Source organism: Onychostoma macrolepis, chromosome 19 (genome assembly GCF_012432095.1).
Source record: "Onychostoma macrolepis isolate SWU-2019 chromosome 19, ASM1243209v1, whole genome shotgun sequence".
Taxonomy (NCBI): Eukaryota; Metazoa; Chordata; class Actinopteri; order Cypriniformes; family Cyprinidae; genus Onychostoma; species Onychostoma macrolepis.
This window is the reverse complement of record NC_081173.1, coordinates 8,691,928-8,764,016: the sequence shown is the minus strand read 5'-3', so window position 1 is coordinate 8,764,016 and position 72,089 is coordinate 8,691,928. Positions and strand designations below refer to the sequence as shown.

The 72,089-nt window shown below is 36.6% G+C and overlaps 2 protein-coding genes and 1 long non-coding RNA gene across 7 annotated transcripts; 1 reads left to right on the top strand and 2 right to left on the bottom strand.

Annotated features, from left to right (window-relative positions):
- Nucleotides 1-3,401: 3,401 nt before the first annotated feature.
- On the bottom strand, nt 3,402-10,093 carry LOC131525851 (uncharacterized). 4 transcript variants are annotated; one of them, XR_009267299.1, is made up of 6 exons: nt 9,704-10,093; nt 9,527-9,614; nt 9,341-9,441; nt 8,945-9,025; nt 7,324-7,382; nt 3,402-4,889 (listed from the first exon to the last, which is right to left on the bottom strand). It is a non-coding gene; the product is annotated as an uncharacterized LOC131525851 (long non-coding RNA). The 4 variants fall into 4 exon arrangements; XR_009267298.1 differs by lacking the exon at nt 8,945-9,025 and having other exon boundaries at nt 9,704-10,084; XR_009267300.1 differs by lacking the exons at nt 8,945-9,025; nt 9,341-9,441 and having other exon boundaries at nt 9,704-10,073.
- A 29,255-nt stretch (nt 10,094-39,348) lies between these two features.
- On the bottom strand, nt 39,349-41,125 carry med10 (mediator complex subunit 10). The gene is made up of 5 exons (XM_058753497.1): nt 40,991-41,125; nt 40,776-40,903; nt 40,507-40,590; nt 40,131-40,233; nt 39,349-39,718 (listed from the first exon to the last, which is right to left on the bottom strand). The coding sequence occupies exons 2-5, from the start codon at nt 40,895-40,897 to the stop codon at nt 39,623-39,625; spliced, it is 405 nt and encodes a 134-aa protein (XP_058609480.1). The 5' UTR covers nt 40,898-40,903; nt 40,991-41,125; the 3' UTR covers nt 39,349-39,622.
- Nucleotides 41,126-41,403: 278 nt separating this feature from the next.
- On the top strand, nt 41,404-53,991 carry ube2ql1 (ubiquitin-conjugating enzyme E2Q family-like 1). 2 transcript variants are annotated; one of them, XM_058753495.1, is made up of 2 exons: nt 41,404-42,845; nt 49,538-53,991. In XM_058753495.1, the coding sequence occupies exons 1-2, from the start codon at nt 42,138-42,140 to the stop codon at nt 49,667-49,669; spliced, it is 840 nt and encodes a 279-aa protein (XP_058609478.1). In that variant the 5' UTR covers nt 41,404-42,137; the 3' UTR covers nt 49,670-53,991. The 2 variants fall into 2 exon arrangements, with proteins under 2 accessions (XP_058609478.1, XP_058609479.1); XM_058753496.1 differs by lacking the exon at nt 49,538-53,991 and adding an exon at nt 44,616-47,510.
- The last annotated feature ends 18,098 nt before the right edge of the window (nt 53,992-72,089 follow it).

The following is a 72,089-nucleotide window of genomic DNA, read 5'->3' as shown; positions in this document are numbered from 1 at the left end:
CTTAATGGGAGCCATTATGCCATGTGCATTTATCCATTCGATTACAGTGTGCCTCTACTCCCCAGGGCCACCTGTCAGGTGAGCCGCATGCACTTTTAATATGTATGACAGGCAATTACTCAGGAATGGGCTTCTGTTTGGCACATTCCAATATAAAATATACAACGATAGCTGTGGCTTTGAGGTCATTCGGATCCACTGCATCATCTAGTCTGAACGAAATATCCTGTCATATTGAGGTCAAACTCACTTACTCACAAAGTCCAAAAAAAAGTTGTTTTGTAGGTAAAAAATGTTTTGTTAGTAAAAAAAAATGTGGGAGGCAGAACGACTGATACGACATTTAACTTTTTGGTGGTGAAATATAATATCCCAAAAATGTACACTATAGTATTAAAAAAAAAAAGTTTTTGAAAGAAGACTTTTATGCTCACCGATAAAACATTCAGTAAAAACAATAAATAGTTTTCCAGTTTGAAGTAACTGTTTTCTATTTTAATATATATTAAAACATACTTTATTCCTGCAATGAAAAGCTGAATTTTCAGCATCATTCCTCCAGTCTTCAGTGTCACATGATCCTTCAGAAATCATTCTAATATGCTGATTTTCTTATTATTAACAATGTTGAACACAGTTTTAGAATGACAGACAGACAGACAGACAGACAGACAGACAGACAGATAGATAGATAGATAGATAGATAGTAAAAAAAAATACATATTTAAAAATAATTCTATTTTTAATTCATTTGTGGTTCTTGTGGTCTGAGATTTGCTTTTTTATATTTCAAAATTACATTACTTTTTAGGATTTGCCTTAAAATAAAATCAGATGAAGTTTATCTTTGTACAAATAAGAGTGTAAAGCTTGGTTACGGGAAATCTCAACCTCAACAAATAAATAAAACCCTGCCATGTTGGTTTCATCTTCATGGATCTCAAACATCTGTTCAATATGTGACTTTGTCACGGTCTGACCTATAAGAGGTCCTTCAGTCATGTCAGGCTCTTCACAGTTCAGTCGGTGTGGCCTTACAACACTGTCATTGTCTTTCATTGTCAACAGCAAAGCAAAGAAAGAAAACCTCCACAGATTCAGGAATGCTTTTTGCTAAATTTCATTGAGCACTTGCGGGTAGAGTTTTATATTTCACTCGCTCATGCAGGAGTTTCAAAGCAATGGGCAAATGACTGAGGCAAAAGGTAATGTGGTTATAGTCGAGGTTTGGAAAAAAACGCAGAAGACACTGAACACCAGGTGAGATGTAACTCAATCCCACACAAGCTTTAACAAAGAAGAAGTCAGTATCTGCACCTGAACAAAAACTTAAAAAATTGCATTTATCTGAGCAATAATACAGTAAAACAGTAATGCCATTAAATATTATTACAATTTAAAATAAATAGCTTTTTTATTTTAATATACATTAAAATGTCATTTATTCCATTATTTCAGTCTTAAGTGCACATAATCCTTCACAGTGACATTGTGGCATTGCTTATATACTATTGTAATTTTTAATTAATGTATTGACTTTTATTATTACATAATTATTTGAATATTATTATTTATGTATCATTTGGATTCATTTTTAGCAACTGCATGTGATTTTATATTAAATATTATTATTTAGGTTTACTATATTCAGTTTTAGTTCAGTCTTAGCTTTTTTAGTTAGTAATTTTTTGTGCTTATTTCAATTATTGTTTCTCAGTTTTTTTTAGTTTTTCATACCATTTATATTTAGATTTAAAATCTAAATGTAAACGATACTGAATATCTAAATATAAATATTAGATTAAAATGAGATCTACAAATAATATTTATAGCTATTATTTAATTTCAACTTTATTTCAGTTAAGATTTGTCACTTTTCATCAGCAGTTAATGCCCTTGTGACTGAATAAGCTTTTTTTTTTTGTTTGTTTTGTTTGTTTTGTTTTTTTTACCCAAAAATTGTAATTGGTAGAAAAATGTAAAAAATAAATAAATAATAATATTAATTAATAAATGTAAAACATATCTAACTTGCCCCAACCTTACACTTCTAAAAATACAGTCAACTTTCAGTCATCATATAGTAAATGTACTGCATGTTAGTGTGGTTTTATTTTGTTCAGTTGTTCTCAGCAGCCACTGTACTGAAAATGTTTGAAATCAACATTTGATAAAAGATTTGTGTAATTATAAAATATAGAAATATAGTTTCTTAAACAGAGCTCTTTTAACTATGCCTGTTCTCCCCTGCAGCCGAATTCAAACACACAAGCTCTGTACTTCTCAGTGATAAAAAATTATCTGGAATGCAGAACAAAAGAAATTGGCTTCATTCTGTGCCACTGCTTTCATGTATTTGGGGGAATGTGGTGTATAGAGCATGATGAAAGACTGACGACACACTGACCACACACACACACACACACACTGAATGTCCCCAGCCCTCACTGACAATGACCTACTACATGAATCATAGACAGAAACAGAGGACTATTTTACAAAACAGTCTGAAAAGCCAAACATCAAAAGGATCTCTCAACATTTAGGTCAGTGTTAGGCGCTCGACTCCCAGCCGCCTCTCTTTCTGAAATTAGCACATCTCTGTGAGTCCTGTTGCTCTGAGGGAGGACAGCTCAGATAATGATCTTATGATCTATAAATGAGACGTCCTTGAACACTGCTACAGGCCTCCAATACTTTATTATCACCACCAGCCAGTTGTGGCCACCATTAGTACCTCAGACAGACCATTATGACCATTTAGCAAAACGTCAGCGAATTTGCTATAGGCCAGAACTGCTCTGTGTGAAAGAAGCCATCAGAATGCTGCATTGCAGTCAACTGCCAGAATATACATCGCCTGTTTGGAAAAGTATGACTTCCAATTACCAGGAAACTCAAGTGAAAATCTAGACCTCATATTCAGAAATATTTTTAAAAAGATGCTTGATGTCATGTGCACACAGTTGCACTCGGCTGAAATGAAAAGGCCAATATGGATAACATGTTCATTTTCAGATTTCCTAAATCTTACATTTGACAGTGTTATTAAATAATTAGTGTTTGTTTTCAAAGACTAAATTTAAATGAGCGTTAGATGACAACAAATGTAATTTATATGTAAAAGAGGGCAAAGGAAAATGTACAATTATATTTACAGCATTATATAATACAATATATATTTATTACTTTTTATATTTTTGTTTTATATATCACTGCGTGAAAGTAGCGCACAAACCCGTAAACGGCACGTTTCCAGCAGTTTCAGTGCAAGTGCGCTGGCGTTTCTGATTTCATTACACGGACAGAAACGGACTCTTTTGTGTGCGGCAGTTTTCCAGTCCGCTCACTAACGCAATAAACCTCCAGACACAGCCGGAAATGTTCGACGCACTCACCGGTAAATCTCAATTTTATTATTCAACAAACACAACAGGACTGCAGCATTTAACTAATCATTTAGATTGAGAAAAAGATTTTGCAAACACAGACACTTCAAGTGAATCATTACACTGATTAAACAAAATATATATATTTTTTTTAAATCAATAAAAAAATTATACTAATCAATAACAAACACAATAATGAATACACTTGCAATGGACACTGCAAAGTCAGGGCAGTGATTACCGCTCCATCTCAGACAGTCACTCACACACACACACACACACACACACACACACACACACACACATTCTACAACTCTAATGGCACCATCAAAATAAGAATAAAATAACAAAATGAGAGATCTTAAACATTCCATGCTTATTTCATTTAGTACTGTCCTGAATAAGCAATGTTAGATATTTACATATACGGAATTGATCAAAATTAAACAATTTATAAAAATAAAAATGTATAATTTAAAAAATGTTGCAAAAGTTTACACTTGACTCTTAATACTGTGTCATTACCTGGATGACCCACAGCTGTTTTTATGTTTTGTGATAGTTTTTCATGAGTCCCATTGGTTTTCCAGCATCTTCTGCCTATTTGGCCCCTGTCCAATAATGACTTTTGATTTTGAGATCCATCTTTTCACTCTGAGGAAAACTGAAGGACTCATACACAACTATTATAAAAGGTGAAAACATTCACTGATGCTCCAGAAGGAAACAATACATTAGGGTGTAAACTTTTGAACAGGATGATAATGAGTAAATCATATTTGTTCTTTTAGTACTGCCCTTCAGAAGCTACATAAAATACTTATTTTTTTATACTTTTCAGACAAAATAAGTAGTTTACCGATCACCCAATTCAAATACCTTACACCCTGCGTCTCTTAATGCATCGTGTTGCTTTCTTGAGCATCAGTATACGTGTTTACCTTTTGTAATAGTTATGTATGAGTCCCTCGATTGTCCTCAGTGTGAAAAGATGGATCTGAAATCAGTCACTGCTGTAAAGGGTTCAAATCTGCAAAAGATGCTGGAAAACCTGAGAATGTGCAGGACCTTGAGGAGTTTTCTGAAGAAAAGCAGGCAGTTGAGCTGCTCAGGAGAAACAAAGGACTCGTGAAACACTATCACAAAACAAACATGAACCACGATTCCTTTTTTTTTAAATCAGCTATTATTCTGACTTGCAGACCAAACGTAAACATTTGTTAAATGAAATAGCTTCATCAGGCCAGTCCTAAATAATAATAAATAAAAACTTATTTTGTTAAATAACATTATGCATATTCTGCAATGTGATGTAAACCTTTGACCACAATCGTATGCATGTGTGAAACAGTGAGTACAGCAGGGTAATTTCAGTGAAATATCAATACCCCTATCATCCTCTGCCATGTCTTTTATTTATTTTGTGGAAACTGTCACTGGTGGTTCTGTCACATTTTCACAGTCCTTCAGATGAATGGTTGGATCTGGGAACAGAAGATCCTGTGAAAAAAATAAAATATAATAAAACACATTTTCTCTAAATACATTGTACCATAGAAACCTGGGATTATCAGAGATGGATAAAACATTTTTATCCATCCCAGTCTTGTAAATCTGTTAACTGAGAGGGCTGTGCGATTTGGGGGAAAATATAAAATTGCGATTGTTTTTTTTTTGACAGATATTGCGATTTTAAACTTGCAAAGTCATGCTTCAGCTCAATATTGTCAATAATGTGCAGCACACTATGAGTATCGTTACCCTGCTGAAAAAAACAATAGAATCTATTAACAGAAATTCTTACAGTTTCCATTAAACCATTACAAAATTCCTTTTTGTTTTGGGCATTTTTCCAGTAGGAATTACTGTTGTTCTACTGGTTGCCATCTGCCATATTACATTCCACCAATAGAATCCATGAAATACCAGTAGACACCATTATAGTTTACATTAAAACCAATACAATTCCCATTAAATTTGCTATTGTGTTTTGGGAGGGGATCTATTGTTGTTGGGTTTTTTTCAGCAGGGAAGATTATAATGATATAACTACTTTTACAGAATTTACTTAATTACTGAATTTCACAGGAAATATTTGTTTATTTTTTATATAAATGAACTGTATTTCTGTAGTCAATTATTAAACTATTACATATGTTACATAGGCTGATTTATTTATAATTTGTCAGATTTATATTGATTTTTAAGTATTTGGGATTTTAAGAACAAGTGGAAAATGTGCTGAATGTTTCATTTCATCCAAGTGAAATTAGCAAGCAGTTAGACTGAATTTACATTAGTTTTAAACGCGGAGCCAGGTGCGAGCTGACACAGGTTGCGTGCGTGCGTCAAGCCTCATCCATATTGCCAGATGCACTTGTAAAGATTGTGATGTGGAGCCAAGCGTGAGTATAAACGAGCATTACGAAACAGGCTGCGTGAGTGCGGCAAGTGTGAACGGCTCGTCCGTGACGCGGGATTCGCGCCGCGTGGGGCAGAGACGAGTGAGTATGAGAAGCATTAGGCTGTGTGTGCAGTCTTCTGAATTGGGAATAGCGAACATGCATTATAAACTTATTTCAAATTAATCTGTTGGGGAGATAAAATGTGTAAGACAACGTTCGTGTACTAATAAAACATCTAAGAATGTATCTTTTATTCTCCAGTACTGAAAGCAGAACCGATAAAGGAGCTCTTGATATGCGTTGTGACGCAGCTCTTGCAAATTACCTTTTTTGTTCGTTGTCTGTCATTTCGAAGCTGAAATTACATACGTTTTTCTTTAGTTTTAATTTGCCTAACTATCGATCTGACCCTGTAGATGCCATAATCCCTCTCTCTCTCTCTCTCTCTCTCGCGCTTTTTATTTTATTTTTTTGTAATGGTGGGTGATTGCGCAGTTGGATAGAGCAGTGCTGATTGGGGAGAACAGACGGAGGTGTGCTCACTCTATTAGTTAGTAAGACTGCCACTCAAGGCTGTCACGCATATGCTCTGGAACAGAGTAATATCGCGTCCACATCGAAGGCTTTCGAATCGCGAATTCGATGCGATTTCGATGAATCGCACAGCCCTATTAACTGATCATGTCTTTTTATTTAATTGTATATTATTATTGTTAAACTATAATATTATATAATATTTTAGTATTAACTGGTTAGGGCTATATTTTTACATTTATTGTTATATATGCTTATTTCCCCTCTCAATTCGTGTATCACTTTACCTAATTAATGTTCTGTATAATTATGCTAGCAGTCCAAAAACTGTAAACAGCTGACAATTATGCCAATAAACTTTTGACTTTATGATTATATTTACACCGGTACGTGACGATAAATTAGTGTGCTGTGTTTTCATTTACAATGAAACTACGCAAATTATTCATTCATCAACAAAACACTGTAGTATTTATAATTATAGTCTATTAATTAGCTGAAATATATGTTAAATTCAATCTTTAAACTGCACGTCCAGTAAAAATTCCCACAAGTCATATAGCATAATCAAAGCTTTATTGGCATTTACAGTAGGCTATTATTTTCAAAACTATATAGAACGTTAAGAGATCGAAATGAAAGGGAAAAAAATCATAGACATAACAATGAATATAAAAATATAACCAATAATAATATACAAATTTTATGGAAAAAAGATGATCAGTTCATGGACGTACAAGACTATGGGATGGATAAAAATGTTTTCTTGTAGGCCTATTTTATTTTATGTGTTTTATGTAACATTTATTCATGATAAACTTCTTTCGAATGCTGTCTACATCATGTGCAATACAGTCGCTAGGCCTACTTCATTAAGAATAGGAAAAAATCTAAGCTAGTCAAAGTGCTATCTTGAAGATTTAGTAACTGAATAAAATATAAGATAACCTGGGTAATTGAATGTTATTCAAAAAACATTTCTGTGTGCAAATTACCTGATTGATGACTGTTCTTTGAAGAGCAGTTTCCCAGAAGAATGGCAGCATTGGCTGACCTAAAACATAATATACCTGTATATTATACATTATATCACATCATCATAAAACAAAATGCATTCTAGATTTCTACACTTAAACTAGAACATTGGCATGAACAAAAGTGAAATTTATGCTGCATTTTGAAAATTATGATATATTAACAAATTATGTTGCAAAGGCGCACCATTTCTCCTCCAAGGCTGTCTCAGGTGAATCCAAAGTCAGCTGCAGTGTTTGGAGCCTCTGAAAACCAGGGCTCTCAAGTCTCACGCAATCGGAGTGAGACTCACGCATTTCAACCAGTTCACACGCTCTCACGCCACACCTTGTATTTCTCACGCTGAGAAGGGATAACTTGTCCCGCTACAATTACTATACAATTAATATACCATTAATAGATGAGGGAATACTGAGGTAGGTTTTCTGCCGAGTTCATAGCTCTCTCGACTCTGTAGTTATAGAGTTAAATGCCACCTACCAGCCAATCAGAAATTAGGATGTTGTTGTTTCTGTTTAAATTACGCGATTCTGCCGCAAGCGGGTTCGTTACTAAGCAACATGGATGCGCGCACACATGGAGTGTAAATTGGAAGAGAAAGATCCGATGAATGCTGTAGGTAACCCCTTCATTTATTTTTTCGATTTTAAGATTCCTCTACGAAATCACTTGCCTGTGAAAAGATAGTGAGAGCTGATGTTGGGGAATATAGCCAAATTCGCGCTAAAGTATTACTGATGCAGTCAAAAAAACTGCTTTGCAACCAGAAGCTTTAACTTAGCTTTGGCTTCCTGAAAGGAAAGTACTAGAGATGTTATAACAGTTGGTGAATCTGATAAAAGACAGACAAATTCATCCAAATAAAATAAATTGTTTTACATATTTAAAAAAGGATCAAAAATACAAAGAAATGTGGCCCCAAACATGGCAACTGAACAGCAGTGTTCAATGTACATACTGTACACACACAGTAGGATTACAGAACTTCTCCTGAACATGTATGTCAAGCTCTCTCTGTGTGTGTGTGTGTGTGTGTGTGTGTGTGTGTGTGTGTGAGAAAGAGAGAGAGAACACATTTCAGCTTATGATTTTATTTTTTTCTGTTGTGTTTGTTGCACATCTTGATGACAGGGGTGGGTTTCAACAAAACCAAAACTAGAAACAGTTTGGCTCTGGATGGAACGCTATTATCATGACAGTGCTTTATGTGGGAGTCCTCTACCCCTGTCATCAGGCATCAAAATGTGCAACAAACATTTACAACAGAAAAAAAGAAACATAAGCTGAAATCTGTTCTCTCTCTCTCTCACACACAGTTTGACATACATGCTCAGGGTAAGTACTGTAATGTATGTGTGTACAGTATGTACATTGAGTACTGCTGTTCAGTTGGCTCGTTTGAGGCAAAATGTATTTTTATTTTTGATATATTTGTATTTTTAAATACATAAATCTTTTTATTTTATTAGAATGAATTTGTCTTGAACTGCTAGCAAATTGAACTGAATTGAATTGAAATTGAACTGCTAGCAAAAACTTGGGTGCTGCAAATATTTGACTTGCTCCTCCCCTTTGACTTACCCCTCCCCTTTGAGTGACTCCTCCCCTTTGTGTGGCCCCTCCCCTAATCTCACTCCAAACTTTCGCTATAACTTAAGAGCCCTGGAAAACAGTTAAGGAGAATGTGTGCAGATTTGTCAATGGGGAATATGTTAACAACTAAAGCACGCTAGCTAAACTAACATTAATCAATATATATGTACATTTTACTAATAGCTAACTTTTTTAACTTTTTAAAATTTAACGTAACGTAGCAGTTGCTAAGTAAGTTACCAGTTAATTTAGCAGCTTACCATGATAGCTAGACTAATTTTAGAACATAAACACCCACTCAAATATAATGTTATACATTAAAACACTTAATATTATGTTTTGGTAAATAGACTATTTAAAACGTTTCTGTAAATTCTCCCTTACTTTCTTCTGACATAAATCTCTCTGAAAACACTCGACGGCTGTCACCTCGCGCTGACTGAAGGCCGCTGAAGCGGGAAAAAACGGCTCGAAACAGCACCGGGCTAGAAATATAGTTCGAAATAAATGATATAACATGTTATGTCTGATAAACATGTCATTTAAATGGTTTTATGTGTGCATACTGACCTTCGTCTGAGGTAAATCTCTCAGAAAATCAGCGCGCGCAGCGACGGAGCAGCTGAAGCGGGAACAAACGGCTGGAAACAACGTCATGCTAGAAATACAATTTAAAAATATTACAACTTTAAATGTGATGTTCTTGTAAACATGTTATTTAAAATTGTTTTATATATTCACACTTACCTTCGTCTGAGGTAAATCTCTGATAAAATACCGAACGCTGTCAGCGCGCGCGCAAAAACTGTAGCGAGAGGCAGCGGGGGAGGGGTAAGAACAGTGATGCTCGGAGGAGTCGATTCCAAAAAGATTCGATTCACGGGCGTCAAGAAATGCGAGTCTCGGGTGATTCAGCTCCAAATGCGAGGCCTGAAATGTCCGTGCGTGATATTATTGTGTTCATTACCTCGATTACCAAACTAACAAACCCCGAGATTACAACACTACCCCCGAATGTGTGGATTTTTATTAATCTCACTCAAATTGTGCCATTCTGTTAATCAAAAGACTCATTTAAATTAATTCAATTAGGATTAACGTGCCTACAGATTTAAAAATGACTGGTTGATTCATCTGTAACCGATAAACACCCCAAAAAACACAACAGCGCTTGCTCCTTATGACAATTAACCATGGTACATAAAAAAATAAAATAAATAAAATAAAAAACATGGTTATTGTACGTAGTTAAAACGTGTATTTGTAGTAAAACTGTGGTTATATAAATATACAAATGGCAATCAATCTGCCAAAAAAAGGTAAATACACTCTTACTATAATAAAACCATGGGTTATTTATAAGGGCTGGTATACTGGAAATCTCTGAACACGTCTAGTGTGTGCAATTTAGAAATATCCCGAATCCGAAAATCTCAGTGCATCTCAAGTGTATAGACGTGTACGGGACTCGGCACACTCAGCCTGGGAAATTTTCTTGCACGGGTCGTACACCTTAAATTTCACTGACATTTCAATTGTCCAATTTATCCCGGAAATTAGTCTTTTCATGCAGTGTATGTTTCCTTAAATTAATCATGATTAATCGTGTTTAATCCCACCTGACATAAAAGTTTTAAAATATACTTTTATATTGCAATAATTTCACATTCAATCTTAAAATTAATGTAGAAACAACATAAAGATAGTATATTTTTTAATATCTTTTTAATGACTTTTTTTTTTTTTAATGGCTGAATGCCAGTCTCACTGATACACTACTGATGTCTCTAGGAATTTTTTCCCCTTAATATTGAATTATTGGCTATAGACATTCAACATTACAGTATAATTGAGAGCTGTCAATTTTAATATTTATTAGACTTTAAAAAAGAACAGTTTATAATTTAGGTAAAATTAAACCAATCTTCACATAAACCCATTATAATAAAATGTCATATTTAAGTTACCTGTGCCTTTGAGCAAGTAGGAAATATACAGAAATTGAATAAAGTTATCAAACACTACATTCTAAATGAAATATAGATGAATCTTTAAAGCTTCAACAGTTATTGATTTCCTCTTTTTTCTTTGATTAACAGCAGCTGGATTATCAGGTTATTTTGGCTGCTATTACTTTAAGAGCTGCCAATGCTGAATGTGACGCAGATCTGACATGCATCGTATTTTCTCAAAGCACGCCGCCACATTTGTGCATGCAATTGCACAGAATGTGCTACGAGCCCAGTATAACAGCTGAAAGGACAGGGAGATTCATTTTTACTGACATAACGGCCTGACAGCATCTCATTTGACCACAGTTCACTGATGTTCTACTGAAGCTCCTCGTCACCTGTAACATTTCCAAGCTCGTTTGACTCCTGCCTAAGTGAAGTTGGAGCATGCGTCTGAAAAGTCTCCCATTTGACGTGGTCGTAAAGACATTCTGCACCTAAATAAACACAATTCTTGTCAAGAATAAATAAAGTAATAAATATATATTACAGCATTAATATAAAACATTCCATCATATATTTATATAATGAAATAAATATACAATAATTTAATATAATTTAAAGTATATATATTATTTACATTATATACATATTAAAGTAATACATATATGAGTGAGTCAGTCTTTGATCCAAAATAAATACAGAGTTCTGGCATGAAACTCTAGATGGCGCAGTCTGATAGGTCTAACTCAATCTGACCTAATGACATCAGTATCACATGGCACAGCTGATTGGTTCTCTCCTGTATCGGTAGCCAATGAGCTCTCTGCTCAACATTCAAATATATGACTAGTGCTTGTTGTAGCAGTTCGCAGCATGCTTCAGAAACCCTCCACCTTCCCCAGCTCCACCTGTATAGATCTACTAAGTCAAATATATAATTTAATATTGTTAATTGAATATAATTTATAGCAATATAGCAATGATTTTTATGGCACACACACATATATATATATATATATATAAACAGTTATTTTAGACTGTAATATTATTTCACAATATTACTGTTTTTCTAGTGCCTACACATATAATGAGCATACAAGATTTCTTTCAAAATTATTAAACAATTTTACCAAACCAAAACATTTGACCGGAAGTAGCCTATGTGTATGCTGTATGTATCATCCAATATAGATTAATTAAATACAGATTAATTAAATGATCTCTAATATCATGCAGTAACCAATATGGTTCCAAAATATGGTGCACCCTACTTTTAACAAACAAAATAGCAATAAAATAATGTTCGCAGAGACAGATTTTAAAACACACACACACACACACACACACACACATTAAATGATCTTCGCCCTTGGGAATCAAATATAAGCAAAGCCAATTTTGGTGTTGCCATTTTATTCCTTTATACATCATTTTCCAAGAATCAGACACTGGAACAAATTTATGGTCGAAAATCAAATAAACAGGAATAATAATCCCATATTCAGACTTTGAATGGAATGCAGCAGCATCACAGCAGTTTCTGAAGGGGGCTGACAGCATACTCTTAACAGTTACTTCTTCAGCCAATCACACTTTGAGATTACTCCTTCTGTGCATATATGCTCTAAAATCTCTCTTTTCCTTATTCTGACAGATGTAGGCGCAAAACTAATCCTTTGATTGACTGCTGTCATCATATCTGCGTCAAAGTTTCTTAGGGAACACAAACAACCTGTACTCTGTGACTGTTTCTAAAAATAGCCAACATCAGTTTTTTGCTGTGTCACAAGCTCTCGAACTAAATATAGAAGCTTGTGACGCATTATGAAGACGCATAGCATGATTTCCATAATCACAGCTGCATCCCACCGCATAGATCTTAACCTTCATGAGTATGTAAATGCAATCCAGCGGTAGATGAGTACATGCATGAGTATATGAGAGATTGCAGGGCTATTTCATTTAGGTTGCCCAAGAGATTGTGTTAGCATAGCAGGAGGAGACAGGCCGAGGGGAGTTATGTAACTGCGTGCAGGAGCGAATTACAGAAAGAGCGAGTGCTTCATTGTGACATTTTCCAGGAACGGGGCATTGATGCTGTTGTAATGATTCCTCGCTTAAACAAACCCTCCTGCAAAGCTACACAAAACACATCCATCAGTGCACAACCAGCACAACAGCTCGGTTAGATGCACACACATGCACAAATAAGTTGGGATTTATATGATAATTACATAATCCTTTCATGTTTCTGGAACTCACTGGAGCGTATGTATTTCCTGACTGGTCATACATTACTGCATTAACCACAATCCACCTGAGTCTCATCACTCAAACCTGACTGTCATATTATCTGTGCATATGCATTCTCATCACATTCACAAGCATCACATGCCAACACATTCAAAACAGCAATGGAGTCAAGACCAGACCCTTCAAGACCTATTCTAGATGCGCTTTGGTCGAGTGGATCACAAGTAGACGAGGGAGATGCATAGTCTGTTTTAATCTCTGCTCCCTCTGTTTTTGTCGTAAAACCAGGAGAGGGTTAAATGTTGATGCGCACTAATATTACGACAGAAAAAGACAAGAAGGGCAGCTGCTTTCGTTTCTGCACGCTGTGGGTTCACGCTGTGTTGGGGGAAAGTTACTTTTAAAAGTAACGCATTACAATATTGCGTTACTCCCTAAAAAAGTAACTAATTACATTACTTTTCAGTTACTTTTTAAATCTGGGCAGGGCTTGCTTGTTTGTTTTTCATATTAAAAAAAGTTATTTTACAAATGTAAAAGCTCAATTGAATAAGCCTCAGACCTGAAGGAAATGTAAATTCATGTCTGTACATAAGAGGGCACAGCTCAAACAAATTGCATGAAGAATATGACGCAGAAGAAGAAAGTTCAACACTATTCAGCATGATGAAACTCAAATGTGTCATTTTTGCTTATTAGTATGGTTGAATTGGATAGCCGAAGGTCAGTAGCAAAGACATTTCAAATACAATGGGATTAAATACATAAATTATATTTGTCTTTTTTAACATATTTAATTATTGCAGGTTTGTATAATATTCTGAGTTTGCATTTGGCTGTTTTTGTTTTGTTTTGTTTTGTTTTGTTTTCACTCCATTACATTTTATAAGTTCTTTGTGAGTTATTTGCTAGTAAACATAATACCACCACCGGTATACAAACCCAACGAGCGCATTTATACAAGCACACAGTAGTGTTTTGTGTTCAGTAAGTTCTGTCTCAAAATCATAGAAGTTGTCCAACCAGGTTATGACCTTATCCTAAAGGTTTCTTTTTTGCTCCAGACAAAAAGAACAAAGAGGACCAAACTGAACACACCTTAAGACCCTGATCCAGTTTGAGGTCTAAAGGTCAAGACTCCAAATTTGTTGTAAACATAAAATCATATATTCCTTGCTATGCTCAGATGTTCTTCCTCCAGCAGATGGTAAACTGAATTTTAAAAAGTATATCTTATGCCCAGATCTCATTGCTTGCATTGGCAGAGAACATAAAGTATTTGGGTTTGTTTATCGATACTGTACCAGTCCTGCTCCTGGAGTTACTCGAGAAATTGCTGCTGACCCCAGGACAGCCTGCTGATTCATCCACCTGCATCTCTTTCTTCTCTCTCTCCGTTCCAGTGTTGAACTTATGAACTTCCATTTTAGCGCATGAATGCCTAAGACATCAATCTTCAGTTTTCTTAGAGAAAAACTCACACACTCAAGCACAAACAAAAATGGTAACATCTAAATTTACTAAGTTTTTGTTCAAGTCAAAAATATTATTTAACATCACAGAATCACTATAAATACATTAATGCATACCAAAAAAACAATTGTTTTGGTTAAATTGGGTAGCTCTTCAAGGTAACTGCAGATGACTACTTTTAAAAACATACAAAAACACATTTTTATATTTTATTTTATATATTAAAACTAAGCATAACTTCATCCATAAATGAAAACATTTACATATTTAGAATGACGGATAACATTAAGAACTTTATTTATTGCTTTTCAAAATTTAAAAGATCCTAGAGATTTGCCAAAGGAAGGTTTAGTAAGATTCAGTTAACATTTGGAGACAATTTTGTAATCTTTCTGTACAGTTTTAAACCCTGTATGATGCTCTTTCTTGTCACAGGACAGAAGCGAAGTCATTGGAATATCCGAATGTCCAAGCTGCTCTTTTCCATACAATAAAAGTGAAGAGTGACCTTGGCTGATTCACAAGGTTTCAGTGAATAACTTCAACAACTTTAACTCATGTGTCACTCTTAAAAATAAAGGTGCTTCAAAAGGTTATTCAAGTGATACCATAGAAGAACCATTCAGTCAAAGGTTCTTTAAAGAACCATCTCTTCCTTAACTTTTTATAATCTGAAGAACCTTCTTTCGCCACAAAGAACCTTTTGTGAGACAGAAAGGTTCTTCAGATGTCAAAGGTTCTTTATGGAACCATTTAGACAAAAAGGTTCTTCTATGGCATCGTGACGCACCTTTATTTTTAAGAGTGTTCATTGGAGTGTTCATTTACAGTGCTTTTATGTCCATTTGGGACTTAGAAGCTCAAGGCCCCCACTCACATTCATTTTTTACCCTTCTTAGAACACCTCAACATCAAAATGGACTAAACAGCCAGCACAGTATATATAGGGTGCAAACGTCTTATGCATAAGCAATGATTCCTCATACATATGAAAATATAAGCTTAATGGAAGGCCATAAAATAATGCTTTCCTGACAAGCCATTCATAATCAGGAGGAAATTATGAGGCTGAATGAAAAGCAGCGAAAGGCATTATTATATCATCCAGGACTGGGTTATTTGGGGATAAATTGATCTCATGAAATACCCCCGCGGCCAATGCAAAATTACCTCTTAACTAATTGAAAAACCATTCAAAATGATTACTCTAGTTAAAGGGTGTGTGTCTGTGGAGGTTTATGTTTATGGCTCAAGCAAGCTAAATCACTATTCTGTTTCTCCATAATTATCAGTAATAAATGGCCAAATACAGACAAGCAATTTTCTTATTAATGTGCAAAATATCCATGAATAAATAATAGTATTCAACTGCAACATTCTCGTCTTCTTAAATGTGTTTCTATGCATGTTAAGATAAAGAATATAGAATGTAAAACAGCCCTTGTTTCTCCTGAGAGAAAATAACCTCATCTTGACATACTGTATTGTTTTTTTCTAACAGAAAAACAATATATTACGTCAAGACAAACGGCAGAGCAGAGGTTCTCACGTCATTCGTGAACCGCTGTGTGTGCAGAAGGTCAGATTGCTATCAGACAGGGCCGAATTGAGAGGACGTTTGACACAAACACTCACACACACACACACACACACATAACCATCATGGTCATTCTGCAGGAGTCTTCAGAGGAAATGGAGAACAACAGGCGCAATCTGCATTTCTCTGATCGTCCTCACATTACCCTTCAATCATACCTCCTCCTGAGAGCCATAATTACAGGAGGTGTTCTGCTGTTGTGGTTTTGTACATTTGTCCCCCGGACATGTGCTCTTTTGTCATTTCAACACCTGTGCTGGAAGGGGTGAGACTATGACCGTCACAATGTCATTGGATAATTCAATATCCTAGACAAAGATTAAAATATAATAGAGACTTGGACTCTTTTTACATGCGTCGTAAGCAACCACCAAGAAATGACCCCCTAGCAACAACCTAGAACACTCTAGCAACTACATGGCAACACCCAGGCAACAGATTTTGCATGGGCAAGCTCTCAACCCGTGAAGCCTGACATATGAAATAATAGTGTTTTTAGCTCATATAGTATGATACAGAGAGAATATGGAGCTCACACTAAAAGGAAAAACACCACAGTTTTACAGAATCATGAGATATATATTCTGTATCGCAATATGTAGACTGAGAATTTAGAGAAAAAATCAGAATTGCTAGATGCAAAGCAAAATTCTGAGAAAACAGTCAGAATTGCGAGATGTAAACTCAAAATTCTGAGAAAAAATCATAATTGCGAGATGCAAAGCAAAATTGTGAGAAAACAGTCAGAATTGCAAGATGTAAACTCAAAATTCTGAGGAAAAAGTCAGAATTGCAAGATGCAAAGCAAAATCCTGAGAAAACAGAATTGCGAGATGCAAACTCAGAATTCTGAGGAAAAAAAGTCAGAATTGCGCGATGCAAAGCAAAATTCAGAGAAAACAGTCAGAATTGCGAGAGGCAAATTCAGAATTCTGAGGAAAAAAATCAGCATTGCAAGATGTAAACTCAGAATTCAGAGAAAAAGGCAGAACTGTGACATGTAAACTTGGGATTCAATGGAAAAAGTCAGAATTGCGAGATGCAAATGCAAAATTCAGAGAAAAAAGTCAGAACTGCAAGATGTAAACTGAAAAAAAAAAGAGTCAGATTGTGAAATAAACTCTGTTTATTGCAAGACGTAAACTCAGAATTGCAAAAAATTTAAAGTCAGAATTCTAAGTTATATACATATACATGTAGTATATCTCGCAATTCTGACTTTTTCTCAGAATTGTGAGATAAAAAATCACAATTCCCTTTTTATTTTTTCATTCTGTGGTGGAAATGGGCTTCTATACTTTCCTTTACAGGTTCTACACACTCACACACAGGAAGAGATGTAAGTATCTTACCTACAAACGACTGTATCTGTCACCGAAGCACTACAGGTGACCTGCAGAGCTCATTTAATTTCCCTTGTAAATGATTAAGTACGGCCCCTTCAACTCTTTCCAGCAATGAAACATTCAGAGGCTGGAGTTACGTGAAGCTGAGAGAGGTGTGTGTGTAATGATGACACACTTGACGGACTCTGACTCATTTCGACTGAATCACTCACATTTATTAATTATGTGATTTGAAGTAATTTTCTTTTCTAAATTCAGTAGAAATGGATACAGTTCCTGAAGTCCAGTTATTCTCATTTCTGTAGTCTCACTCTGTGGTCAGACTATACAGTACATGACTGCATTATTAAGTCTGCTTAAACAGTGCGTGTACTGTGCACCAACGTGATCGCTTCTAGCTATTTAAATGTGAAGTATATTCTGTCTGTTGCACATTTTTCTTGGAAAGAACAATGTCACCTGCAATGTGACAAAAATTCCATTAATCTCTAAAGTATGCAAAAGAGTTATTGTTTTAAATTAAGTCAGTACATTAATACAATTCACTTCAATGTCTTTTCAAACCAACAAAATCAGACACTTCGGACCAGATTTACTAACAGCTTGTGGTTGCGCGTTAGTCAATTTACTGGTATTTGCGCCCTTATTTAAGACCCAAAAATAATCTGGCTGCATCTGTGTAATTTTATTTGCTTATTATCAGTAGATCAGCCACAGAACTTTCCACTCCCGTTAGTGATTTTATGGGATTGCGCTTTCACTCTAATTTGCCCTGTTTAGTAAATCTGGCCCATACATTAACGTTCAAAAGTTTGAGGTCAGTAAGAGTTTGGAAAGTAGTGTCTTATGCTCACCATAAAGTTGCATTTATATGACCAGAAATACAGCAAAAAAAAAAAAAAAAACAGTAATAATGTGAAATATTTAAAATAACCGTTTTCTATGTTAAATGTAATTTATTCATGTAATGCCAATATGCTGTTTTGCTGCTCATTACTTTTTTTAAATTATTATTATTCTTTCTTTCTTATTGTTTTTGGAGACATTAATTTGTTCAGGATTTTTTGATGAATAGAAAGATCAAAAGGTCAAAAATCTCTTTGACTCATTATTTGATTAGACATTTTGACACAAAAAGTAACAATGTAAATATTAATTAATAACTGAGCATAATAAGGTCATCTAACAGCAATGTAGCACACTTATGTTAAAAATGTTTATCAATGCATCATGTCCACTATACACTACTTAGAATGGTGTAGGTGTAGGAAAAAATGGTGTAGGATTAAACACGCTGAATTAAACATGAAGTTTTAACCCTCTGAGCCTCCTCATTTGTGGGTCATACTTGGTACCTTCACATTTTTGTTGTTGTTGTTGTTGTTTTTCAGGTAAATCAATCTAATATTTGTATTATTTTCTGGAATTTTGAGGGGGGTTTGTATGTTACTATGCAATATTTCTAAAATATTTATGAGCTATTTCTTTTTCCATTATTTATTTATTTATTTATTTTTTCAAAATTTCCCATTAATTTGCTATATCGGCCATTTTTGACCACGAAGGTACCAAGTGTTACTTTCTCTTTTTTTTTTTTTTTTTTTTTTTGACCCTTTAACATATCATACATTCTTGTCAAAAGTACTCCAGTAATCTTTTTTTTTTTTTTTTTTCACAACTTCAAAAAATCATTTTTTACAGTGTACTATGCAGTGTTCAGTAAGCAGTACAGTGGCTGTAGTCTAGTGAATGATAACCAGCTTAGACTAGTCATAGCAAACAGCTCATGTAGCAGCACTAATCTCTCCTCTCTCTTCCTGGAATCTGCAGTGGTTACAGACCTAAATCTTTTAACTTGCTACGTCACTACAGCACACAGCCGTGACTCACCAGCCCAGCAGCCAATCACAACACACCAACTTATTGCGTTCTCCACACAACCTGCTTATCTGTCACTTACCCTTCCCAGAGGGGACATCGTCTTCATCGGGATGTTCTCTCTCTGGCAGGGAATAAAGCTCCTCATATAGTAAACAGCTTAAGTTCAAACATGCTAGACACAACAGACCGCCACTGCCACTGAGGCTTATTTCAATGTTGTTAAAGCGATCACGGACAATTAGATCAGTCAACTGCACGCTTCATAATGTAAACATTGACACAAAGCAGGCCATGCATATTTAGCGCTGTAGCATTTCTGCAGCTGTGGTCTTTAGCATGAGTGTCTGTCATCAACACCACTAAAAACCTGTTCATCATCTCCTTATCGCAGTCTGGTGGTTACACAACGCTGTGTAAGGCCTTTTTTTAACAGCATTTATCTTGACCTGTATAAGCCTGGATGATCAGCTTAGTGAGTGAAGGCTAACGGTGAAACAGTTATAGTGTGTGTGAGTCTTGTGGTTAAAAAGAAAATTAGCTTTTAAATCCAGGTTTGTTCACACTCTATTGAAGCTGGCTTATATCATATATTTAATTTTAGAACAAAGCTATGACCAAAAGTTTGGAATCATTTTTCAAATAATTTTAAAATGTTAAATTAATTGGAATAAATATTAAAATGTTTTGATGTTTTTGAAAGATGTTTCTTATATGCTCACCCAAGGCTGCATTTATTTAATCAAAAATACAGTAAAAACAGTAATATTGTGGAAATATTATTGGAATTTAAAACAACTGATTTTTATTTACTTTTTTTTTTTAAATGTAATTTATTTCTGTGATCAAAGCTGATTTTTCAGCATCATTACTCCAGTCTTCAGTGTCACATGATCATTCAGAAATCATTAAGAAACATTTATTTTTATTATCAATGTTAAAATAATTGTGCTGCTTAAAGGGATAGATCACTCCAAAATGAAAATGCTGTCATTAATTACTCACCCTCATGTCGTTCCAAACCCGTAAGACCTTCGTTCATCTTCGGAAACACAAATTAATATATTTTTGATGAAATCCGAGAGCTTTCTGACCCTCCATAGACAGCAACGCAGCTACCATGATCAAGGTCCAGAAAGGTACCAAGAGCATCGACAAAATAGTCCATGTGACATCAGTGGTTCAACTGCAGGCCCGGTTCAATACGGGTCGGGGATGCTAAGCACCCTAACACGAAATCAATAGCACCCTCAGTTAAAGCTGTAATAATGGCATTTCATTAATTTGGCAAACTATGGTTTGCGCTCTGTTTTGCAGCGTTGAGCAATAGCCAATCACAGACATATCTGTTGATTTCTTTTACGCAACAGTCAGTCAGAGGCATTTAAGAATCCACTCACCCCTCAAATCGCCCGAGTTTTTGCAGGTGTTGTATTCAGCACGAATCATCTCATCTCAGGCGCAACGTAAATAATAGATTCACTGTGCAGTGTAGAGAACTTAATTGATTATAACGTAACTTTGTGAGATTGCAATGAACTAAGATGAGTGACAGCTTTTTATTGATTATAACCTGAGCGCTTTTTGCGCAATAGCAATCGACAGCACTTAAACCATTATAGCCTATATATTAAAGGGTTAGTTCACCCCAAAATGAAAATTCTGTCATTAATTACTCACCCTCATGTCATTTCAAACCGTAAGACCTTTGTTCATCTTCAGAAGACAAATTAAGATATTTTTGATGGAATACGAGAGCTCTTTGACCCTGCATAGACAGCAATGCAACTGCAATGTTCCCAGGTCCAGAAAGGTAGTAAGGACATAGGTAGTAAAACAGTCCATGTGACATTAGTGGCTCGACTTCAATTTTGCGAAGCTACGAGAATACTTTTTGTGTGCAAAGAAAACAAAAATAACAATTTATTTAACAATTCTTCTCCCCGAGTTACATCTTCCGCCATTTTGGAGAGTACCCCAGAACGTAATCAGCGTAATCAGCATTGTTTACGCTTAAGGTAAAGCGTGCGTATGCATTGAGATACTCTCCAAAATGGCGGATGACAGTAACTCGGGAGAGAAGAATTGTTGAATATTGTTGTTATTTTTGTTTTCTTTGCGCACAAAAAGTATTCTCGTAGCTTCACAAAATTCTGGAGCCGGGTCTGTGCGACTATAATTTTATGAAGCTATGAGGATACTTTTTGTGTTCAAAGAAAACAAACATAATGACTTTTTAAACTATTCAACAATTCCTCCTCTGCGTCACCCTAGCACCATTTTGAAGAGTATCTCAGCGCATGCGCCTGCTTTCCTCTGAATGTAAACAAGGCGCAGCACATGCGTTGTTTATGTGCAAATCAAATTATGCGCATGTGCTGTGATACTCTCCAAAATTTCAGCTTTGCCATCACAGGAATAAATTCTAATTACATTTTAAAATATATTAATATAGAAAACAGTCATTTTAAATTATATATATATCAGCAAACACCTTGATGCAATCAAAAAAATAGTGGAGAGGGTTACAGTATATTACTTACAATATAATACAACATGTGCATTCAAAAATAGATTTCTAAGAAATCTGCAGATCCAAATGGTGATGGAATCGGCCATTGTTCCAGCCCTTTTGTTCAAGCTCAGGTGGGTCTTTGCACAGGTGCACAGCAGCCCACTGACCTCCACAACCTTGAGGAAACACTTGACGCCAACAGGAGAATCAGTACAAAAGATAATTCACACTGCGAAGACAAAGATCAATGCATTTTTCAGTCTGTGAACACACACACACACATATGTCGTCAGATTTTTAGCAACCTGTCACCAGCACAAGCAGTGGGATTTCACACATGGCAATGATGAAATGCAAAGCTCTGTAAATCATGGGATTTGGATTTTTTTTTTTTTTTCCTGTGCTCCTGCTGCATGAAGGTATCTTATGAGCTTATCCCTTAACACATGCCATCTATCTAGAGATCAGAAGGGGATGTTGAAACAGTAACTCTGACCATGTTAGGCACACTGCATACAAAAATGGGGCTAAAAATATCATTTTCAATCTGATTTGCTAGCTTCAGTTCAGATTTACCCACCAGCGAACAACAGGTTGGTGTCAGTCAGACAATTTGTTGAAGCGGGCTTTTTGGTCAGCATAAAAGATGACGATTAAAAATAATAGCAGAATACCAGTTCAAAAATAAAATATGTGAAATATGTGTAAAAAAAAAAGAAAAAAAGTTAAACAAATAAATAAACAGCATGTTTCTATAAAAATAATAAAATATTGTAGTATTGCAGTATAAATAAATAAAACATCTTAATTTTTAAAATAAATGAATAAGCATGTAATATAAACACAGTTATGTACAAACTATTGTATCACTGAAATTTTTTTAATAATCAGTCAACTTGTTTAATAATAAATCAACAAAAACTTAAATAATAAAAATCAACAAAAGTATTTATATTTAAATATTTAATTTGGAAAATTAATAAATAGTATACCAATAGTATGTTAGTATATTAGACATATTTTAGTATTAGAAACTTGCTGATAGGTTAAGTGTGTAAAAATAATTAATTATATGTTAATATATACATACAACAATATTGTAGCATTAGAAACCCCAATTTTAATTTTTATAAATTTAAATTTAGATTTATAAAATTAATAAATAGTATATTTATATAAAAATACTAGATTATTGTAGTGAATAAACAAAGAGTGAGTATTTTGCAGACGACCACCACGTGCCGCTGGTACAGCAGTATCACGCTGAGTCATGTAATAGGTATAGATGGCGAGGAGTTATTTTGGACTGAAGCACTGCTCTGAAAGCCTCATGTCAGGTGAACAACACAGATCTGATGACTCATGCAGTGAAACTACACTTCTCTCTTGGTTTCACAGTGTACGCCAGAACATAAATCTTTTACACTGCACGTCAGAGGGCACTCAGCTATTAACTGATGGGTAAAAAAAAAAATACAGTACACAAACCTGAGAGCACAGAAAACAGAGCACAAATGTTGCCGCAGCTCTGTAGATCATATTGTCGAGGGACTGGCGGTCTGACTGTGTTGCAGCAAGAAAAAGTGCAGAGAGGAGGTCGGTTGATTTCACAGTATTCCCTCTCTCGTTTCAGCCCTTCTGTTCATAAGAGGACAATTCGCTGACTGAGGATTTACAGTACCGTCAGCGCTTTCAACCAATCTAAATCTGGCCAGCTTCACTGCACATGTAAAAAAGCATTAACAGACTCCAGGGACAAACAGAGAAGGGACATTATTACAGCGGGATGAAGAAAATGTAATGTATGCAGAACTACATGTGATGCATGTGGACAAATTTTACAATGCAACACATGACTGACTTTGACATGAGAAGCTTATCCCTCCATTCTGTAACACTAAAGTAATAGTTCACCCCAAAATTTTATTTATTCACCCTCAGTTTATGTCTTCATCAGAACAGATTTGGAGAAATTTGGCATTACATCACTTGCTCACCAATGGATCCTCTGCAGTGAATGGGTGCCGTCAGAATGAGAGTCTGATAAAAACATCACAGGTAATCCACACCACTCCAGTCCATCAGTTAACATCTTGTGAAGTGAAAAGATGTGTTTATAATAAACAAATCCATCTTTAAGACATTTTAACTTCAAACCATTGCTTCCAGCTATAAAATAGGAGTCCATAAACCATAATATTGCTTTCTGCAGTGAATCAGTAGAGAAATATGCACAGATCAAGCACTGTTTACAAGTGAAAACAGTTCAAAACAGCTCCAAACAAATATGTCAGTGGAACATGGGATGGACATTTTCACTGGAGGAAGCATTAATATGGATTATGAACTCGTATTTTGGCCAGAAGCAACAGTTTACAGTTAAATTGTATTTAGGTAATTAATATTATTAATCTAAAATATTAAACCCTATCTTAAGATATATTTAAATTTTCAAATATAAAAAGTATATAATATGGAATTTGCCAACATTAAATAACTTAATTTATTAACATTGAACAGCAAATTAAAAGTATGAAAAGTACTTTACACAAGCTTTACTGTAAGCATACTTTAAAGCATATATTTTAAAGTTAATAATTAATGTTATTAAATGTATTTTATAATAAAACTTTTCATTTGACAGTGCAAAGTGCACTTATAGTGTACTTAAGAAAGTGTACTCTACCTACACTTTCATTAGCATTATATTACCTGCAAGTACAGCTCTTTTTTTTTTTTACTTATACGATTTGAAGTACACTACAAGAATACATTCATTACAATTAATAGCACTTCTTTTTCTCAAAGGCAGTGAATGCAGAGTTTACATAAGCTTAATGCTTCAAGGTGCAGACAGGATCTTTGTTATTGGGCATATGACTCCAGACTGCACAGAATGCTTCACTGCTTCCAGCAGGTGTTATTTCAGTCTGTCTCACTCAATAACATACAGTCCTTCAGTCTCCCAGGCCTCTGAAATGCTGTCTAGCAGCACATACTCTCTTTCCTACAGCAGTGAAAAAATGATGCATTGCCTTCCTTTATAGATTTACCTGGTCTCCGCAGTGCAGTGCTGTAAGTTATTTATCTCTGGCATCTATCGACTGCATTTAAAATCACATCAGAATGAATAAAGGTCTACACCTTCATTTAATAATATGTTTTGCTGCGTCTGGTAATGCTGTTTGTCCGCGTCTTATCTTTATTGATTGTCAGCCCACTGTCAAAGTCTCCTTTCTCTCTTTTTTGAAAGCTCATTAATTGAATCTGGCATCTACATCATTTTGGGCATGTGCATAAATGGCTTTGCAGGCAAACAGAGTGGGATGTGCACACATGCAAGGAGAAGCTTAATGGGGATTAATTGGATTACTGCAGTTAAATCAGAAAGCTCAAAATTATGAGGTCTTCATAAGGAAATCCTATTTCAGTCAGTTAGAAAGGCTAAAGGTTATATAACATTATATAACAGCGAGTACAGTTTCATTGACCTCCTGCTGGCTGGAGGATGCAAGTAAGAGCATCATCCTCGTTGCTGGAGTTAATTGGTTTTATTCTTAGAGGCTTAAAAATCACTGACTGCAGAATGACGAATAGAGCAACTATAAACAGCCCAGCTAACTGTAGATTACATCACAGTTCACTTGTGTTGCAGACTAAAAGCATGTAAATGAGTATTCTTTTGAGTAGTCTATGTAGACAGCATGCCTGTATTAGGATATTAAAATTATGTCTTGACACCATCAACCCCTTTGTGTAATGAACCCTGCATGTATCTGTTAGCATTTAACTAACTTCATTTCCATGAAATGTATTATTACCTTAAAGTCACAATATGTAATTTTCGCCGCTACACTGTAAAAAAAAAAAAAAAAAAAAAGTTGAGCGAACTTAAAAAAAAATGTTTTTACTAGCTTCAGCAGATTTTTGAGTTTGCTCAACTTATTTTTGTGGGAGATTCTAAAATTTTTGTTGTATAAACTTAAAACGACAAGTTGAGAAAACTCAAAAATCTGCTGAAGCTGGTTGCCTTAAAATTTTAAGTTGGCTCAACTTTTTTTTTTTTACAGTGTAGAGGGCGCGTATTCAAAACAAACAAAGAAACAAAGGCGTAGTTTGATGACTGAGTGTGGAATCATGGGAGTTGTCGTCTTCATCCCCACAGCCGATGCAATCCGACGGGACTCGGGCAGAAATCATGTTCATGGATGAGCTAATGTATGTAATGTAAGATTTATTAACGTCGTAGTAAGGCAAGGTGAGGCTGAAAGCTGTCGAAGCGAAAGCGAGGCCGCTGAACGAGCGTGACACACGGCTCGAAAGCAGCGGAGCTTTTATTATGCCACAGTTGAACGCTTCCGCTCCTTCTGGTCGTGCTTATGCACTCTCAGAAATAAAGGTACAAAAGCTGTCACTGGGGCAGTACTTTTCAAAAGGTACACTTTTGTACCTATTAGGTTCAAATATGTACACTTTAAGTATTAGTATGTACCTTTAAGGTACCAAAATGGACCCTTTAGGTACAAACATGTACCTTTTGAAAAGGTACCACCCCGATGACAGCTTTTGTACCTTTATTTCTGAGAGTGTGTGAGGTAAAGCAACACTGTTTTATCATACTAGATACATTTGAAAGTTCTGTTATAATGCTACTCTGTGCGGTCGTCACCTGTCTAATAAAACGCATAACATAGTCTATTAAAGCGTCTTTGGTGTTTCCATGTTTTCTACAAAACAAAACCGGAAATCGAGGGTATGACGTCATTGGCAGGCGACACAATGACACTATGGACACGGTCCGTGTCACTAGTTAAAATTGCTTATTTCTCTGGATTTAAACATTCTTAGAAACATTTGGGATAATGTAAGTACACAAGTCAGCAAAATATATAACGCTGTTCTATTGGTTTTTGGATATTTTAATAAAAAAATTGTACATATTGTGCCTTTAAGTCAACATAAAACAGCATTCACAAACTTATCTAACGTATAAGAATAAAATGGGATATTCAAAGAAAAAACAACTTGTTTCTTGATTTGATCCAAAACCAGCTTAAACCAGCCTAAGCTGGTTGGCTGGTTTTAGCTGGTTTAAGATGGAAATAGCTGGTTTTAGCTGGTCTCCCAACCTGGCCAGGCTGGTTTTAGCTGGTTGGTCAGTTGGCCTTCCAGCCTGACCAGCTTAAACCAGCTAAAACCAGCTAAGACCAGCCTGACCAGCTAAAAAAAAGTGGTCAAACCCTCTAAAACCAGCCTGATAAACCAGCTATGGCCAGGCTGGGAGACCAGCTAAAACCAGCGTGACCAGCTTAGGCTGGTTTTAGCTGTTGTTGTTTTTTTGTTTGTTTTTGTTTTTTTTCTTCAGCAGGGAGGAGTTTGATTATTGTTAGCATTAGCCATTAGCTTGTGCAGCTTTGTTTACTATTGGCTTTGATTAGGAAACATGTTTCAGGTTGATCAAGTCATTTACTTTATTTAGTAGCAGATAAACACTTTTTCTTAACGTGGACCAATGAATCATTCACAATAAAATCATAATTAAACTGTAAATAGAGTACTGTCAGGATGAAGTACTTTTGTAGGACAAAACTATAGAAACTAATTAGAATTAGCATTTATGTTTCTTTAATCAGTGAGTGTTTTGAATGGGTTTTTCGTTAAATGAATGAAATAAGTTGTTGTTGTTAACTTTTTATTTTACAATATATAATATATTGTGCTTAAACAAGTCCCTTATGCTTTTACTTGTCTTGAAAAAGACAGTTGCTTGCAAGTGGATAAATAGGAACTCTTTGAGAGATTGTCATTAAATGTCTTCACAACGAAGAGGTAAACTCATCTACTCACTAGTCCACTTTTACAGTCACATTGTGTTTATACTCACACACTTGCAAACTATTCTAACACAAACTTTCATGGAAAATGTTTTTAATTAAATTCTGTAAGAGTTGTCCAAAAGTGGTGGTTAGGATGAAGTCATGTGACTTTGGTGTTCATTTTGCTCTTGTGCTAAGCTTCAAAATTAAAAAAAAAAAAAGATGCATTTATTTGTGAAGATTATTGTGAACAAAACATATAAGAATCATAAACTATTGGTCACAGAAATTGTTTTCTGCAATCATTCAAAAGCCAATGGAAAAATCTTACTGGGTTTTTGTCAAGGAAGAGTAATGCTAACTTCTTGGTGGGCAAACGAAATGTCAAAAGATAACCGTCACAAACTCCTTCTTGTGGGTGATATTAGACCAAAAACCATGCACACTTCAAAAATCTACTGGAAATGCTACACTAGCTGAACTCTTTGCCATAAGGTTTTTAAAATACTAGGATTTTAGATACACTAATCCTAATCTCACATACTATGATGGACAGTATGCAGATTTAGATGCAACCTTCATGCACTAGCATTTAAATAGCTTTTCATTTGACCTTTCATAAAAGCATTTCATATCAGCATTCAACATTTGGTACAACTATCTTTTCTTTTTATCCTTTATCCTCTTTTGAAGTTCCTAGTGAAGGAAGTCCTAAGTCTGTTCATTGTATATTCTCCACACGGACGAGACTGTGCAGTCTGGGGCAGGAATCCCACATGTCGTGATACATTTGGCAAACACGAGAAGCACAACCAATAGTGCACCACTGGAGATGTGGGACTATCCAATGTGATCTCATGATAATTCGTATGTATTGGCACATCCCGCTCAGAATAAGTACAGATTGAAGGCAAAATCGTGTCTGAGAACTGAATCAATACTTATCAGCAGAGCCATGGCTAGTTATCTTACAAAGCAATTAGCAACTTGGAAAGGAAACCTTGAACAAGGGAATTTCATAGAAAACTGGCATTGAGGATTAAACCACAGGATCAGAGGGAGAAAAGAAATGAAGGCTAGGGAGTCTACCAGTGTTTCAAACAAAGAAAATAGCAAGACCATCCCTTTAATACAATAGACCTATCACAATAGGATGTATGGAAATATTGGAACAATGGAAAGCAAAATTAACTACTTGGTTTAATCAGTACACATTAGCTCAAAATGAATGGAGAAAATCACTACAAAGTGTAGAAGCACACTGTGTTTGTAATATGGGTCTGTTGTTGAGTAGGATTTCATTTAGGACATCTTACTGCACACCTACATCAGTGTAGGCAACTGTGACCACTGGTCCTTGAGTTGAAGAGATGTGGGTTTGAGTCGTGCATGTGGGCATAGTAGCAGGAATCTCTGTTTACAATTCAAAACATTTCTGAAATGTCTGAAAATCCCCTGCATCATTCAGATAAATACTGTATTTAAGACTTACAATTACACAAATTAGAGACTATAACCCAATGTTTTTTTTAACTGGTTTTGCTTCAGGACCCATATTACTAGACATTTAAAAAAAAAAAAAAAATGTTTTTGAATGAAGTCTCTTATCTTATTTGATCAAAAACAGTGATTCCTGTGATGCAAAGCTGAATTTTCAACATCATTACTCCTATCTTTAGTGTCACATGATCCTTCAGAAATCATTCAAATATGCTGATTTACTGCTCAAGAAACATTTCTTATTATTATCAATGCTGCAGTGCTGTGTAGTTGTGCTGCTTCAGTATTCTTTAATGAATAGAAAGTTCAAAAGAACAACATTTACTTGAAATAAATTTATTTTGTAACATTATAAATGTCTTAAAACTTAATGTATCTTTGTGGGTATTTTTTTATTATTCATAGTATCATCAGTCACTATCGGATGTGTATTCTAACTGTGTATTTCTTATTTATTTTTCATTTAGATGACCTTTTCTACCATCTAGCACATCTATTTTATCTTCAAAAAAATAATAATTTAATTGTAAAATGTAATCTTTAGCAAATCTATGGTCGACGGTATAGAGCTCTGAGCACCAGAACGGCCAGGCACAGAAACAGAAAGAGTTTCTTCCCTCAGGCAATCCATCTCATGAACACTTGAACACTTAACAATAAACATGAAACACACAACACTATCATACATTTATTTATTTAACACACATGCTTATTACCTTTCAAATTTGCACCTAACATACCTGTACATATGTGTTTGTGCTATTTTGCACATTGTCTATTTTGTATATTTGTATATTATTATCTGTCTTGTCACTGTCATTCTGTCGCACTGTGGAGCTTCTGTCACCAAAACAAATTCCTCGTATGTGTAAACATACCTGGCAATAAATCTAATTCTGATCTCAAAATTAATATCCATTTTTCTTACTTCTCATTATGATATGCCTGTGTTCAATTTCTGTATTTAAAACTATTGAATTTAGTGCTTTGTTTTATTTAAACAAACCAGTATGCATTTTTAATAGCAGTAATTTATCAGTTATCGGCAATAACACAAGTCATCAGCAGCATCAGTCAGAAATTTAATACCATGCATCCTTGAAAAAGCTTTGCAAGGAACAAATCAAAGATCCAAACGTGTCTCCCATTAATATCTACGGTGGTTACTGCCCTGCTTTTGCGGTTTCAGGAGGAAAAGAAACGACAAAGAGATTCATGCTCCCTCCTCCCTTCCAGCTGAAGCCATAAAGACTTGATGACATTCAGATCTGTGCAGAATTAAACTGAGGTTGCCCCCCCGCACATCCTCCCTGTGGGACACGTGTGCAAGTGTGCAAAGACACAGAGACGGGCTGTACTGATGATCTGGGGGGCAGAGAGCAGAGGAGACAGAGATTAATTATGTTCAAATGGCCATGCATAACTCACATCTGCTGCACCTAAAGATCCCGAGGCACGAGCTGGATACAATGTGCCTGTTTCAGACTATTAGACATGCAGGCGTCCATATCCTCCCCCAACTCTATTCATGCAGGGGTCCCCGAATCATGACGGGTGACCCCCTGCCAACCACCACCCCCCAAACGACTGCTCCTGACTCAAAATCACTTGAATTAGATTTTTTCATTTTCTGAAGGAAGTGCGAAGGTACCTGCCTGCTAGGTCATCTTGACATCAATAAATTCTTACATTGAATATCTTAGAAAAGCAGTACCATACCTTTCACCATTAAGGGAAATTACTTCAGGTACCTTCAAAAAAAAAAAAAAAGGTTCTTTATTGGCATTAATGGTTCCATGAAGAACCTTTAAAATCTATGGAACCACAAAAGGTCCTTTATAGTGGAAAAATGTTCTTTAGATTTTTAAAATGTTCTTCACACTAAGAAAAAATGGTTCTTTTAAAAATTGGTTACAGAATGGTTCTTCTATGGCATCGCTGCAAAATCATTTATCATTCATGTCTGCAGTTACTCATTGACATTTAATACATGGGTGTCCCTTCCGCCTCTGTCCTCCAGGTCTACCAGGTCTCTCCAGGTTGAGGTGGTACATGGGTTTTATGTGTGCACACATGTCTACAAAGGGGACAGAAGTGTGGGACAAATGGCAAGACAAAGGCAGGGCAGTGCCGTAGAGTTTTATGGTGCTTGATGTACGTCTGGCATCGTCCTTCCGGATCCAAAGGGTACATTCTGCTCACATAAGCGTCTGTCTTACGACACTGTGGAGTTATATGCAAAATAAATTAGCATCCAGTTGGCATTTATAGCATGCTAATTACGACCCCTTCTGCTGGAGACTTCTAAATCAAATCAGAGGCTTAAATATTGTTCAGAGTACAAACTTAATTGTTTTAATGAAGAAAAAAATTGGGAAATTTAGAACAGAACATCCATGCAATGAAAGTAAACAGGGATTATTTCCGCAATGAAAAAAAGCACCATTTACTAAAAATAATATAAAAAAAGTAAAATAAAAGATGGCTATGTGATATGCATGTGACAAAATCATTCAGTAGCTCTGAACATTGTATGGTATCATTAAAAAAAAAAAATTATTTGCATTTGCACATTTTTAATATGTCAGAAGGGGTGTCACAATATACTGATATACTACATTACAATAATGTATAGTAATAATGCTACACATTTGACAATATTATAAATAATCCAGCACCAGTAACTGGTCAGCTTGATACTCCAGCACAGTAGGTGGCAGTATTGCACCCACTGGTAACCAACCATCATAAAACAGAAGAAATACGATGACAAAGATGCAGTGCTACTACAGCGGCACAAAACCATATTAAAGATGAGAGAAGAAAGCGAGACACTAGTCTCATCCAAAATAAAAATAAAAATCTTTAGGTATTGTGATATTAGCATTATGATGATTTTTTATAGTTTGGCTATGATAATCATATAGTGAAAATCTGATATCATGACAACCCCTGTAAACAAGATATGACTCTTCCAACACAATCTTAAACTTTACATTTTGGCAAATTGGTGACTAATTCGTACAATCTTATTCAAGAGTTTCATACAATTGGCTTACACCCCACTGACAGTTATTTTTAGGGGTGGGGTTATGGATGGACATTTACGTTTTTCTGTCTAAAAAAAAAAAAAAAAAGTAAATTTTTTTCATAAGAATTCATATAAAATTGGCACCTCGTAAAATAGTTACACTTTCCCCGTGAGATTGGGTTGGACCAAATGATGGGGAAACATCATTGGTTCTTTGTGTCTCTTAAATGTTCACAATTCTCCAAGTTTGAATAAGTGAAAGTGCGAATGAAATGGGAATGTTTTCAGTGAATTACAACGTTTGTTGTTTGGTCTGTTCCTTGTATATCACACAATTTGGCTACTTTTATGGAAATCACAGTATTAATCCCAATTTACTTTCCTTACTGTAGTTAAAAGAGCAGCATGAACATTCTTCAAAACATCTCTTTTTGTGTTCCACAGCAAAAAAAAAAGAAAGTAATACAGATTTGGAACGACATATATGAGAGAATTTTCATTTTTGCATTTTATTTTACTCAACATGTTTATTTTCACATACTGAATAAAATGACCTTGCACTCCCTTTAAAATCTTCATAACTTTCGATATTAATTGGACACTGAATCATCCCTTGAGAAGAGAACAAGTCAGGACAACATCCTGAGAATGCTTCGCTCTGTGTATATGATATCACACTTGTGTGGATCGCATTCGGTGTGAGAATACAACACAACCCCAGCAGAGCTGCTCAGACGCCAACAAGCACACAAACAATAGACCCCATATTAATTATCCAGCTGCCAACATCACTCATCTCTAAGTACCTGTGTGAAACAAGGATGGGCACTGATAGATTTTACACTGGTGCAACAACCAACATGACACCATTATCACTCCTACAGGAGGACAGTGGTTGAAACCTGAAAGCTGTCAACAAACAGCGCTAATTAAGCCTGTGGGAACTCAAAGAGCAGCGTAAGCCTCTGTGCTCTGGCCCTGTGCAATGCGCAAGATGCTTGTCAGGAAATCATGCTGATTGTATATTAAATAAGAAGCCCTGGGGCTGAGGGAAGACAGACAGTGAGGAAGAGAAGAAATTAGGTTTGAATCCCAATGGGCCTGTGATATTCAAATGAATGCTGCAGGATGAGCAAATGAAAGCCTCTCTCCTTCTTGGAAAAGAACGGGAGGTTTCTAAAAACAAGCCTCACTTTAAAGTCTTAAAGGGACAGTTTACCTAAAAATGAAAATTCTGTTTACACGCCATCATGTCATTCTAAATTAAGGATGATTCGTTCAGTAGACAAGTAGTCCAACCATCTACTCAACTGACTAGTCAATAACTAAGGGACAGATTTGCTAAACAGGGCAAATTAGTGTTAGAGTGCAATTACATAAAAGCACCGATGGGAGGGGAAACAATTGACTATTTACTAAGAATGTGCACATTAACGAACTCAGATGCAACCTCTCATTTCCATAATGACCAGCGCAATCTACCAAGAGCAGCGAAAATTAGCGCCTGGTTTAAGACATGCTTTTTTTGGGCCGTCAAATAATGGCACAAATACCATCTATTTGACAAGCACAAACGTTAGTAAATTGTGTTGCGCGATTCATTTTAATACTCTCCTCCCATAAATTTTGCATCTGAAAGGGAAACTCCTACAAATGCATATTCAATAATGTCAAGTGCAAAAATAACTTATGCCCATGCCTTTTCAGCACTAATTCTTCACTGCCTTTAGTAAATCCTGACAGTACTATTTTAACGCCAAAAAACGGTTTGCCCTGGCGCACGCTGTTAGTAAAACTGGCCCTAAGAATTTTATCTTTTTTGTTTTTATATTTAGTGGTGTGCCTTAATTGTTACACAGTTTTGGAAAAGTTGCACCTTTAAATTCATTCACTTTAAACCACAGCAAAAAGAAATAAATAAAGTTTGCTTTTGTATAATCTTTAGTCAAAACCAGAAAATTAGCCTCCCCTCTGGAACAGTGTTCATTCTCTGATGACATCAGTTTGGTGGTTTGGGAAAAACAACAACAACAACAAAAATCTTCTTCTATACTTCCACTATGTTGTATATTCCTTATTTTAGCTTGTACTATTCTGGACAATGTTTGAAACTTAAAGGGATAGTTCACCCAAAAATGAAAATTCTGTCATTAATATTACTCACCCTCATGTGTCGTGGTACTGTCATGAATGCACGTCAAAGAGTGACATGGCAGAAAAGAAATTGTTGAAAAAAGCTGTTATTTTAGTTTTCATTGCACATGTTGCGGTTCTACTTGCTCCACTCAGTGCGGGATTTGAACCGCAGTCTCCGGCATGGCAGGGTGCTCTAACAAGGAGGCTAAAGGCCACAGCCTCAGGCATCAGTCGCTAGAGTGCCTCTTGAGATCGGGGTGTGAGGTTTTACCTGCACAGCACTTACCCGCTGGCCTCTGCTACACACACAAAAAAGTACTCCCATAGCTTCATAACATTAAGGTTGAACCACTGATGTTACGTGGACTATTTTAATGATGTCCTTACTAACTTTCTGGGCCTTAAAAATGTCTTAAATTTCTAAAATATCTTAATTTGTGTTCCGAATATGAATGAAGGTCTTACGGGTTTGAAACGACATGAGAGTGAGTAATGGCAGAATTTTTGAGTGAGCTATCCCTTTAACACTTCACGTGTTATCTCCTCCTTAAGATGAATAGTTTGTAAGTATCTTTAATTGCAATATGAATAAATGTAAAATGCAAATGTAAACAGAAGGTGTGCTAAAATCAAGCCTCTGTTTTTTAATCATTCAATTTTTTACTTGTTTTACTCAAAAAAATCAGTTGCAACTTCTAGTTCCAGTTCACTGCTGGAACCATAACAAATTCTGACAAACATTGAGTTGCCTTTTGCACGATTTACCTCAATATTCATCCATGACAGGGGTGCGCAAATGTCCTGCACAGTTTATTCTAACCAGTTCCAGCACACTTGCATGGAAGTTTCTATAGAGTCTGAAGACCTTGATTAGTAGATTCAGGTGTATTTAATTAGAATTGGAGCTAAACTCTGCAGGACCTGTTCCTCTCCATGAACAGAATTGGATACTGCATGTTTACATTTTTACAAAGCCGTGTTCTGTGTTCTGTACCTTTCTGCCTTACCCTTGCTCCACTTAGAAACACTTAAAAGTTAGGAACAATTATCTGACTCGTCATTCAAGCAGGGGCGTAACCATCATAGACACTGAATAGGACAAGTTCCATCCCCCCAATAATTAGAAATGTCCAAATTGTATCCCCAGTATTTGGAATTCTTGCACTGCTCTGATGCACTCTGTTTGCTGTTAGGATGACAAAAAGTTTTAAAAGTCTGGGGTTAAATCTGTAAGAGATACAGCTGCGGCTACTGGGCATGCGCACATCAATATAGCGTCATTTTTGTCACACTGTACAACAATAATTACTATTTTTTCATTATTGTTAGGGGTAGGTTTAGGGTTGGGGTAGGTGTAGACGTTAATAAAACACAATCTAATAGGCAGAAAATTCAATTTCATTGTTAGTTTCCTGGTGGGGGTTGTATCCCTTCTAGCCACAACTAAAGTCTGGTCTGACTCAGAATAACAGTGACTGTCAGTGTCAATGTCATTGAGATGGCCAATCAAATTAAAGTAAAGAGAAGGTTTACTGTTCAGAGAACCAGAGCGTGACACTTTTGACCGCATTTACATTACAGTGTGAACTATTCCGTTCAAGTAAACATTTACACGGGTAATCTATTTATTAACTTAAGGACTGGCTTTCACCAGAGAAAGGATGAGATACAGGATCACATGATCGTCCATGGCTTTGTGCCTTGCAACGTTTTAATGAGGAAAGGATTGAGAGAGCAAGACGCCCATCTCCATGGAGACCAGAGAGATCTACAGCCTTGCCCTTTCTCTCAGCAACCCTCAAGGCTACACTTTCTACCTCCAAATGAGTCCACGGTCGAGAAAGTCGTACATGCTGACCAGTCCGTATAATGCATAAAAGCTAAACAACTACCACAGAAACTTCCTTTATGCAGAGAACTAAAATGTGAAGTGAGTCAAAGTCATGGTAAATGTAAAGTTTGAGGTGACTTCTTTGCAACCAAAGTATGACTGTGCTACAGCTGCTTTGATATTAGCATGCACGCCTGCACACACGCGCTAAACCTGATTCATTTCAGCTAATTCAGAGCTATTGCAACCTTTGGCCCTAAAGGGCAAAAAAATGAATGACAACTCAAACACACATGGGATGAGCAGTTTGCTCAAAACATATGTGTGTGTGTCTGCTGAATATGCATCAGTTCCTTTTACGACACATGCCCCTCTTTCTCGTCCCCCTATACGGTGGCTTTTGTCTTCGTCGGTGGAAGGCGGGGTACGTTGCCATGGTGATTACTGCAACAGAAGGCTGAAGGGTTTGACTTCCTCATGACCTTCACAGAAGGGGGTGATTGTCCTGAAATAGAGCCAGCGCTCTCCTTCATGTGGAAAGTGTTCAATCAAGAGGAAAAAATGATCAAACTGTCCAGAGCTCTTCAGGATTGCACGCACAACTGCAATCACAGTCCGTCTGAAGCACCTTTCATTAGCATTACAAAGCCATTATGATAATATTATCAAAGGTAGCAATGGGTTGCCCGCTAACTAAGAAAGCTGCAAGCACGTGATACTGACTTGCTCGTGCTGGCGTCACAAGCAGGATGAGGATCAAAGAAACATATTTGCCATGGGTTAAGCCTCTAATAGAGCTGTACATGCATTTGTGGAGAACATTTTTTTGTTTATCCTGTTCATCAGTATGTAAACAAAGCAATTTTGCTTCCTGATGTGACACTAAGAAAGAGTCATCAGAGCAGCAAATGTGGGCTTTCTAATGCAAGTATGAGTATTATAATAACGATAGACAGAGACAGACAGACAGACAGATAGATAGATGGAACGATGGAATGATAGATAGAACAAATGATAGACAAAACAGACAGAAAGACAGAGATAGAACGATAGTTATTTAGATAGATACATAGATAGAGCGATAGACAGACAGAACGATATATAGATATATAAATATATAGCTAGATAGAACGATAGATAGAACGACAGAGAGACAGACAGATAGATAGACAAAGATAGATATAGAATGATAGACAGACAGATAGAACAATAGATAGAATGATAGATATATAGATAGAACGACAGACAAAGATAGATATAGAACGATAGAGACAGACAGACAGATAGAACGATAGATAGATAGATAGATAGATAGATAGATAGATAGATAGATAGACGGATGGATAGATAGATAGATCAAAACTGCATAATTAGCTATATATATATATGATATGATTTTTTCAGTCTGAATCACTGCTCAGTGAAAAGAGGTGGAAGAGGTGTTTGGTGAAATGAAGGTCATACTATAGAAAAAAAACACGATTCATCTCATGAGTCACAAGATGAGTTCAGTATTCACCCACAGAAACGTCAAGGCTCTGAACAAAGCCTTGAGGATGCCATGCATGAGAAAACCTGCACACCACCGCTCAAAGACATACCTGAGAAACCAAATAGGAAACGGTGTCCTTTATAAGAGTCTCTTTGTGCACCGCAACTACAGCTCTCCTCCCACTCCAGGCTTTTTGTTTGCGTGCTTACAAAAAATGATCTCTAAGAGAGACGGCAGCTCAGAAACTGAACAAGTATTGGAGAGAAGATTCTCTTCTCTAATGACCTTGCTCCACACATTTTTAATCAATCTATTTAACGATCTCTGCGATAACAGACTGCCTATCTTGTGTCTAAATCTACAAAAGTAATATTGGAATAGTAATATTAACATGTTCTTGACTCACTATGTAACCTGACTAATACAAATACATGACTAGAAGAGAACTGGACTGCAAAATACAAATAGTTTTTACATCAAACACAAAAATGGGACTCTCACTAAATTAAACCTCAATGAACAAGAACGTAGCAGACTACAGCTACAATGTAGCATACTATGTTTGTCATTGCATTATAAACTTCCCATTTGTTTCTTTTTTTAAACAGGCAGTGCAATATGCATTTCACTAGTATTCCAGTCCAAACATTGGCTAAAGTCCTTTTGTGCAGGAAAGTGCCTAATCATACAGCAGATGTTCAGTGTTTGACCAGTCTTGAAAGACTAACATCCTCACAAAAGAGTTACAAAACAACCCATCAATTGGACCAAAGGTATTTTAGACGCAAATATTTAAACTTCTAGTCTTTGTTACCCATGTACAAAGCTTTACTATTCTAATGACCTATAGTGGTGGCCAAAATTATTAGAACACTAGTATTTTCACCAGCTAAAAATGGCTTTAAGTCAGTTATCTTTTGCTGTAGTGTGTCAGTAGGAAAAATCTGTTTACTTTTCCAAACATTCATTTTGCCATTAATTGTAATAATCCAGTGAGATTTTTGTTTGCACAAGGAGTCTGACAACAGCCAGTGTTTCACACATAGATCTGATCTCATCATTATCCAGTCTGTCTGGAATGAAGAAACAGAACAAACTGAGACAGACCAAATCCAAAAGAACTGTGGCAAAATTTCCAAGATGCAGCAGGAAGCCTACCTGCAAAGCTGACTAAAAACCATTTTTTAGCTGTGAAAATACTAGTGTTCTAATAATTTATGGCCACCACTGTATCTTTCACTATTCAGAGAGACATTCATCAAGAACGTCTGAGTTCTCATGAGTTTGTCATCTAGGGTAAAGTCTCAATGTCTGTTCACAGTTCAGCTACAGTACTCGTCGTAAATGATTCCATGCGGTTGAAGGAGGACGCTTGTGAATCAATTCCATCATTACAACACCAGACAAGTAGTGTGAGATTACAAGTCAGGGCGTAAGAGGGAACGGCAGGAAGTAACTTGAGGCCACTGGAACCAATCCGACCAAAAACCACCCGAGAAATGGCTTGCTAATCCCTTTACACATTCATATCAGAAACAGAGTGGTTGATAAAACCAAAAAGACCGGCGGTTGTCATTACACAAAATAATCATTTATTCAACGAAAAATAAAAAATTATGCTGCGAAAATTACAATTCATGAGGAAAAAAAGCTTTGCACTGTTTCAAGGATGCCCCAAAATGTCCCTCAGTTTTTGAACTGTAATCTTATGAATTACAAAGGCAAATATAAAGATGAAAAAGCTGTAAAAATTTGCATATTTCACTGATGAATTCAGCCTTAAAAAACATATTATTATCAACATATGTACATCTTGCGTTTGAAGTGTTGTGGTACTGGTAACTTATGAAGGAGGGTCATCTCCATGAATGGCCTTATATTTAGCCATCTCTTCAGGAAAAACCTTCCCCAGCTCAGAAATTAGGAGGCTTTTAAATTTCTGGAGAAAAAAAAAGAAAACCACAAAATATGGTAAGATGGTAAGATGAAGTGCCTTTGTTTGTTTCATTCACAACATACAAGAAATTCATCCATCCACAACAGAAATCTATAAAGCAGGAGAACAGTCTAGCATTTTTATTCTAAGATTTCTTACAGATTTCCAAGGAATATTTTTAATTCATATATGTGATCAATAATGACATAGAGGTAAAATAAGTCAGTGCTGCAGCTTTATTCTGAATCAATGAAAAGAAGGCCTGTTCAGATCAAGAATGATGACCATAATAATAACTATATTAACAGAAGGGATAGAATCTGTGCAAATATATATATTATGTCCTTTTGCAGGAAATAACTTGCTAGTGATGGTAGAATTGAACTCTGAATGCAAATGCTGGGCCAATACTCACAGTCAGTGTGTCAATCTTTCCTTTGACCTGTTCATTTTTAGCCAAAGCTCTTTCTAAGCACTCCTTTGTGTACAGTTGAGGGTTACGACCCTGATCAATATACCTGTGTAAAACATCAATAATCAATGATTGCAATTCAAGTCTTTACACAGATGTGACAACTCACATTTCTTGAATATTACAACTAAATGGGTACAGACAATTTAAACAGAGTAGAAATTAGATTTAAAGAAGGGTAATTTGATAAAGAACACGCAAACATTATTTAAACGTTTGTTTTCCGACTACCGTGAGTGGATAAAACCTATTTACATTATTTTTCAAGAGGTTTGTGCAGCTAGAAATATTTATTATGCATCCGTATTGTACTACTCACTCGAACACTTCCAACGGGACGTTGATATCATGAAGCTGCTGCCGGCATTTCTCAATGTCCTGCAGTCCTGTGATCATAAAGTTCCTGAGGAAATAAACAACCACATTATTTTTAGGCTTTACTCGTGACTGAACGAGGCAACACTAACGTTACTGATACCAAGCCAAGAAAAGCTAAAGCTCAAAATCGCCATTATTTCCTATATATCATTTGTTTAAACTAACATAACGTTTTGTATTCGTATTAAAACTAACAGAATTACAACTCACAGTTTCTGATTGAGTCCGGTTTGACTGCTGGGCTGGAAATCGCTGACAATAATCCCAAACTGTCGTATGTTTTCGACGAATTTCTCGAGGTGTTCTTCGAGATTATCAAACTTTTCGGCCATGACGTGCTGTATTTTACATAAAGGTAAAGCGTGCGATCGATTTAATTGGGATAAAACTATAAAATTACCAACAAAAGACGGAAATCTGCTCACGCAATGCAGCTTCCATGACAGCGAACAGCTTTCCGGCAGCGTTTCATCGAATGGCGTGCGAGAATGGACTGTTACCCTGGTAACGGAATCCTTCGTTGTGCTGCAAAGTGTTTCGAATTGCTGCAAAGTCGCTGTTGTTGGAAAACAACATATGGGTGGCAATGCATTGGTTGATGGCTAGCAATTGGTTCGTTCAAACACAATCGATTTTATACATACTCGTGTGAACTGCAGGTGCACTGACCCTTTCAATACGAGGTTTAAGAGAAGGGGGTGTATTGATTCATTGCCAGCTGATGCATAAGAACTCGATACCCTTTTCTCCCAAACAGGGCAAAGACTCATTATTTATTTATTATTTTTTATTAATGCCGATGGCATCTTACATATTATATTACAACGAATGTAGAAAAGAGAGAGCGAGAGAGAGAGAAATACATGAAGTTATACAACGATACTAGATACTGTTTCTGTGATTTTTTCCTGTACCTGACAAAGATGTAAAGCAGGGAGTGGAGTGTTACACATGAATTACATGTATGTGAAAAATAAAAGAATAACAACAAATAAATGGACAATGTGCCAAATTAGCAAAACAGGGTAAAGGTATACTAACATTAAACGCGTTAATATAGACGTAGAGCAAAGCGTTATTTATTTTATCCACCAGTATTCAGACAAGCCCCGCCTCCCACGGCAGGATTGGCTAGCGTGAGCTCCTCACAGCCACCGCCGCTCTGTGATTGGACACTTAGAAGTCAATCACATAGCTGTGGCAGCTCCAGCGAACAGCGATCAGGTCAAGGGCGGGACTTGTCGGAATACTGGTGTGAAGAAAAAATAACTCATGCTGGACCCTTGATTACTCATTCCGTCCAGGTACAGCGGAAGCCAACCGACCTGAGGTGCTCCGCTCCCGCTATTCTTGTCTGCCTGCACCAGATTATCGGTTCATTTCGAGTAGCGTTATCGTGCCTCTTTTGCAGCAGCCGCGGCTGTGCCTCATAGGGAATTACAGGAGTGGGAATACGTATTATATGGACGTTTTTGTGTTTCAGTGCACTCGCGCGGGGAAATGATGCATTGAGGACGCGTCTTATCTTCTGAGCTCCATTACACCCACCTCGATCGGCGCGAAGCATCACAAATGGCTACTCTTTTGCGGAAAATCGGTCTAATTCGACTGCACGACCGAGACACGGAGGACCCAAAGCATCACCACCAGGGCTCACTGAAAGGGACTAAAGGCAACCAGAAGAACAACAACACGAAGCACTGCAACACCAGCAACGAGACCAACAACATCCTCAGCACGCCAGAAATCAAAGCCAGGCGCTTCGACGTGTCCGGCAAGGACAAGCCCGCCGTCAAACCGGACAAACCGAGCAAGGACGCGAAAGAGAAGCAGCAAACGGGAGGCGGCAAAGCGACGAGCGGCTCCGTGATGCCCCCGCCGGCGGCGAACCGGCAGCACTGCACCCAGGTGCGGACGCGGAGGCTGATGAAGGAGCTGCAGGAGATCCGGCGGCTCGGCGACAGCTTCATCACGGTGGAGCTGGCGGACGATAACCTCTTTGACTGGAATGTCAAGCTGCACCAGGTGGACAAGGACTCCGCGCTGTGGCAGGACATGAAGGAGACCAACACCGAGTACATACTACTGAATGTCACCTTCCCCGACAATTTCCCGTTCTCCCCGCCGTTCATGCGCGTCCTGACGCCGCGGCTGGAGAACGGATACGTGCTGGACGGCGGCGCGATCTGCATGGAGTTATTAACGCCTCGCGGCTGGTCGAGCGCGTACACCGTCGAGGCCGTGATGAGGCAGTTCGCTGCCAGTCTGGTCAAAGGACAGGTGAGGATGGCTTCTTGCCATAGTGGTGTTGATTTCTTCACATCTCATGTTGCTTGACGCCATCCTCCATTTTGGCAGTTGAATCGCGTAAAAACGCGCAACATCCATTCAACGCGGGTCCATATGATAGTGTCTGTTACATATATTGCGTGTGAGAGCAATTACATAGCAATACACTCTCAAAAGCATACTCATCTTCATGATACGTATGATTTTATTTCTACACAAAACGAGATGTCTCCGTTCACTTTCACTGCATCTTTAAATATACAATGAAAGTAAATGGTGGCTGAGGTTGCTTTTGCGTTCCATGGAAGAAAACATCACAAGGGTTCGAACCAATTGAGGTAGAATTGTCTTTTTTTTAAATGATTTACATCTTCAGCAAAGACCACTTGTTATCAAGAACCATTTGGCCCTATATAGAATGCTTCAGTTGGCTTTGGAGATTATAAAAGTTCTTGATGCACCATTATAGGTTCTTCTGATCAGTATTGGCTTCATCCATTAACAGAGCAAAGCAAAGCTCTATTGTGTTTATTGAAGCACTAGTACATATGTCACTAAAGTATCATAGAAAGATTATCATAATGCACTGTAGTAACTTAAAAAAAGGTCTCTTATGTCATCAGGCTGTAAAACCTGTTTTGGCAGGACCTTAATTTCCTACTACATGTCAAGTGTTTCACATCAAAAGTTTCTTCTATATATATCCATATCTTTTGATATCTGCAGATAAAGGTTGTCTTTGCGTTACAAATGGTCCTGCTATTGTTACAATCATAATCTGGTGCTATTTCGAACCATTTTTCTTAAGAATGTCCTGCAGCCTGGATCTTAACTAGTAATGTGATTAGATGGGCTGCACAGATAGATCAGATCAGTCATTAGATAGTCCCGTTCAAAGAATGAATGCAAAGAACAAGGTGGGTCATGGAAATAGATGAGAATCCATAATGAAGCTAGAGACTGGCCATTAACCCTGGGCTGTAAATCTGAGTGGAAAGACCTGTTCATCTACGCTTACCTCAACCTGTCAAGAGCTCTTAAATGCCAAATTCATGATGAGCCTGAGGCAGCGGTGACTAGATAACCATTTTTCCCCAAATGACCCAAAGCACTCAAGGGTAATTACCATTTTAGCTGCTGCTGACACAACAGACCCCCAATTAACATGCAGCTATTGTATTATAAGAGGAAACGACGGGCCATATTTTGGCTTTTGCTGCAGAACTTTCATGGTTTATCCCTTTTGCATTTAATACTTGAATTTTACAGCTTTACTGAATGTTTAAAAAGGCTCCATTCACATCAACTCGAGGACATGGATGTGCTTTGACAGTCATTTAAATTTTACTGAAAGCTTTTTGTTGTTCAAATTCTGCTTTGGTTAGGGAAGATCTTTCTGCATACGAAGCTAGACATTTTCTGTTTTTTTAAGGTTCTCAACATTTACAGCACAAAATATCATCAACAAAAAGACAAATAGTAGATATTTTCTATACATGACTATTTTTCTCATTGTTTTAGACTTGAATATGCATTGACCAATAGGCTATGGATTAAAAATGAAACATTCCCATATGTCTAGTGATCCAAAACAATATTCCTGTTCTGCCTTGTTGAATTTACAGACAACTTCCTTTCAGATATAAAATGGTAAGCGGCATCAAGCAGGCTTTATGTGATGCTATGATGCAAAGAGCAACACTGTTTACCCTTATCTGGCACATGTCGGTTACATAATCCCTACCGTCTGTGTTGTCCCAGAATGCACAGAGGCCGAGCACGACCATTGACTGATCTCCATTCACAGGATTACCCATCAGGCTCTTCACATGGGCACTCAATACACACCAAACCAAAATAGCACAGGGAAACGTCGCTGATGCCGTTAGCATGCTGCAGGGAAAACGCTGATGCGAATAACCTGGATTAACATCGGAGCAGTTCCCTCCCTAGCGCTCTCCTCCGGTGCCTCTCAAGCGTGAGGGAAGCGATTTCCAAGAGAGACCGTAAACACAATAAAGCTTAATTAAGGCTCCAATGGTTCCTTTTTAATCCAAAAATCACAGGCTTTTCTGACGGATAGGGCAGCCTCTTCTCGATTGAACTCATGCGGTTACTTCTGGGCCATTAGATCTCATCCTGACTGATAGAGCCTGAGGGAAGTGCTGTCTATTTCTGTCTCACTGTCCCTGCTGTCTTACATCAGCACTGGCACTAGACTGACCTCAGTCCTGGGGCATCTGAAAGCACATCCTTTTTGCTCATTTAGTGGATGCTGGGTTTGTGAGATTGTGTCTCTCATATGTAGCCTGAGGTGGCATATTTGTGCTTTGCGTGCAGAACCTGATCCTTTTGCTGGTCTTAAAGGAGAATGTCATGCCAAAACTAAAATTTGGCCATGCACTCTTAAAAAAATAAAGGGGATTTTTGTAATTATGCCATAAATTATGCCACTTTTGGTTCCCCAAAGAACCTTTCAGTGAACAGTTCTTAAAAAGAACATTTTAACATTCTAAATAACATTTTCCACTATAAAGAACCTTTTGTGCATTGAAAAGGTTCCATGGGTGTTAAAGGTTCTTCATAAAACCATCGATACCAATATAGAACCTTTTATTTTTAAGAGTGTTTAAAATTTGGTCATTTGACTGATCTGTGAATCGCAAAATGAGATTTTAGAGCACATCCATAGTTGGAGGGGACATTCTGCCCAACATCTTATTTTGTGTTTCACAGAAAAAAGAAAAAAAGAGTTTGAAAAAGTAAATGAATTTAGGCTGAATTATTCCATTAAAAATGCACTTGTGAAACAATTTGGGGTGCAAATATGTCTCACTGTCATATTTTGGCTTGTTTAAAATGTCTATCCCATTATGAAATCATTTGTTAGGTCATGCCTGGTTGTTGGCTGGCGTTTTGAGCATGCCAGATGAAAAAAGTTTCTCCTGTCCTTAACACATTGGCAGAACAGGCTTTAGGGGTTGATGAGTCAGAGAGATGCCTTCTTTAAATATGCTTTTTCTTTTACAAGTTACTTGCATGGGCCACTAGAATTTAATATTGTAAAATATATAAACACCAACTTGTAACTTAGCCTGCTTCCTAATGTGCGTACCATCCATCCTAAATTCTATGTGATTTTAGTAATTTTCAATACTATTTAGGGCAGATAGGGTGGAGAGTATGCACATTGGAACGCAGGCATAGTCTTTCCTGATCAAAATCAACATTGAAACCAAAATGGACTGTTTACTTTCTTATTGCCTGTTGCTAGTCTTATTGTGCACATTAAATGTAATACTTTGTCAAACCCTCTTAATTTTACCCACTTTTCATGTTCCAATCAATTCCCAATTTCTAATATGTAAATATATAAACCCTGTCATGTCTTTTCCATCTGATTAGTTCGATTAGTTAATATTTTCAAAAACTCATGTAAAATGCGTTTCTATGTTGATTTTTGAAAGTGTTTTTAAAAGCAGCAGGTTTGTTATTAATCTTTAATCTGGAGTTACAAACATGCAGACATCTTTGAGACATTAGCAAAGGGGATTCTATTTTTTTGCATGTGCAGCATTGAAAATCTCATTTTGTTTTTTTTTTCATACTTTGAAATGGTTACTGCAGTTGGCGAACTTCATACTATGAGAGCTGGACGTTTTCACTGTGCGATGCTGCAATCCTGGATGCACCGTTGCATCATTTCTATTCCCATTATCCTTTAGCAGTGATCAAAATGGCTGAACCTGGTGTTAAAATGCTCTGGTAGGTTGTTTAAATAATTCAGCCTGAGGTTTTATCAAGCACAGCCTCTTGATTTACTGTGTCTTCGAAGCTCAGAGCAGTCGGCTTTGAAATTGAAAATGGGAAAACCTCTGAAAATGGAGCACCAGGACCATTTAATCACACCACAAGCTGTCATTCACACATCTGCATCTGCATGTCAGTTACGTAATTTATGAAAAGACTCTAAAAATCTGGAGTCAAACTCCACCTACACACTTTTCCTCAACTTTGATGTCATATTTAGAGGTTGATTTTGACAATCTTGACTCATCTGATTCAAGCTTCTTTGATTCTTTATTGCAAACCTCAGATTGCTTTTTTAATCACTTAAAAACATAATCATATAATGTCTTACATATAGTTTTTTGCACATTAAACTGGCACAGAAAGCAGTTTAATATAATGAAAGTACATTTCACCCTTAAATTATTATGCCTAAATTATATTAAATGTTGCGTCCAGCAGGACATGTCACAGTATATTAAGTTCATGTATAATTTCCCTCTTGGACAAACAATCCACACACTGCCCTTTGTTTAAATCAAGTATATGCTAAAGAATGAAGCTTTTCTGCTTCCCATCTCTTCAAATATAATAGATATGTTAAGATTGCAACAGACATTTTTGTGTTTTTCTGTAGCTTTTTGTGTCTCATAAACCTGTATAATGTCTAGACTGTTTTGCAACTTATTCTGGTCAAGAACACCTGATTAGACAGAAGGAGACTGTCTGACTGACATGTTAAACAATAAAACTGTTTATGGGATATGAAATGCCAAATCATAATATTCAGTTGTGCTCACAGATCATAATCTCTTGTTACCAAATGCCTATTATATTATTAATATAATAATAATATTCACCCATTTTAATGTCCAGTTCAGCAAAATTGTAATATATATACAGTGCTGGGTAGATTACTTACAAATTGTAATCTGTTACTGATTCCAGATTACATGACAAAAACTGTAGTCAGTAACGTAATCCGTTACATTACACATTTTAGGTAATATAATCAGATTACTTTTAGATTACTTTTGATTTAACTCGTTTATCACATTGATTTAAATAGAATTATCTTGTACCATAATGATGTAAAAAAAAAATGCAAAGATTAAGAAAACTTGTTCCATTCATTGTAATTTACAACATGAAGTGCATTAAACATTATATTACATCAAGGTTTCCCAAACTAGGGTTCGTAAAGGAACTGCAGGGAGGTTGTGAGTTTAATGAAAAGCTGACAATTAATTAAATTATAAAAAAAAAAATTAAATGAAAATAAATCATTTTAAAACAAACTCCCTTTTTTTTTCAAATTTTTTATTATTTGAATTCCCTTCGAGGAAAGTCTCTTCACTTGGCGGCCATATTTGCAACGCCTCCGGGCAGCTCGTACAAGACCTATCTTAATGAATGGGGGAATCCTGAAATCTCAAAAACGGCTCGCTGAACTTGCAATTAAATTACATATGAGAAATCAGCATCAAAAATCTGAATTGAATTGCCCCATGAATGTTGTTTCTTATGCTCAAATAGAGTTTAAAAAGCTTATTTTTCAGGCAATGTGCATGCGGAGTCATAACGTGCTTTTGACTGCGCATATGCATTGGCTGGTCTAGTCAGGTTTCTATGAGAAATTTGGCTCTTTCGTTTAGAAGGTGGGACTATTCCTCAATATTGCGCGTTGCAGTTTCTCCCATTCATAAGTATAGGAGTGAACGGTCTTTGTATTTCTATAATCTATGTTTTAAATAAAACACTTACTAAAAGAGATCAAATATTTTTATTTACCTGCATGCAATGTGATCATTAATCAACATCAAAGAAACCGTGAGCATGCAAATGTCTTACTTAATTATTGAAATATTTATTTTAAAATCTGAGGGGTACTTAAAGCAAATATTGGTGAATAAGGTTTAGATGACAAAAAGTTTTGGAATGCCTGCATTACATGTAACATTACATGTGAATATGTGCATTTTAATTAGTTATAATTAATAATACATGGTTAAAAAACCCTACAGAGTAATAATTAAAATAAAAATGAATGTTCATCAGTAGCCTAGTTGATGCAATGCTGAAACCCTTCTTAAACTTGAAATAATTTTTGTAAATCCAGCGGTCATATGTTGTCGACACCTGATTAATGACTGATCTTTGTGTGAATGTCCACAAAACTGGACTATATATACATATATAATATGTATATAATCAGTAGGCTATTTTAGAAAGGAAAATTTAAAAGATGAAAAAGAGAAATTAGGGAGAATCAATGATTTATTAATGATTTATTGCTATTGTGTGAATAATATGTAATCATGTAATCCATAAAAAAGTAACTGTATTCTGATTACGAGTATTTTAAAATGTAACTTACTCCGATTACAAGTACTTAATTTTTGGAATCTGATTACGTAATCCAGATTACATGTAATCAGTTACTACCCAGCTCTGTATATATGTATATATATACATATATTAGTGCTGGGCAACAATTAATCACATCCAAAATAAAGGTTTTTGTGTATATAATATATGTGTGTGTACTATGTATATTTATTATGTATATATAAAGACACACAGTATATATTTTGAAAATGTTTACATATATATATTTATATTCATATAATATATATTATATATAAATATATTTACTATATAAACATAACATATTTGTCTTAAATATATACATGAATGTGTATGTATTTATATATGCATAATAAATGTACACACACATATATTATGTACACAAAAACTTTTATTTTTGATGTGATTAATTGTTGCCCAGCACTAATATATATATATAAGGTCATTCAATTCATTACAGAATCTCTCACTATTTTTTTTGACACATGAAAATCTTCATTGATTCAAACGTTGTGTTTTCTCTTTAGGGTCGTATCTGCAGGAAAGCAGGCAAGTCTAAGAAGGCCTTTAGTCGTAAGGAAGCCGAGGCGACCTTCAAGAGCCTTGTCAAGACCCACGAGAAGTACGGCTGGGTGTCCCCTCCCGTATCCGACGGCTGATGTCAGCATCTTCAATGGCGATCCCGACATGGCTTTTTTCAGTTGGGTTTTCTTCTTTTTCATCATCAAACTTAACTCCAAAAAAAACAAGCTAGCGCATCATATCTTACACATAAACGTGGCACATTCACCATCACTCCGTCCTTCACTCTTCTTCATCGAGGTGCCATGGACCGAACACTTGCTATTACTCATGAGTGGGCGTCTCTGCAGCTACATACAGCTATGGACTCTGGATACAATTGAGGCTCCAAGCAAAGTTAAATGTGCACCATCTCCACTCTATATCCTTGTCTGTGTGCCCCCCCCCCTCCATCCATCCCTCTTTACTTTTATAGCTGGCAATGCATTGCACTGAACAGCATCAGACTTGCCACCATTTACATGCAAATGACTTTGTTAACACTTAATAGATAAGCAGATCATTACACTACATTTGAGGTTCAGTTTCTCTGGGTTCCTCCTCATTGGCTGTGCTGTTTTTCACAGTTGGATGCAACATGATGATTGTAATTTATGTAGAGCTGTGCTCCTTCTATTCCTCTGTACGCGTGGCAAAATTTAGACATCACTATGTTGCGTAGATGGTCATTGATTTCCAATGGAGAAAAAAACTAGGGCTTTGTTCAGACAGGCAGCAAATTTCTGATTTATTTTTTTTACCACATCCGACTCAGAGTCTGAACACATCCATAATGTGGTTTGAAATCCAAAATTTTAAGATCTGAATAAATCGTTTTAGCTAATATATCTTCAACTGTTTGATTCTCGCTGTGTCGGATAGTAAACGAGTGCACGAGTCAGCAGTTTTGGACACTGTATATGCATAAATGCGTAAATATGACTCTTGTGAGTCCAGCACTGCCACAAGATGCCATGATAGACAGTGAGCAGAGGCAAAATTCCCAGTTTTCTGTCCTGTCTTTCCACACTGACAGCTGCTCTCGGTTGTTATATGAGAAAGTCTGGCATCGTGCTGACGCATACATCACTACTATGGCAAGTAGATGCATCGGATATCGACTACACAGTCTGAACAAACACACCACTTACTGTCAGTCCTAAAGATCGGATTTGAAAAATTGGATTAATATGCGGTGTGAACAAAGCCTTCTTTGCTTATGCAGAGGTCTAAGATTAAAAAAAAATGTGAACCACCTCTGTTGGTCATTCTATTATTTGTTTTTGGAGAAGACCAAAAGCTCCTAATTCGGATGATTTAGATACCAGATGGCATTAACGAATGTCATTGTCCCAATGGGATTTTTATTGGCAAGAGATAGGCATGTGACAGACATGGTGATGTTTGCACACAAGATGTTGAGCGTTTGTCTTCATGGAGCACTGAGAGACAGGACAACGCCGATCGCGCAGACCTGAACCCTTGTTAGCGCCGACGTAAAGAACTTCGCACCTTCACATGCCGATGCCACAGCTGATGCCCCAAACATTAATTGTGCTGATTCGCTTGTACTATGTTGGCTCATAAATCGATACGCTCGCGGTTGTGGGCCTGATTCCTCCACCTTGCACTGACTCTGCATCACTGTGCTGATCAATACTAGACTAGAACAACAGGACAAAATGGCCGACGGCCCAGGAAATAAGATCTCAAGACTGTGAACGTCGCTCTCGGATCGCGTAAATCAAAGCGTAAGCTCGGTTACGGCTTCAGACCTGGACTCTGGTAGCTGGTGACGAGAGCCAGATGAAGAAGGACAGAAGTGGGAAGAGAGAGAGAGACGCTGAGGGGGCGACTCCTTTGTTCTGAAACCTTGAGGAAGGAGGGCGTCTCGTTTAGTTGCCTGATTGATGCTCTGAGAGAGCCGCAGCTCGACGCCTTGATGTTTATTGACTTCTCCTTCAAATGTCAGCGTGAATCCAGAACGCCTCAGACTGCATCTTGTGAGCGATGAGATGTAGAAGAGCTCTGTTTATTTTAGACCCAACCCAACCCATGGCGCTCCTCTCCACACGGTGTGTGAAATACAAATGACATGATAGCCGAAAAAGGCGAAATCATGGGTTTTGTTGACACACTGGGCGTTTTAAAGGAATGATTCACCCGAAAATTGAAATTCTGTCATTTTCTTACCTGTATGGTGTTGTATCTTTGGTGAAACACAAGTGGAGAAATGCTGAAGTGTGTATTTGATGCTCTTTTCCATAATATTGTTGATCTTAAAAATAGACATACAAGAAGGAAAGACCAAAAATTAAGAAAATAAGTAAAAAGTCTTGCTCTTCGGTGCATTTAAACTCCATGAGTCATATTTGATGTCAGTGGCGTCAATAAAGTCATTGACATGAGTTTGAAGTATGAATATGTGGAAATGCAAATGAGAGCTATGGCGAAGGGGAAGATGATACAAGATCCCACCTTTTTATGGAATTTTGGATTTTGTTGGCCACTCAATGTTATCATTAGACCAACATTATGATACATTTATGGTGCATTTTTTGTCATTTTGGAGCTTCCCATCAACTTTAACGATATGGAAAAGAGCAGCAATTACATTCTTCAGACTATCTTCTTTTTTGTTTTATAAAAGAAAGTCAGTCATACATGTTTGGGCGCATAAACTATGACGGAGTTTTCATTTTTTGGTGAATTATTCCCTTAAAATGACACTTCAAGGTTGGAAAAATCAGATTTCCTTGATGTGAGATGCATTTCATATGATATATTGAGGATTGTCTTCTCCAGACATGGAAACAGCATGTGCCAAAAGCTTAATGTACATTGTCACCATTTCCTTGTGTGTTTTCTTGTGTGTAACTGCTGCGCTCTCAGTAGAAAGACTCTTTGATGTCTCTGACGATTACAAATGTCACACAAGACGCTGCTAATTAATATGGCATTTGAACAAACAAAAAAAATGATGAAGACATTGATGTATAAATGATAAAATCAGAAATGCTCATGCCCTGAAGGCGGATGAAGGGGAAACAACACTGTTGATCCGTAATTGATATTTATTATTTCTGTCTAGTAACTTCTTGTGTTATTGATATTAAGGTGATGCAGTAAAATGAATGGTGACTGCGCAGTGCTTCAAAAGGCAATCCAGTGGCAAGCACTACATTTTACTGTATACAGTGATCATTTTATCCTGGTCATTGAAATGAAATACACTTTGATCACTGAAGAACCTGCAATTCTTGTTCGTATCACTGCAGCGATTGTAAAAACATGCGTAAACCCTCGTGGGTGGCTTATTGCAGATTTCTGTGTCTGGTCGCAGATGGTATCTCTTATCACTACTGAAGTGCATTTGGTCTTCTCCAGACTCTGTTTGGACATTATTGAAAAGTGGTCGTGTGTTTTCCTATTTAGCGAGAGGAGATACTATACCAAGGACTTCTTATTATAACCAGTCCAAAATATCGCGAAATTGGATGTTTTCCGGTTTAAAGCATAATTTTGTGATATAGTTTAGATCAGTAGTTTGCAGAAACTAACTAACAGAGTTAATCGTCCAAACGAGTGAGATGATTCTGTTGTATTATATCTGCATGTGGTCTGTGATTGTTAGCTAGCTAACTTGTTTTATTTTTCTTTGTTTTTCAAAAAAAAAGCAAGAAAGTAACAAAAAAGAGCAGAAGCCGCTTCTTTGTATTTTTTTGTTTGTTTGTTCAGTTTGTCCTAATTTTCTTTATTAATGTCCTTAAATGTCAAATTGTGTTCTATGAATGTGTTTTAATTTATTTGTAGTTTGCCAAAATGAAGATTTTGAAGCATGTTGCAGGCATTGTCACTGATGATAAAAAAAGAAAGAAAAATAAATGAAAAAATATAATATATGTACCTGAATTGAAAGGAGTCTGGTATATGTAGTGATCTCAGGCTTTCACGGGGTGAAAGGTAAAACTACAAGACAATGTGTTTTCTGCACTGCATAAACATCATGCCAGGATGTGGTCAGAGCAAAACCAAACAGGAATGTGCAATAAAGGCTGTAGGCTGATTCCACCCTGGAACAACTTTGTGTTTGTCTTCCTTGCTCTCTAGGCTCTCTGCAGTCACTGAGGTTTGTAACATGCGGTTTTGTTCCGCCCTGTGGGTTGGAGGATATCAAATCACCCATGACGGTGAATGATAACACCAGCTTCTCACCAGAACCCCATCAATGCAGTGCGCACTGGTCCACATTTCCCCTCATTAAGACCATATGCACATTTCCAGAATTTCTCACTTGTTGTCAGTAATTATGATACAGTATAACAACTGTGTTCATTTATATGTTTCAATTAAAAGTCCCTAACATAACTCATTGCTATGCAGCAAAAATAATGAGCTGCAATGGGTCCTGCTCAGTAATATGTGCAACTGTTACTATTTCCACTGTATTGACCAATCAGAAATCAGGACTGGAGCTATGTTTTATAATGATACTTACAGTATTACAGACACTATTGTATGTATAACTAACATAATTGTCATTGTTATCCTTTATACTGTAAAATATAATTGAAATATATAACATTTGAGTATAGTGAGAATTAAATTTTTCACTTTAGAGATGAGAAATGCTACAAATGTATTTGCTTAATGAGAATTGAAGTCACAATGCAAAATCTCTTGTATTTGATATTTGAATATTCTTATGATATTTGACATTAATACTATATATATATATATATATATATGAGCAAAGTCGGCTGTGAAAATAAATCTGCATTGTTTATCCTTTTTATCTTTCATTCAAAAAATTCACAAAATTCCAACCTATCATTGAAGTAAAACAATTGAAAGAAGGGGGAAAATCTCATTGTGAAATAAATGCTTTCTCTAGTTCATGTCGGCCACAATTATTGGCACCCAATTATTGCAACATCCTTTTCCCAGAGTAACAGCTCTGAGTTTTCTCCTATAATACCTGAAGAGTTTGGAGAAACCTGATAAGAGATCAGAGACCATTTCCTTCATACAGAATCTCTCCAGATTCTTCAGATTCCCAGCTCCGTGTTGGTGCTTCTTCTCTTCAGTTCACGCCCCTCATTTTCTACAGGGTTCAGGTCAGAGGACTGGAATGGCCAGCAGAAGCTTGGTTTTGTGCTCAGTGACCCATTTTTGTGTTGTTTTTGAGGTTTGTGTTTAGATTATTGTACGGTTGGAAGATCCAAACATGGCCCATTATAAGATTTCTAACAGAGTCAGTCATTTATTGATTTTTTATCTGTTGGTATTTGATGCCATGTGTCTAAACAAGATGTCCAGGACCTCCAGCAGAAATATAGGCCCACAACATAAAAAAAACAGCAGTATATTTCATTGTACACATGAGGTACTTTTTATCCCTGTGTGCACCAAACCCATCTTGAGTGTTTGCTGCTAAAAGCTCATTTTTTAGTTTCATCTGACCATAGAAGCCAGTCCCATTTGAAGTTCCAGTCGTGTCTGATAACTGAATATGCTGGAGTTTGTTTAGCTAGGAGAATTTTTCTTGAAACCCTCCCGAACAACATATGGTGATGTAGGTGCTGTTTGACAATTTTTTTTAAGGTTTTCTGACCCCAAGACTGAACTATTTTTTGCAATTCTCCAGCTGTGATCCTCGAAGAGTCTTTGTCCAGTCAAACGCTCCTTCTCACCGTGCATTAGGACGATACAGACACACGTCCTCTTCTGGGCAGTTTCGTAACATTTTATGTTGATTGGAAATTCTTAATTATTGCCCTGATGGTGGAAATGGGAATTTTCACTGCTCTAGCTCTTTTCTTAAAGCCACTTCACTAATTTGTGAAGCTCAATCAGAAGCTGCACATCAGAAATATATTCTTTGGTTTTTCTCATTGTGATGGATGATTAAGGGAATTTGGGCTTTGTGTTCCTCATATTTATAATCCTGTGGAACCGGCAGACATGGCTGCACAATTTCATGCTCAATCACCCTGGTGTGCTAAAAAATTTATATTTATACAATATGAATGGGAATTTACTTCAGAGATATTTTACTCGTAAGAATTTCAAGGGATACCAATAATTGTGGCCAACATTCATTGCAGAAAAACATTTAATTCATCATGAGATTTTCTCTCCACTCTCAATTGTTTTACTTCAACGATAGGTTAGAATTTTGTGAATTTTTTGAGTGAAAGATCAAAAGGATAAGCAATGCAGATTTATTTTCACAGCCGCCTTTGCTCATATTTATCAAGGGTGCCAATATTAGTGGAGGGCACTGTATGTATATATATATATATATATATATATATATATATATATTGGGGTCAAATACATGACCCTGGCATGTTCTTAAAAGGCTTAAAGAGGCTTCTGCCTGTAATCTGCAATAATTTAATGCGGATTCAGGCAATTTCAGGTGTTTAGGCATGCAATATTTAGCTGGTTGAATATAAAAAAATATACATTTAAAAAAATCTTTCAATATATTTACAAAGGGACACAAGTCAAATATTGTAACAAAAATATCAGAGACCTGGTAAAATTAGGGCTCTGATTTGAATTAATAAATACTGCAAAGCAATGTGCAACGACCACTCAGATTACCTTAGCAACACCCTAGAAACATGACTGCAAGTGTTGCATGGGCTGCAGCACTAATTTCCTTCAGAAAATGTTGAGTTAGACAATGTAATTAGCTCCAGTCCCAGATTAGACCGAATACAGCAGTTGGGTTCCAGATGCAGGAACAGTGTGTACAGGATGAAGGAAGGACAGCAGGCCTTGGCTGCTCTGCCTTGGGGCTCACAGGGACACTGATAAGTACGTGTGGGCAGGTCATGAGGTCCAAACACATTTCTCACCCAAACAAAACACACTTCTCACATGAACCAGCCTTCTCACAGTCTGTCTGAGCTGAAAGCACCTCTAATTGATCCCAGAGCACAAAGCAGTTTTCTCAAACCTTTCTCGCCATGCAGAAAGAGAGAGAGTTTGGTCGCATAAAAGAAATATATTTGGATTCTTGGATTTAATAAATAAGCAGCTTTATTTATTTTATTTATTTCTAAACATAGTTTAACTATATTTTTCTGTAGCGAGGTGATTAGCATTGCTATTTTCTTTTTAAAATCATGTAGCATTTTATCAGCAATTCAACCAAGCTTTTTACATTTTACTGACAATATTTCAGCAATAAAGACGTTTGGACTGTTTCTCAGTTGGCTAGTTAAAATGACAACAAGCATTGTCCGATTCAGAAATGAATGACTCTTTTGAGTCGGTTCTTTTCAATGAATTGGCCGAACAGGGGTGCGTTTCCCAAAAGCAACTATGGTCGCAAGTTCCATTGTTACCAATAGAGTTCAGTGGAACTAACGACCATAGTTAGCTAACGATGCTTTTGGGAAACACACCCCTGATCGGAATCATCGAGGTTATCCGATCGGAGCGATTCCAGCATAAATGACTCACTCAACTGAATCGGTTGGGCGGTACTTCCAGCACAGAAATCTCTGCACTACGTGGATGGATTTGAGAATCTTCTGACTACAATCAAAAATGAAAGCTAACTTGTAAAACACTTTAAACACCTTAATATGATGAAATTGACTCTAAAACACACTTTAGAAGAGAAACAATATGCATTATAATAAACATACAGTCAAACTAAACTATTCAGACACCATATATAACTTCTGATATTTTTTTATAGTTCATAAATGTAAGTGAGGATATCAAAATAAAGTCAACTGTGACATAGTATACCAAAAAATTCTTCCTACAGTGGACTACAGTAAAATTTGGGATCAAAAAATATTCAGACACTTTGACCTGACCGTGTTTTGCTTCAGTGTTTTTTTCTTTAATTGCTAATGCGAACTTTTTACACCACAGACTGAACTCAATTAAACATTGCTTGATAATTGATTGACCTAAATTGGTATTATTTAATTGTGTACCTAAACTTAACAGCTGAATAATTTCTATCAAAGTTCTATCAAAATGATCTGACATTATCAAGATGAATTTGTTCTGTCACTGTTTAACTCTTGAGTTCTTGTCATATTTTATTACCATTTTCTAAACGGTAGCGAATAAACTGTGATATAATGTGAGAGATGTTGAAGGTGTCTGAATAAATTTTGGTTTGACTGTATGTGCTAATGAGATAGAAGCTGACACATATTAGCTATTTTTCCTCCTCAGCAAAAAAATAAATAAATAAAAAATGTTTTTATACCTCTTCTGAAGGTATTTTTAATAAATGGACATCTGAAGAAAGTAAATCTAACCATTTTTAATATATCACACATAAAAAATTATAAAGTAGTTCAAATATAGTTAGCTACATTTTACATGTAACATGTAGTGTAACTACTTTATATGAAGGGTTTCATTTGACTTGAAGGGATAGTTCACCCAAAAGTGAATTTACCTACCCTCAGGCCAAAATACAAGTAGTATAATATACAAAATATACAGAGAAGAACTGTTTGCCCAGGCTGTGGATTAAAGGTAATAATGTTGTAAATAATGATCCTTTTCTTTCACAAACCGATCGTTTCGCTTCATAAGACCTCAGTGTATCATCTGGAGCCATGGGTATTGATTTGGCCTTTTATGTATATGTTTTTTGATGCTCAAAAACCAGCAGTCACTGACGTGCAGTTTATAAATCACCAAGGACAACGGTTTCACCTAAAAATCTTCTTTACTGTTCTACTGAAGAACAAAAGTCACCTACATCTTGAATGGCCTGAGGGTGAGTAAATTAACAGCACATTTTCATTATTGGGTGACCTATCCTTTTAAATTATTTTTCTACAGAGTAGTTTGTAGCTCAGCTAGCTACATTTATTTATTTTTTTTAAGTTTCCCAACATTGAAAATCCTTTTAACACCATGTCTCTGTGTTCAGAATAAACATGAAAAGCCTTACTACATACTGCTACCCATCAAAGACTAAAACGGTTTACTTTGAATAAGAACAGATAATCAATACGATAGAGAACATCTGAACAATATAAGAAAGAGAACATTTCATCTGCAGCATTAAAGACCCCCTGGTCTACTCCCAGACTGCAGTGCAGACCTGACTAGATAGCGAAATTCACTTTAAAATGCAGTAAATAAACACCGCTGGACAGCAAACAGCAGATAGGTAACAGACAATACAGCTCCGGCCTTATTTTCCAGCCCTCTGAAGGTTGCTTCTTCAAAGAGCAGACAAAATAACAACAACAAACCCCAGTTGGCTGAGATAAAGGAGTGGGTGTATTTCCATTTGAATGCTGCTGGGTGGAGCTAATTTGGTTTGCAGTGTTGTTGCACAGCCCAGAAGACAGCCACAATTCTGATTTCCTCCTGACCTTTGGGCCATGACGACTGCGTCATGGTTGGCGAGGTGTTATGAGCAACACGGCGTGTTTCAAATCACACTGCTCTTTAATACATATTCATATTAGACCTTCGGAACACTCCAGAAGTCGAGCAGAAGATCTGCGCAACCCCCACCGAGTAATCACTGCTCATAGCGAAGACATCAGTTCAATTATTAATGGAAAAGGCGTACATACATTTACGTCTCAGAGACGAGCAAAAACGTAGATGTAGAGAAGTGAGCCTATGGGAAATATTTGTTATTTTGATCTCATATTCAAAGGTTTGGACTTCAAAGTAAATGAATTGAAATGAACTCAAATAAGTTTATCTAGTAAAAACGATGCTGTGAGATGCAGCGGTCTTTTGCACTGCAGCGGCCTCTGAAATACCATCCATGTAAATCTCAAATCTTAAAGGAATTGTCCAGGTTCAACACAATTAAACTCTACTGACAGTACGGCATGCTATTAATTAGTATAGAAAATTATTTGGACACATCTTTCAGTTTGCAAAGCAAAATGTGTTCAGTGATGCACATAATGTAAGTCTGTGAGCAAAGGCATTTAAGATGTGCAGCTCATATTTTATATATTATGATATATTTTCAAATGTGTCTTATTTGTGCTGTAAAGTTGTCTTAATTGTCCTTTTAGCAATGGAAATGCAGGTCTAGACAAATGAATGCCTGGTTTCTGCAACTTTTTAATGTAAATACTATGGTTGGATGTAAAAGTCTCTTGTATCCTTGCATGTATCATGTTCAAGCGTTTATTGACTTTACATGGTCATGACAATAATTGAAATTGGATATGACTTTGCACAAGCGAGGTTACCAAGTGATTTTTTTCACACTAATCCAGTATAAGGTTACAGTATGTGACTATACTATAAGTGTGTTTAGAATTCAGCATGTTTATTTCGGTGGAGTACCTTCTCTCATGCTCTTCCAATGTAAGTGCATTACTGTAAATGGGTTTTTTGGTTGTTATTATGACAAACCGAGGGATCTTATTTTCAGTGCTAACTGACTGGATGTCATAGATATTGCAACTGAACTTTACATGCATTTACATGCATTTTCAAAAGTTAGCAATTTTCAAAACTAAAGTAATAATTCAGCTTTGGAAATTGACATTTAAATAGCTTTAGTTAAAAAGAAATCGTGCCAGTGTTTTTTCCAAGATCAGACTAACAGATTGTAGCTCAGTTTATAGCATTTACAATGTTGTTGACATTGAGCGCTTGTTCCAGAAGTCAGAGGTGATACATGATGTTTATTATTTAATCTTTTAAATATTCAATTACACTTTTTGTCATGCACACTGCTGTTTAAAAGAAATTGATACATGTACAGTATATAGCAGATGCATTACACTGATCAAAAGTGACAGTAATGAATTTCTAACAAATGCATTCTTTTTAACTTTCTGTTCATCAAAGAATTCTGAAAAAAATATATATCACAATTTCCATAAAAATATTAAGCAGCACAACACTGAAAATAATGAATGTTCCGTGAACATATTAGAATGTGACACTGAAGACTGGAGTAATGATGCTGAAAATTCAGCTTTGCATCACAGGGATAAATTACATTTTAAAATATATTAAAACAGAAAACAATTATATAATATTTTATAATATCACTGTTTTTACTGTATGTTTGATCTAATAAATGCTGCCTTGGTAAGCATAAAAGACTTCATTCAAAAACATTAAAACATCTTACCGACCCCAAATATTTGAATGGCAGTATACTACTAAACTAAATTAAGAATTACAAACACATGCAATTTATTTTCTATTTTTTCCCCCTTTGGTTTTGGAGTAATGTGCATAGATTAATCATTTATAATAACACCAGGAACAACCAAAAGTAAATATAGTCCATTTTGATGTCATGTTTAATTTGTTCCGTCCTTGAAATGCAGTCTTGTTAATTACGTAAAGCAATATCTTATGCTCTGTTGTCACCAAACAGCGGCCACATGAATGTGCATTTAGTCATTGTCTTAACCTGACCTCTATCTTGCACAATATAAAGCTGTGTGGTTGTGTAAGACTGCAGAGAGGAAGAGAGATCGACAGCAGGGCAGGGATGAAGAGCGCCACTGTCACCATGCACTGCAGCGAGAAGAGAGACTGGCTGTTGATATTGGCCGTGGAGACGCGTGTCTAAACCTGCGCCCTCATCTCAGACTGCGGCTGGCGTATTATGTAAGCACATCGTCTCTCTCTCTCTCTCTCTCTCTCCTCTACCTTTTTTCCCCAGTGTTCTCTTCAAGCCAACAAGCTAGAAACCTTGTGAATATTTCAAGACTGTTGCATCAACGGCAGTGTAGCAGATTGTGGTGGACTATAAATGTTTTATGGCACAGTGCATGTGGGAAAGATGTATTTTTAGAGCCTTTTTGAAAGCTCAGTAGGAAATCGTGAACATACTGTATCTATGTACATCTCTCTTTTTTTTTTTCTTTCAGCTGGGATGAGGACAGTAATAAATGAGTCGCTGTCCTGCTGCATCATGCAGGAAATTTCGCTCAAGGTGATTCCAGGATTCTTCGGTTTTCTGCTCTCCAGAAGGATTGCCGTGATTTATGAAATGCTCCAGTTTCGGTAGGAAAAGGACACAGAGGACAGGAAGGAGGGGGATTATAATGACATCACATAGGCAGGGCTAGAACACCACAATCTAGCCATGGGTGATTACGTTTCTGGTACCATACTTTCAAGACCAATTTTGATATACTAATCAGAAAGTCCTTGCAATTTATAAGGGAAAATGGATGATTACAACCATTTATTTTAAAACTCCATTATTAACATTAAAGGGATTGACCCTTTTTTAGTTAAAAAAGAAATTTTAAAAAATCTGTCATCAATATACTTACAATCATGTTGCTCCATAACTGTATAACCTCTCTTTTGTAAGAGACAAAAGAAGATATTTATCACAGTGTTCAAGCTGCTCTTTTCCATACAGTGAAAGTCAATGGGGACCATAGCTGCTGGTCCTAAAAGAGCAGCTTGGACATTCTGCTAAATATTATCAGAAATTTGGAATAACATGACAGAATTTTTCATTTTGACTCTCATATTAAATAAGCCGAAATTGCAAATTTTCAGACTTTTTAATTGTTTTTCATTTAGTAACTTCTATAACTTTATACCAAATATTTCAATATTTCAAATGTCAAACCCGAATGAATTCAAAGAGAAAACATCAAAACTTTCTGATATGTATGGAAGCATATTTATAATAAGCAAAAAATAATTGTGGCTTTTTAATTAACAATTCAGACCGTTTTCTGGATGTGTTATGTGATAACATCTTATGTGCAAGATGTTAATTACCAAAATTGTGAGATAAACAAACTTGAAATTCTCAATCGTGAGAAAAAAAGTCAGAATTGTGAGAGAAAAAGTCATAATTACCTTTTTTAATTTTTATCTTGTGGTGGGAAAAAAAATTGTGAGATGTAAACTTCAGAGAATTCAGAGAAAAAAAAGTAAGAATGGCGAGATACCAACTCAGAATTGCATGATGTAAACTCTGAAAGAAAGTGAGAATTCTGAGTGTATACCTCACAATTCAGATTTTTCCCCGCCGAAAAAAGTTTGCAATTACCATTTATTTACTTATTCTTTAATCAGAAACGATCTTCCATAGATATACCTTTTCAGGGTAAATAAATAATGAAATAACTAATTTTTTAAAAACACTTCAGTATTATTACGTAAGGACCCTCCCACCCAAATAGTTCAAGCATGCTCAGTTCAATATGTGCAAAATGCGTTATCACACATATTGAGCTGCGGATCTCAGTAATCTTTGCACCGTATAGAAGAAATACACTGTGGTTCAACATAGGCAAAAGCGATCATCCACACTGCGCCTGTTGACATTTAGGTTGCTATAATGGCTCTGCGGTTTTGTTGAGTAATCTGTGTATGTGAAGGAAATAATCCAGGGTAATACAGGTCAGGATAATCTGGGGTGGTTATATTGGGCAAGTAATCTCAGTGCATCAATGTGCTGAGTAATCCCGAATGATTCTGCTCTGTAATCTTCAACGAGTTGAATCAAATGGAGTGAAATGTTACAGGCTTATGTGACAGTTTCCAGCAACATAAATGTCATATTTAAGCAATAAACAAAAAGAGGCTGTCAAGAGTTGTTGAAGCATGCAGTAAAGCGTGAATTCTATTTATTATATAGAATGTAATACAGTTAAGGAAGTTTTTGAACTTCTTGAGAATCTTGTCCTTCATTAGTTAAGTTGTGACAAACCCAGAGTGCAGTTGAGGTCAGTGCAGTTGTCAGTGAGGGTAAACCAAAAGCTCATTTCCATATGTAACAGCCGTACAGGTTCATGCAGAGGGTCATAGGGCGACCATCACTCATTAAAATGCATGAATATTCATATGCTTTGGAAAACACAAAAGCTTATGCTTAAATGCTTGATAAAGTGTTTAAAATGATAAAAATATATATAATTATTTATATTTCACTTAAATGTAATAGTTTTAAACATGCTATAATTAATTTTTTATTTTGCATTCTATATAGGCCAAAAAACAAACAAACAAACAAGCAAGCATATAGCTAGGTAATAACTGATTACATGTAATCTGGATTACGTAATCAGATTCCAAAAATACTTAAAATTACTCTTTTATAGATTACATGATTACTTATAATTTACACAATAGCAATAATTTATTGATTCTCCCCAATTCTTCTTTTTCATATTTTAAATTTTCCTAACTAAAACTAAAAGTCTACTGCTTCTATATACTCAGAAAGTCTTCCAGTTTTGTGGACATTCACACAGAGATCAGTTATTAGTCAACTACACTCACTGTCAACTACTGATGGACACATTATTTTTTATTTGAATTATCACTCAGTCGGTTATTTTACTTTGGAAGGCGTTTGTCTTTCGAACACAAGTGCACAAATTCACATTGTTTTTTTCCATCTGATCCTCTTTCACTTAATATTTTTTTTATTTGAAGTACCCTGAGATTTTAAAATAAATATTGTAATAATGAAGTATCACATTTGCATGTTCACGATTCTCCGGCGTTGGTTAACGGTCACATGACATGCAGGTAAACAAATACAATTTATTTTTTATTTTTTCAGTAACTTTTATTTTGATTCATTTTAGCATTTTTATGACTGAATTAATTATTTGCTTTTTCATTAAACTCATAAACCCCCTGCAGTTCCTTCACAAACCCAGTTTGGGAAACCTTGATGTAACATACTTTTTAATGCACTTCATGTTGTTGATATATATATATATATATATATAATTATAATGAGTGTGTGTGTGTGGGTCTGTCATTTTTTAGCTTTTCAAAGAAATCTCTTCTAACCGAGGCTACATTTATTCAATAAAAGAACAGCAAAACAGAAATATTAGTACAATTTAAAATAACCATTTTCTATTTTTATATATTTTAAAATGTAATTTATTCTTGAGATGTCAAAGCTGAATTTTCAGCATCATTACTCCAGTCTTAAGTGTCACATGATCCTTCAGAAATCATTCTAATATGCTGATTTGCTGCTCAAGAAACATTTCTTATTATGATCATCAATTTTCAAAACAGTAGTGCTGCTTATTTTTTTTTCAGGATTCTTTGATGAATAGAAAGAACAGCATTTTTTAAAATAGAAATATTTTGTACCACGTCTTTACTGTCACTTTTGATCAATTGAATGCATCCTTGCTAATTCAAAATAATAAAAAAAGAACTCTGACTAAAATTAAAACCCTCCTCAGAAAAAAACAAAAAAACAGAATTTGCTACCAGACATGCAAAACCGTCTCAACATGCAGGAATTATAAACCTGCATGCGAAGAGAAAGTCAGTTTGAGATTTGCCTTTGTTAGTTCAGGTGAGACATGAATGAATGAATGAACATGACGGCATGCAAACTGAACTCCACATAGAGAAAAACCATGGCAACCCTCCGTCGTTTATCATCTCGGTGTACAACGGAGGACTTCTTTGTAGCCCCCACTCCACTTTCCTCTTTTTGAAAAACATCCCTTCACCAAGGCCCCTTGAAATATCAGCAATATCTGTGAAAATGAACACACTGCTCAATCCTCTCATGTGGCTCTGGTGCCACCCCTAGAGTTAGTCAGAGGGGAGATGGGTACGGGGACTGAGGGTTTGTGGGGTTGTGAAGCTAGTAGAGAGATGTATGTCCCCTCGGGCCTCCACCCCCCAACCTGTTAGTCCTCTGTTACTAGGCAACACCTGCTGGCATGTGCTAAATAAAGATTAGCACCAGGCGAGCCGCCTGGCAGCAATGTAAGGGCTTCTAAGAGACACAAAAGCACAGCTCCTGCTTTCTTACAACTTCCAACACTCACCGCACAGCCTCTTTCTAGATATTACAGATTAACAGCCAAAAACACATGCTCTAGTTCCTCAGGAAAAATAACAAACCCAAATAAATCAATGTCATTTTTAGCCTACTAGTCAAAAGTTTGGAATAGTTAAGATTTTGTAAAGTTTTTGAACGAAGTCTCTATGCTTAACAAGGCTGCATTTATTTGATCAACAACACAGTAAAAATAAATAAATAACAGCAATATATTATTACAATTTAAAATAAGTGTTTTCTGTTTGAATATATTTTAAAATGTGCTTTATTCCTTTGATGTTAAAGCTGAATTTTCAGCATCATTACTCGAGTCTTCAGTGTCACATGATCCTTCAGATCAGAAATCATTCTAATATCCTGATTTGCTGCTGAAAGACTAATAACACTTCTTTTTATCAATGATGCAAACAGTTTTTGCTGCTTAATATTTTTGTCAGGATTCTTTGAAAAATAGAAAGTTTAAAAAGTTATTTTACATAAAAATGTTTCGTAACATTATAAATGTCTTTACGGGTACTGTTGAACAATTGAATCTGTCCTTAATGAGAAAAAAAAAAGACAAATTCTTAAAAAAATAAATAAAATCTTACCTTAAACTGCCGGTTTCCACAAAAACATTAAGCAGCACGTTTCTTGAGCAGCAAATCAGCATATTGGAATGATGTAATGATGTGTGTCATGATGCTGAAAATACAGCTTTGCATCACAGGAATAAATCACATTTTAAAATAAAATCAAATACAAAACAGTTATTTTAAACTGTACAAACATTAAATTACTACTGATCAAATAAATGCAGCCTTGGTGAACATATAATAATAATAATAATGTTTTATTTTTATAGCGCCTTTCAAGAACCCAAGGTCACTTTACAAAGTAATACAAGCAATTGGCAAACATAATACACCAAACAATCAGAAGAAACAATCATACAAACAAGTGTTGACAACAAGGAACTACAATTAATTAACTACAAGAGGTCTCGCAATCATATGATGAAAGTTGATGAAAAGAAAAACAGAGAGGCAGAAGAGTTATTTAGAGAACAAAGTGAATAAATGAGTTTTAAGTTGAGACTTAAAGGTCTGAAGAGAGGAGGCAGCACGAACATTATGGGGCAGCTTATTCCATAGCTTAGGGCCCATAATACAGAAAGCTCTGCCACCCACCGTAGAGAGTTTATACTTGGGCACAACAAGCAAGTTATCATTGCTAGATCTGAGAGTCCGTGCAGGAACATATGGTTGCACTAACTCGACTAGGTATTGAGGTGCGAGGCCATTATGGGCCTTATAAACTAAAACTAAGAGTTTGAACTGAATACGTTTTTGCACAGGAAGCCAGTGAAGTTGGTGGAGGATGGGAGTGATATGCGCAGATTTTTTATTAAATGTAAGGACTCGAGCAGCAGAGTTTTGTACCATTTGGAGACGATTAATAACTTTGGCAGGTAAGCCGCTATATAAGGAGTTACAGTAGTCCAATCTAGAGGTTATAAAAGCATGAAGAACAGTTTCAGCATCTGCAAAATTAAGTGAGGGACGTATACGGACAATATTTCGCAGTTGGTAAAAGCATGATTTAACAATCTGACCAATGTGTGAATCAAAGCATAGCGCAGAGTCAAACAACACTCCCAAATTTCGCACAGTTGTTGAGGGCCTAATCTGGACACCATCAATATCTATGAAGATGTCATGCTGGGAAGAGCACTGAGATTTAGAGCCAACTAGCAGGATTTCAGTTTTGTCAGCATTTAGTTGTAAAAAGTTATCTGACATCCAGGTTTTAAGTTCTTGAAGACACAAAACAATAGAAGGGGGTGGGCAAACTGAGCTTGGTTGAACTGTAAAATAGATTTGAATATCATCAGCGTAACTATGAAAATTGAGACCATGACGTCTGATGATCTGACCCAGTGGCAGCACGTAAATGAGAAATAAAAGTGGACCAAGTACGGAACCTTGGGGTACACCACAGGAAATAGTGGCTTATAAAAGAGACTTCTTTCTAAAAAATTATTCCAAACTTTTGACCAATAGTGTCTGCTTTCGTTTAATTATGAACAAGAACTAAAAAACAAACAAGAAAAAAAAACAAAAAAAAAGAGTCGAGGACATTGGAAACTGCCAAAAATCTCAGTAACAGAAGTGAGTAGTGCTTGTCTGAGCAAAACTCGGCATCACATTGCTATACATGATTGAAAAGGCATTGCTAGATGGTCACAAGAGCCACAATAATCGTTAGTACATATCATATTGCAATGTTAAAGTGAATATTTACATTTTGGGTCATGTGATGTTTGAACAGGTGTGACTGTTTAAAGATGAGCAATAGACTAGCTCCTCACTGTACTATCTGGGGGAAGGGAAAATGGGAGTGAACGAGAGACATATGGGTGGATATAACTGCTAAACTACTGAAGACTTGGAAGAAAAATCTGTCTAATCCTCACAGAAAACACAAACTCATCCTGTGGTGCTTTCCTTCCGTGGCTGGCGGTCATTGCGTAACACTTTCATTACATAATCCCAAATGTACATTCCTATCAGAGGTTTATCTTTAGCACTTTTTAGTATGAGGCATCCTAGAGTGTCCCATCTGAAAGCAGGGGAGGAGAGAGAAAAAAAGACCAACACCTCCGAACGTCCTGTTTGAGCAGCAGCAGCATCATAAGGGGGATGCTCGAGTGATGCTTCACCCTTCTCCCACATACGAGAATTGTTTTGAATTTAAAATAAGAGCACGAATAAATCAAGCATTAACGTGAGGGAGTTCAGTTCAGGAAATACAGACACTGAAAGCTGGAAAATATTGTTAACTTCTAAAAATCATTTAGTCTAGGGCTGTTGTTTTAAAGATTTTAATCTGGAGAAGTAATAGAGAGAAAACATGGCCCAAACTGGCCAGTGATGATCTTAAACTGGACCAAGCTGCTCTCGATGGTTGATCTGCTGGCTGATCTTAAACTGGACCAGGCTGCTCTCGATGGTTGATCTGCTGGACTATCAGCCAGCGATGGTCTTAAACTGGACCAGGCTGCCCTCGATGACTCGATGGTTGATCTGCTGGACTATCAGACAGTAATGTCAAGGTCAACACTGCAAAACTACTTTAAGCTGTTTTACTGTACTTTTTTTCTCCACCCAGAATGTTATCTGAAGAAACAAAAAAGAAAAAAAAGTGGTGTTTGGCAGCCACATTGTCAGGGTGTTGTAACACTTTCAAGGCAATTCTGCAATTCAAATTGTTTCAATATTTCAAGGACCCTGAGCACAACTGGCACAGGATGTTCCAAGCCAAGGTTTAAGTATCCTGCTTGAAAGCAGTAAGGCAATGTCCGCTCACATAGTTCATCTGGTTATTTGCATGCCAGATCATACTGCATTTGAGTATAATTGTGAGGTTTTAAGGAGTTATGTCAGATCTCTCTCATATGTTGTGCCATGGCATTCGCTGCATGTAGCTGGTTGTGTCACTGTAGTTAATTACGTTCAGAGCTCTCTGCAGTGACCATAGTAACAATCTCCACGGTCAGTAGACTCACCGCCTGTCTCTAGAACAAGCCAACACGCCTGAGAAAAGAGAGAGAGGGGGCGAGTCTGTCAGTCAAAGCAGGAGACGAGAAAGATCCTATCAGCTCGAGAGAAAGGACACTGACCGATAAACAGGAAGTGAGATGGATGGCTGCAGGGAAACATAATCACCATGAGCTAATGAAGGGAGATAAACCAAACAACCAGCAGTCAACCAAAGACAGACAGAGAGATTTAAAGGCTAAAAAAAGGGCAAGATTGTTGATTATGTGTTACCCAACCTGACAAGTCTGAGTCAGGGAAGGACGGTGAAATGGACCAAGAGAGACAATAGCCTGATCCTGACAGTGACGAATCTGGAAGATGGATACTTAAGAAACAGATAAGACAACAGTGCAGAGAAAGGTATGAGATGGAGTGTTGTAGCAGAAAGTGATGAGGAGGGGGTGGACAGTGTGTCCTGGGTAAGACTTCATAGATCTGGCAGAAAATGTTGAAATTTCTCTCGCTTGAGGCTCAACCAAAGTGAATCACCCTCCCTTCCTCACTTTGTCTCGCTTGCACTCATGTCTGTCAGTGCAGGGGTTAATGAAGTGTATCGTTCTCATTTTTGGAAACCAAGATGGCCAAAATCATACTGGATGTTATCAAGTGCACTCATTCAATCCCACAATGCACTGTAATAACTAGTGTACAACCAATGTACACTCAATGGCTTGAGAATACCCATAATGCACTGTGAGGGTCATGTCGAATGAATTCCCACGACTTGCCAGAAGGTGGCGCCTGGAGCTGAGTCATCCACATCAATCCATTTTCCAAACCGCTTGTCCAATATGGGTACAGTGTAATATCATACAGGTTAACATTTCTTGTTAACGGATTATTAAATATCTTAACTGAGGTCTATACATGCTAGTTTCCATGACAGAGTTCAAAATAAATCTTTTCATTACTACTGGAGCTGCCAGTTTGCTTAGTTTTCTTATGATTATTAAACAGCAAGCACAAACTATTAAAAAAGTGGTAGCCTTTCCACACTTAGGGCCTGTTTACACCTGGTCATTTCATCCATTTTCTCCGATCGCATAGCTATCCAATCGTGAAAAAACCTGGTGTAAACTCCCTCTGAAATGCTTTCGAGATGGATTTAAATCCGATCGCTCAAACCACTTCAGGAGATGTTTTGGGACGCAATCCAGATGAAACTGGACAAGTGTAAATGCATCTGGTTGTTGAAACCGCATATGTAAATTTTACTCTTCCCAAAATGTTAAAATAATAAACGTGTGAGAGTGTGTTATAGTCATATATGACAGCGATAATGCAACACACATCGGCACACACATTTTTGTATTGTTTATTCTGTGGTATATCATGATTATTTAACTGCTCTCAATCAAGACTGAGCGTCCCCAAACTCAAATCGTAAATATCAAACATGTTTGATATAGTGTGCGGGTTCAAAGGATTATAAGGTTAAAATTGGTTGAAACTGTCTTCATGTCGGTGGTCTCCCATGGTTTTAAAGTGCCCATATTATGGGTTATGAAAGGTTCATATTTTGGTTTTGGGAGTCCCCAACGACAGGTTGACATGCATGCAAGGTCAAAAAACACTTTCATTGTCTTATAATATGCATTTATTTTTACCTTATTTGCTCAACGACTCCCAAACAATTCTCTCAACAAGTTATTTTTCCAAACCCCTCCTTTGCATCAATTGAGTATTTTTCACACACTCATTGAGTATTAATTTGAGCCCGAGTCTGACGAGGAAGTGTTCAGAGTTGCTGATGAACGAGAAAGTCAATTGCAAACACGACTGGAGCCAGGACCTTTCTCAATGGTTAGTGTCAATATTGTTTATGGCACTTTGATGTACATGCGTCACAGTCAGATTACTTGATGAATTTTTTAGGTGCATGTTGACGTCAACATGAAACAGCTTGGGATTTGTTTTAAAAAACGACTCGTTTAAATGACTCTGAGTCGACTCTTTCTTTTGAGAGACAATAACTTTATACACTGTGCACTTTCAGATTTAAAACTTTGCAGGATGTTTTCATTCACTTAGAGCTGTGTTACACACTGCATAAAAGGTAATTTTCAAAAAAATCAATAACAGGGGCACTTTAAAATCGGTTAAGTTTTAAAAATTGTCTAATGTGTCCCAGGCCTAGAGAGACATCTAAAATGTGTACTGCTGGGGTAGGAGCAGGGTTGGGAAGCATTTGAAGAGTTAAAGCATTAATTGAAGGTGTAAGCCAGGACTCTTCATCTCCATTCCTGGATGGCCAGTTACCCGTGGATTTAAATCCAATCCCAATTTAACCCACCTGTCTGTAATTTGCAAGCAATTCTGAACACATTGATTAGCTTGTTCAGGTGTGTTTGGTTAGGGTTCGAACTAAACTTACTGGCACACTAATGCTGCATTCATGCATCTCGTAATTACCGTAATTCCGAGAGGACAACACGTGACCTTTTACTCATAGCTTTCCATGTTCTCAGAGGTAGCGCCAAAATGAACCTGGTGGCAGTCACGTGGTACAACTGTCACTGGTCCAAGTCGTAACTCTCAGAACATTCCGAGGTTACAAGTTGTAATTACGAGTTCAGGTGCACGTGAGGGCTTTGGCGTTGATAGTGTTGCCACAGAAAAGAATGTCACGTGTTGTTATCTCGGAATTACAACATGGCGTGAACGCAGCTTAACCCTCCAGGATTGAACTTGAAGGTGCTCAGAATCCTCCTCCTTGTATTGGAAAATAACCAGTGGAACACTGCTTTTGTTGTTGTAATCTTGCACATGTTTCTCACAGGGCTGATTGTTACACCTTGACTTTACCAATTGGTTGGGGGAAAGGTTTTTTGGGGGGGAATTTTTGTCTATTTTGTCTACAGGACAGTAGGAAGTGACAAGAGAGAGGTTAATGGGGTAGGGAAGGACCTTGAGCAGGGACTTCAACTCAGGGTACCCAAAGGCATGGACATCTCCGGTCCTGAAGGGCCACTGTCCTGGTTTAGCTCCATCCCTAATCAGACACACCTGAAAAATCCAACCTTTCTTTTAAGGATTACTTGAAAATTACAGGCAGGTGTGTTTGATTAGAGATGGAACTAAACTCTGCAGGGCACTAGCTCTCGGTCTGATGTATATTGCACAAAAATAGGAAACATT

Bases quoted from the DNA above. Each gene is read 5' to 3' on its own strand.
- med10 (XM_058753497.1), bottom strand. From the start codon at position 40,897: ATGGCCGAAAAGTTTGATAATCTCGAAGAACACCTCGAGAAATTCGTC. The intron at 40,591-40,775 runs GTGAGTTGTAAT...TTATTTCCTCAG, and splicing joins ACCGGACTCAATCAGAAACT to GAACTTTATGATCACAGGAC. The intron at 39,719-40,130 runs GTGAGTATTGGC...TTTTTTCTCCAG, and splicing joins GAAAGATTGACACACTGACT to AAATTTAAAAGCCTCCTAAT.
- ube2ql1 (XM_058753495.1), top strand. From the start codon at position 42,138: ATGGCTACTCTTTTGCGGAAAATCGGTCTAATTCGACTGCACGACCGA. The intron at 42,846-49,537 runs GTGAGGATGGCT...TTTTCTCTTTAG, and splicing joins CCAGTCTGGTCAAAGGACAG to GGTCGTATCTGCAGGAAAGC.